At 36.0% G+C, this 72,089-nt stretch overlaps 2 protein-coding genes across 3 annotated transcripts; both read right to left on the reverse strand.

Moving 5' to 3' along the window:
- Nucleotides 1-206: 206 nt before the first annotated feature.
- On the reverse strand, nucleotides 207-26,695 carry LOC133865917 (dehydrogenase/reductase SDR family member FEY-like). Of its 2 annotated transcripts, XM_062302442.1 has the most exons (9): nucleotides 26,190-26,695; nucleotides 25,950-26,070; nucleotides 25,570-25,687; nucleotides 22,044-22,180; nucleotides 19,625-19,726; nucleotides 11,802-11,894; nucleotides 4,133-4,212; nucleotides 3,230-3,302; nucleotides 719-858 (listed from the first exon to the last, which is right to left on the reverse strand). In XM_062302442.1, the coding sequence occupies exons 1-8, from the start codon at nucleotides 26,441-26,443 to the stop codon at nucleotides 3,260-3,262; spliced, it is 948 nt and encodes a 315-aa protein (XP_062158426.1). In that variant the 5' UTR covers nucleotides 26,444-26,695; the 3' UTR covers nucleotides 719-858; nucleotides 3,230-3,259. The 2 variants fall into 2 exon arrangements, with proteins under 2 accessions (XP_062158425.1, XP_062158426.1); XM_062302441.1 differs by lacking the exon at nucleotides 4,133-4,212 and having other exon boundaries at nucleotides 207-858; nucleotides 26,190-26,692.
- A 41,080-nt stretch (nucleotides 26,696-67,775) lies between these two features.
- On the reverse strand, nucleotides 67,776-70,214 carry LOC133867455 (uncharacterized). The gene is made up of 2 exons (XM_062304225.1): nucleotides 69,976-70,214; nucleotides 67,776-68,413 (listed from the first exon to the last, which is right to left on the reverse strand). The coding sequence occupies exons 1-2, from the start codon at nucleotides 70,141-70,143 to the stop codon at nucleotides 67,874-67,876; spliced, it is 708 nt and encodes a 235-aa protein (XP_062160209.1). The 5' UTR covers nucleotides 70,144-70,214; the 3' UTR covers nucleotides 67,776-67,873.
- Nucleotides 70,215-72,089: the final 1,875 nt, after the last annotated feature.

The following is a 72,089-nucleotide window of genomic DNA, read 5'->3' on the forward strand; positions in this document are numbered from 1 at the left end:
AAATCTTTACCATAAAATGAATACTATTTATTTTGAATGAAATGGAAAGGATCCTTATTTGACCAATTGGGCAATCCAGAATTAATTGTGGCAACCAAAGCCTTCGTTTAATAATAATAATAATAATAAAAATAATAGTAAAAAAAACACTTCCCACTAAAAACTTTTGTAACTTGAGGCTCTGAATCGTACATTTTGCCCAATGCTGTAACAACATAATGAAGTAAAACTTGTAAAATCAAAGCTCCAACGGAAGTTGCTAAATCTATTCAAGAGGTTAGTTGAGCTCACACAGATTGTAGAAATATTTATGGCATTCATAACCATAGAGACGTAGTGGCATTCTATTCTAGCTGCTCCTTGTGTTAGCATTGTACCAATAAATAAAACTGGTAATTCACAACATCAGTATACAGCAACTGAACCAAGGAGGGACACGACCAGACAACTAAGATCAAATGCCACCAGAATGACAGGCACTTCAGTTTTCTCCTCCACTTCATAAGAGAATGGTCATCACTTTGCAATCAATTAAGAAACCACCCTTAACGGCGTCCTGGACGAGAAGTGTGCACCCTTTGAATATGATTTAGGGTTTCATAAACTACACCCCATATCGGCATCGAACTTCTTCCCCTTGTAGAAGCCTCTCCAAGGCATCAGAAGGGAGTCCGATCATCTCTAATGTCTTCTCCCACACTTGGTATGAAGTCTCAATGTTGTGTGCTTCCTCTGAAGGATTTGTTGGACGGCAATCATGAGAAAGGAAAGCGCAAACAGGCCACTCATCTGCTTTCAGCAATTCACAGTACTCTGGAACCTGAGGATCTGTGGCCGCAAAAAGAGCACTCCTTGAACCTGCAGTAGCAGTGATTCATGACAAGGTTAGTCTGTATTTATGGGTGTTGGGATAGACTGGGTGTAATTACCACTTATTATCATTTTCTTGGTGGTAAATAAAGACTAGTTTTTTCACTACTTCCAAATCCCTTATGCTGCAACATTAGCTTTCTCCGTACAGTAAATGATTTTGGAAGAGAATTTACAACCTATAGCAAGGTGGAAAAGCTCTAATAGGCTTGATCCATGTAAGGTTACTGTGGAATCTGGAAGGCATATATCGCATACTAGCCCTTTCATGAATGAGAATTGATAAAAGATTGCCGGAAAAATTTGGCACATCTTGGATAATGTGGTCTCCAAGATAATTACTTGATGGATGAGCTAGAAAGATTGGTCCTCTAAGGGGGTTGTTCGCTGTGGAAAATCTCTTGTTTTACCATGCAACTTATTTGGAAACAGAAATAGAAGGATTTTCTAGAGAATAGCACGAGATGTGATATTCAAAAAATGAAAAAAAGAAAAAAGCTAAGTGTCTTTTTTGCCTTACATTCACTACCCAGTTTAAAGCAAACTCCCACTAACGAGTATCCATGGACATATCTCCAGTTAGATATGGAACCAACTTATATTTAACCAACTTAAATTCCAATGCCTATGCCCTTATATGGTTAGGTGAGAACAGTTAAACTCATCCCTGGCACCTGTTCATATGCCTAAGGATCCTACACATGCCTTGAGTGTATGTAGGATTGACAGTGAAACAGGACACAAACAAAATGACAGACATGCCAACATGGCAAATTAGGATAGACTAGGAGACGGCAATTAATTATTACAGATTATAGATATTTTCAATATATATGACAAAATTCGATGAATTTTATCTATAACAAAAATTAGTAACTCGAGTGAATGGTGATCCAGGAAAGATTAAGATTCGAAATCAAACTCTACTCTTGCTAGTAGTGAAAGTTTTTAAATAGTTCTCCTCACTATTATTATTTCATGTGAGGCCCTCACTTCTTTTCTCTAGCTCATTCTGGAACCACAAAGAACCAAGAATCTAATTCAATGGACCTGAATTCTATCAAAATCATGTGTTTACAAACCCAAAAACTATAGAATTCAATTTAGTTGCAACCACAATTTGCAAGTTCACGGTATTCAAATCCAAATAAAATCCATCAAATTTGGTGAGAAATAAATAAATTTTTATTTCTCTTCCCACTTGCTCATGAGAATGAATGCTAATTCAAATAAACTACTCTGCCCAGAGTGGGAGCTGCCTGGCAGAGTTGGCCTGACAGATTTTCTAGAGAGAGAGACAGAAAGAAAGATTGGCACAGCTAGTCTTCCTCTGATTGTAAACACATTAAACTTCTCTGTTGTTTGGGGTGTGGTTCACTATAGGACACCTCATCAACATCTGTTACTATGGCCCACTTCCGCCACATCATAGAAATAATGCCCACCCCTACCCCTGGTGCCACCCTAAAGTGCACACACAGACAAAGGAATTGAATTAATTTGATCTCAGTTTCAGTTCCAAAAAAGAGAGTTCAATTACAAATCAACTGGAACTGATTCTGCTAAAATGAATTCATTTGAGTTCTATCATGATTTAGTGATGAGACAGTAGAACATCACCCATTACATTCTACAGTGGTGAGCGAGCTGTTGTCACTACACTAACCCTTATTTGGGGGATACACTGGTTTATGCCTAGGATGTTGGTGGAGGTGCTGACAGGGTGGAAAGAGAGGTTTGGTTGTCATGAGAGGGGTTCGGTTTGTGCACTTCTGCTTTTGATTATGTCGACAATTTGGAGTGGAAGGAATTATTGTACCTGTAATACTGTTGAACTTAACACCAACTTACTTAAATTCTTATTTCTAAGATCATTGTATGACTGGCTGCAAGGTCTAAAGTTTCCACAATTATTCTTTCTTGGATTTTACTGCTGTTTTAAATGTTCGATTACCCACATCTAAAACTAATTAAGCCATGCCTAAGGTGTCTCCTAGGCGTCTTTAAAGACTTGTTCTTGATACTTGCGCATATCCAACTTACAAAAGAAACATATATGTCTCCTTCAGAAAAATATCTATGCTTATAAATTACCATCAACCAGCTCCTCTTTAACTATATGTTCACTCATAGATGAGTCAAAATGGAGCCCATGGGGTTTGATGGGCAGGGGGGAACATAAACGGGAAGAGTTCAAGTAAATAATGTTATTACCAACTCTGGCTGAATTATTTACAACTATGAAAGCAAAAGAGATTAATGTCTCAATATGGATTAAAAACAACATGCTCAAAGATGTCTCAATTATCCTATACAAATGAGAAGATGAAACAGTTGTACTAGCATTTAGAAGATTCACCTTCTTGAGCATTAAAAATAAAATAGGGTATCAGACGATAAGCAGCTTGAACAATCTTCGGAAGATCTCTTGCCTGAAATTAAATAAGGTTAAAAGGATAAGAGAAATGAATAGATGCAGCTCGACAACATTTTGAGATTACAAAACCAACATTTCGAGCTATTTGTGAAATTTCGTGAAGTAAAAGATTATCAAGAGAACCTCTTTGTGGTGTATTTGGAGGGAAATGAACGATAGAAATTTTGAGGATCGTGAGAGGGCTTTGGAGGAGATTTAAGTCTTTATTTTTCAACATCCTGTATCTTTAGACAGCTGATTGTGTTTCTCCTTTGGTAATTAGTTTTCATGAGTTTCTTGGTCTTTTTGCTCCAGTTAGGTGACTTCTTTTATATACTCTCTGTGTACTTGGGAGCGCCTTACAATTTTAATGATATATTGATTACTTATAAAAAAAAAAAAAAATAATAAAAATCAAGAGAACCTCTCTGACTTCTTTTGAGCTATGCTCAAAATCAAACCGATGGCTGGTATATATAAGCATATCCTACATTGTTCCATGAGGGCCCATACATGGGTCCACACTATATTTTTGAGGTCCACACGTTTATAGCAAGGTGCCCCCTAATTATTCACTCTAAGAATTTGAAGTGGTAAGCATCACATTGGTTACTTTAACCATCACGCATAAACTAATTGGTGAGGTTCTTTCAGCTCCAACATGATGGCATAACATGGCATGTTTATTAAAACTTGTCAAAACTATTCAATTAGAAGGGAGGAGCTCCTAGAAACAATGAAACATTAAGCTTACTTAGGTATCCTTTTGTAATTACTCTACAACATTCCTTCTCATCTCATCCATGGACGTAGCCAACTACATTATATCTCTTACATTTGTATTACCTTCTGTTAGTTTTGTCATTCGATCTCAGCATTGCTGCGCTTCCAGGGGAAAAAAATGGTAGGCAGAGCTTTTTGCTAAACTACAAATAATACATAGACTTGAAATATAATGAACTTGTTAAAGAGAAGAAGAAGCATACCAACCTTGTTTGACCTATTTTAAAAGTTGAAAAAATTTGGACAATTATCAGAGGGCACAAAATACCAGATTCTAAACACAAACAAGCTAAGATTCAACCAAAAGATAAACCACAACAAAAACAGGCCATTTTCTACAATTAGACTAGAAAAGATGGTGCCACAGTCCAGTAACCCATATTAAAAGAAAACTGAAACTAAATCCAAACAAGAATGATATGATCTACACCCATAACCAAATGACTAGTTAACTTCGAGACTGAACAAGCCAAATCTACAAAATACTAAAACACCTAACTGTAGAATTTGAGGGATTCTCTTTTTCTTTTTCTTTAAATATGTAAAGATACTAAAGCTTTAATAAGTTGATGCTGCGAATAATACTCCTCAAATTTGTAGGATCTATTAGACTGTTAGTGCATCCCATTTCGATTTCGCAAATCTTAAGGTTGCCATCTGCATCAGTATTCCCTTTCTATCAGTACATTTCAGCATAATAAAGTAATAACCAAAATATTTATATATATGGTGCAGGTAGATGGATTTTCAATAAGATTTGGGAAACCTTTATTTACATCAAATGAACAATAGGCACTTGTTAAGTATGATTTTATGTTAAATCATTACGAAAGCGGTCAGACATTTCAATAAGATTTGAAAAATGGGCAGGGGTAATATGGGGATATTTCGCCAAATGGGGCCTTTTTTTAAAGGTTTTGGTAGTTTGGGGGGCCTTTTTTAAAGGTTTTTAGTAGTTTGTGGGGCTAGTTGCAAAACGAATGGTAATTTGGGGGGCTAAAATATAATTTTCCCTAAAAAAAAATGTTGTGATAAGTTTTAGAACAATTTTAAGGTCCCTCTATTATAAGACAGATTTAGTGATGTTGGTAACCGTGGGTTTTGCAGGCCTTGCCAAGGGACTGCTCACCTAGGCACTTGAAAAATCTTCGATATTACTTAGAAGATGATGCTATAAATCAGAATTCACTCTATACTTTCTATAGATGTTCCAAGAGGGAAAAGGGAAAATGAAAAAAAGAAAACACATACAATATCAGAAAGAGAATAATTTCTTTTCCAAGATGTTTTCCATCTTATAGCAAAGTGTTTTTTTATATTCATTTCACCTCTCTCTTAAACAGCCATGGAAGGTTGATTTGCTATGCTTCACAATTTCATCTATTTCAAGATGTATTTTGGGGTGAACAGGCAACTCCCAATTGGATCAAGAATCCAATGGTTTAGAGGTCTGGTCATTTGGGAGCACACCATTGAATCGGTTTTTAATTTGGGCTTTTATTTTATAAGTTATGGTTGATGAAGTAATGAGCAAAAGAAACTAAGGGTATTTTGGTAATTGACTTAGTCTAGAAGATCCCAAATGTCCTCGGTTTACATCCTTTCCTTTGAGTCATAGTTAGTGTTTGTTTGGGTTTTATTATTATTATTTTTTTTTATAGGTAAGCAAAGAAGTTTATAAAAGGCATAAAGGCGCCCTTTAAGTATATAGAAAGTATACAAAAATGACACCAATACATAAAGAAAGGAAAAAAGAAAAAGAAAAAGAAAGATGGAAGAGATTAAAAAACACCCGCAAAACCTAAAAGTAGGAGGAAACCCAAACACCCCAACAGAATCAGCCCACAGTACCTAAAGACAATTACATCACAGCAAAGGCCCTCTTGCCTTGCCCTGACTAGAACCAGAACCCCTGGCATTATAATTGATCATGTACTCTAAGTTCTTTACTTCACAACTCCCTTTAAACTTAGAAGTGAAGACTGAAGTAGTACAAGTCAAATTAGGAGAACAAATGCTATTAGTACAAGAAAGAATCCTTATATATATAAAACTCAGACCTTTGATTAAAGGAATAGTGAATCTTTGAGTATTGATGCACATTGGTCTTAGTGAGTTCTTTTCTCTCTTCTTCCTTTTCTTCAGTGTACTATTACTTTTTACATTACTATTAACACAGCCCCCGATTGGCAACAAACCCTCTTTTCTTCTCTCTTTGCAGTCCTAAATCAAACCCCTCCCCTTTGCTTATCAAAACCGTAAAAGCCGAGATACTTTTCCCAACCATTTGCTGCCAAATAACCCCTTAGAACAATCCAAAAATCTAAATCTGGTTGCTGTCCAGAATTTCCAGCAAGCAGATTCCTCCACCTTGTTTGGTTGGCTTTTAAATTGTGTTTTCACTGTTTAAACACGAAAAACACTTATATCAAATATTAGTTATCCAAACAAGTTTTCAGATGTGGTCCCCATAAAAAACACTTTTTAGTCTTCATTTTCAAAAACACAACAGAAATTAAGAAAAAAAACACTTTTAGAAAACTTTACCCACTTTCCTATAAAAATATTTTCAAAACACATGCTCAGTTTCTCATAAACAAGTGAAAAACACTTTTGAAATGGTTATGCCTTTTCTAAAAACATTTAAAAAGAAAGTAAAAGGAAAGGAAAAAAATATAGGCTATGGGTTACCCAGCCACGGTGACTGGGAATGACCCAGCCACAACCATGGCTGGGTTGCCCAACCACCTGGGCTGAGTCATACCTAGACGCTGCTGTGGCCAACCACCATAGTCGGGTCACAACCCACACTTATTTTTTTTCCCCCTTTTTTTTTTTTGAAAAAAAAGTATTTTATGGGAGGGGTATAATTGTTTTTTTATCTTTTCTTATTATTATTTATTTAACGAAAAAATGGACGAAGGTTTCGAATTTAAAATGATTGAGACTCAAGTATTAAATTTGTAAAATTTAAAACTACGGTCTAAAAGTCAAAATCAAGATAAAGTACAAAAGGATTCCATCATACTTTCTCAAGATAAGAATAGAAACTCAGGGAGATATTCAATAATTTTTAATTTTTGTTTTGTTTCTTTATGTTTTGAAAAATCGTTTTCAATATTACATCCAAACACTTTTCAAACAAGTTTTCAAATGTGTACCGCATAGAACACTTTTCAATTTTCAAACACTGAAGACCCTTTTCAAAACCCAAAACATAAAACACTTTTCGAAAACTCATCCAAATGCACTCCTTGATTCTCATGTTGATGAGTTGGCTAGTATTATGCGGTGCATGGTCTTGTCTTTGCCTATGAAGTATCTAGGACTCCATTTGTTTCAACGTAAAATGTTTTCCGTTGGAAAAGATTTTCAATGAAATCATTTTTCATGAGAAATTATTTCACTGAAAAAAAATTTGGGCATTTGGCTCGTATGGAAAATCAATGATGGCGGCAAAAAAGGGCCAACGACTTCCAGTGGATACAGGTGGTATTCTGGCGAACTCTGGTGACGGTGGCTATTGGCAATTTCCGGCGGCCACGGTGGATTCTGGCGAGCTCCAGCGACATCGGAGAATGAACTACGAGAGAATGTGTAAAGAGAAGCTCAAACTCAAAAAATGGTTTACTATTTTAAAAAAAGGAAACCATTTTACGGAAAATTAAAGAAGGTTTTCCTGGTCAACCGAAAATGTTTTTGATTTGACCACGATTTCTGGTTGTACCAAACATCGAAAAATAAGAAAAACGTTTTTAAGAAAACATTTTATGTCAAAACAAACGAAGCCCAGTCTTCCATTTAGAGCCTCTTTTAAGAACAAATCTATCTGGGATGGCATTATAGAGGAGATAAAAGAGTAATTTGGCCGGGTGAAAAAGAATGTACTTGTCGAAGGGTGGGAGTTTACCTTGACTAAGAGCACTTTATCTAATATGCCTACTTACTTTATGTTTATTTTTTCTCTTCCTGTTGGTGTAGCCAACCACATAAAAGCTACAGCGGGACTTCTTATGGGGTGGTGTTGGTGAGGAGTTCAAGATTCATCTGGTAAGCTAGTTTTTTTTTTTTTTTTAATAAGTAAATCAAGTCTTATTAAAAGCGTAAGCCGCCCCTAAATACACTGGAAGTATACAAAAGGAAACACCTAACTAGGAAGAGAAAAACGAGCAAGGAAGTCGACAAAACTAAGCGACAGAGGGGACAAAAAAAGCCACCGTCCAAAGATACAAAGTATTAAAGAACGAAACTAAAATATCTTCCATAGAACTCTCTACATCCTTGAAACACCTAAAATTTATTTCCTTCCACACATACCAATAAATGCATATTGGCACCCTCTTCCAAATCGCAACACTCCTCGGCCTTCCAGAATTCCACCAACAAGCAAACAAGTCGATAACTCTTCTAGGCATAACCCAAAACATACCAAAACGAGTGAAGTGAGAATTCCACAAAGCGGAAGCCACATCGCAGTGAAGAAGAAGCTGATCTATTGATTTCTTTTTTCTCTTGCACAAGCAACATCTATTCAGTATGACAGCATGCCTCTTCCTGAGATTATCCACTGTAAGGATTTTGCCTAGGGCCGCCGACCACACAAAAAAAGCCGTCATTGAAGGAGCTTGAGTCTGCCACACACACTTCCAAGGGAAGCAACTACCTTCCGAGCAAGCCAGGGAGCTAAAGGACTTGACCTTGAACAGGCCTCTCTTGGAAGAGACCTACCAAAGCCTATCTGCATGGCCTCTACTCACAATAGCTAAGTGCAACACTTGGAAGAAGGAAGTAAAGAAATCCACTTTCCAATTATGCGATCCTCTAACAAAACTCATATTCCACTAAGTAGAACTGCCCAAAATCTCCATATTATCTGCAACTGAGGCATCCTTCGCATAAGCAATACCAAAGAGAACAAGAAACGCTTCCTTCAGAACCATATTCCCGCACCATAGATTATACCAAAATTTTGTCCTAACCCCATTCCCCACCTTAAGCCTAACAAAACCAGAGAAAGTGTCCCACCCTTTCCTAATGTTCTTCCACAATCCCACTCCAAATGTACCTACAGGCTCAAGGGAGCACCATCCATCCCACAAACTGCCAAACTTGGAGACCACCGCAACTCTCCACCAAACATCTCTCACTCCCAAACCGCCACAACCATTTACCGAACAAAGCGCGGTTGAACATCGTCAAGTTTCTGATACCCAGCCCTCCCTCTGAAATTGGGGTACAAACCTTAGACCAATTAACCAAGTGATATTTGAATTCTTCACCAAACCCACCCCATAGAAAATCCCGTTGCAGCTTCTCAATGCGAGGGAGTTAGGGATCCGAAATTTACTTATGTTTAATCGAGCTCTAATAGGGAAGTTGCTTTGGCGCTATGTGCATGAGAGAGAGGCTCTGTGGAGGGTGGTAGTGGATCTTAAATATGGCAGCTCGTAGAGTATGTGGTATTCTAATGATGTTCATGAGTCGTATAGGGTGGGTCTTTGGAATAACATCAGGAGGGGTTGGGCAGAGCTTTTTTGTCATACTAGATTTGAGGTGGGTGATAACCCAAAAATTAAATTTTGGTAAGGCAAGTGGTGAGGGGATCAAACCCTTAAGTTATTCAGAATTGCTTGCTTTGAGGATGCTTTCGTCGATGATCATGTGGTACTTTCTTATCACTCATCAGTGAAATGTAAACTTTATTAGAGCAGAGCATGATTAGATGTATCTCTTTAGCTTGTTCTTTAATCTGTTGGTAATCCTTCCTTTGAGACTCCGGGGGGGGGGGGGGGGGGGGGGGGGAGACAAGCTACATTGGGCTACATTGGGTCTCTTCCAAGATAGGGTCGTTCGATGTCAAATCCTTCTACAATGTCCTAATTTCCCACAATAGTACTCCTTTCCCTAGGAAGAGTATTTGGGAGGATAAGGCCCTTTGAGAGTGGCATTCTTTGCTTCGACAACAACGTTAGGGAGGATTCTCACTACGAATAACCTAGGGAAGCAGCATATCATGGTGGTAGATTGGTGTTGCAAGTGCAAGGAGAGAGGGGAATCTGTTGATCATCTCCTACTCCACTACAAGATTGTCTGTACTTTATGGAATACTATTTTTAGCCTCTTTGGGTTAGATTGGGTCATGCCTAGAAGAGTGGTAGACCTCTTCGCCTGTTGGAGAGGGCTGTTGGGTAGTTCTCATTGTGCAGCATTGTAGAAGATGGTTCCAACATGCTTAATTTGGTGTCTTTGGAGAGAAAGAAATTGTTGTAGTTTTGAAGACCTAAGGGGACAATGGTGGAATTAAAGGCGTTCTTTCTCAATACTCTGTTGTTGGACACAATGGTGGAGCCACATTAGGACCTGTAGAGGCCATGGCCCCTACAAAGTGTTTCTTAAAATTTAATCTACAAGGAAGATTTTCAAATGGCCTCTGCACACATTGTACAAGAAGGTTTCTTTTAAAACTTATGGTGGTTTATTAACTACATAAGCTACTTTGAATGGTGAATTATTGTTTGAAAGTTTTGAGGTGGGCTTGAGGTTTATCTTATGCTCTCATCTTCTCACCTCATTACTCAAATTACTTGACCCAAATAAAATGACTCTAACCTTCGAATAAAATCCAACATTGCAAAGGGAATAAGGACCTTCGGTCCTGTGTACAAAATTCCATATTACTAAGGAGTGAGAGAGAACAATGGTTTTTTAAGTTATCTCGAGAGTTTGAAAATGGACAGAATTATACATAATGAGCCTCATCTACTTGTTTCTTCAAATTATTTTTTAAAATGAAATATGCAAAGATGCTAACTTGTATTTATTTGTATATATAAACAGTAACTTTAGATTAGCTTAAACCTTATAGTAATATAGTTAATATTGTTCGTGCCATGCACAAATCTTTTATAACTTTTGACACATGTCAACATATAATTGGAGTCAAAAGTTGTAAGCATTTAACATGCTCCAATCACATGATGACAAGTATCAAAAGTGAAAATATTGGAAAAGAGTTGTATATCTAGATGATTAATTTGCTTGGTTTTGACTCCTCCTGTCTATAGCAACTACCGATCAACCATTTTTAACTATGAAAGTTGTTAAAAGAAGACTTCACAACAAAATTGAGGATGAGCTTCTTGCAAATATTTTAATTATCTATATCGAAAGAGAAATCGCTAAGAGCTTCAATTCAGATTCGATACTTAATGATATTTAGACTTTTTGTGTTAGTGTTAGCATATTAAGTTGCAAATATATCAATTATGGCACATGTTATGAACTTTTATAACTATACTTTTTGTGATACACATATTGTGCGAAAAATTACTTCATTTCTGTTTTAAATTATGTTTATCATATTTTTAGTTCGGCCCCTACAATAATAATTTTCTGGCTCCACCACTGGTTGGACAGCTGCCATTGATTGCTTTCATTTTTCTAGATATCATGATTTCTAAATATGTTTTATTTTTTCTAGCTAGGTGTTTCTCTTATATACTTTGTGTAATTGGGTTGTGCCTTTGCGCTTTTTAATGAATTCCATTTACTTATTAAACAAAAAAACAAACCCCAACATTTCTCCTATCATAAAATCCATCAAAATTTGTGCCTGTGTTGGGGGGTGTGGGTAGGAAGGTGCATTTTATAGTTTATGTTAAGGAAAATGCATATCTGGAAACATAATGAGGTGCAATATAGATAAGAGATTGGAATCCTACAAGAGACTTACAACATTTGTTTGGACAATTCCAGGAGATACACATAATACACTAATGCCAGCTTCAGCAGGTAGCCGCTTATGGAGGACACTGCTAAACATAACCTGCAATAAAAAAAATAAAAAAGCTACCATTTTAATTCATTGTTTACAATAATTCCTTTTTCACTATGTATGATTCTGTGACCATAAGAACTGATATTCAGCTTTAAGAAGCTAACAATGATTATAGTCGAAACTGAAAAAGAAAAAGGACTACTTTGTCAACCCTATCAAGAACTATTTTTTTTTTTTTTTTTTTTGATAACACTTTTATTGCCAAAAGGAACAATCAAGTACATCAGATAATTGACAACTTTTTCTCTAATTGACGGACAAGTTATATATACCCGGTGAGTTTCGAACATGTGAGCACTCCATTCTATTCTTGGGAGGAAGGGGGAATAAAAGGTGCCATTTGAGTCAAAGTTCATTGGCGATATACAACACATAAATTGTCCTTACAAACAACATCACAAAATCACTCTTCTATTCCTCAAACACCATAGAAAACATAAATGATTAATTCAGATCGATGACACAAAACACCTCAAGTACCTGATTCCACGTGACAGCTCAAGCTGACAGAAATGGAAATAATTTTCTACAATCGAACAGCAGAAGCATTTTAGAAATAAGGGTATGATCAAAGTAATTAACAAGATAAAAAGAACTTTAAACATCCGTTGGGATTTGTGGGACACTTCTACTCAAAATTTGCTGTGTTGACACTTGAGCCAACAGCTCGTGTCTCTTGTGTCCACTTGTTTGGACGCTCATCAAACGGTAAGATTGACTTAAATGAAAAACGTATAGAATTATGTCGGCACAATGCATCATTATCAAGAAACACATAATTTCCAGCACTCCTATAATTGTTTGCTTCTTCTGCTTACAAAGAAATATGCAAGCCCAGCTAATTTAAATACTTGATACTGTATATTAAAAAGACATGTATAGTCATGCTCCCACGTCTAAAATGTTTTTTAGCTGCAGTGTGCGATGCTGTTACCATGTCAAAAGATAGATAACGCTGCGTCCACAGAATGATAGTTCTTTGGTTGTGGTAGGTAAACAAGTCTTAAGAGCATCAACAAAGATGTATAAGGCCAAGAAAAACAAAGGGAATGGTGGCTTAATCAGGATGAAGTGGATGAGAACAGAAAACATCTGTTACAGTTTAACTACAAAATTTTAAGATATTGGAAAAAGGCCAACCTACAATACAATCTACAATATCAAAAGCAAGGTATGATTGACCTTTCCATAAAGCCTAATAACTGTCTCCTGTCATTAAGGCAAACATATTGCAAGTGATTATGGCAGCAGCCACATGAAAGGTTTAAACACCAATGGTATGTTTGGATGCAAGAGTTGAATTCTGATTTTATTCAACTATTTGCTACAGTATTTACTTTTTTAGAAAACAAATCATATTTTATTTAAATTTTTCTAAATAAATCATATTTTATTCAATTTTTTCTAAACAAATCATATTTTATTCAACTTTTTCTAATTTTATCTCACAAAGTCAAACCTCGAAATTCGCACACCGAATAAGAATTGAATTCTGATTTAAAAATTCGAACACCCAAACGGACCATAAGGCCTCGTTTGGTTTGCGAAATGGGTATTCCATTGAAAAAATGAATAGTTATTCTCAGGAATAAAAGAGTGAAATAGAATGATTATTCATAATCTTTAGTTTGGTAACAATTCATACACTTTAGAATCCAATCAAAATTACTAAAAAAAACCCCACATTACATATATATATATATATATATATATATATATATATATATATAAAAACTCAAATTATAAAAAAATAAAAAAATAAAAAATAAAAAGCAAAAAAAAAAACAAAAATAATAATAATTTTTTTTTTGAAAAATAGTGGGTGGCACATTGCTCCGGGGGTGGTGCGACCACCCCCGACACCCTATGCGGGTGGTCGGCCAGCCAAGGTTAGGGTTTCATTTTTTTCTTCTTCTTCTTCTTTTTTTTTTTTTTTTTTTTTAAATAAAATTGAAAGAAAATAAAAAATAAGAGTTTTTTCTTGAAATTGTAGTCCATTCCCATTGGAATAGCTATTCCTTTCATTTTTTAGAGGAATCGGTATTCTTCTTCATAAAGGAATAGTTATTTCCATTGGAATAACTATTCTAAGGAATAGACCCCTACCAAACAAAAGAATAAGAATAGTCATTCCATTCCAGGGGTCTATTCTGCGAACCAAACAAGGCCTAAGAACAAAAGTACACGAAGGCAATGCTTCTGAAGATACAGGCCTATTTGTTCTTAGCACGGATAACAAGAACTGGGGCCACCAATGAAGGTGGTAAATGGTTGATAAGGAATCCAAATGACCCAAACAACATGGTAACCAAAACAGAGAATACAAAGAGGATATACAACAATAAAAATCAGAAAAACATAAATGCCCAAAATACAATAGGAAATTTAAAGTAACAAAGATAACCGGGGTAGGAGGGTGGAAGTCTCCATGGCTGGTGCGTGTAAGCCACGCACCAGCTTCTGGTGACCTCTCCCCACCCATGAGAGCAGCACGCAACCAGAAACAAACAACAGCAGAGGCGGTGGAGAGCGAAGAGAAAAGATGGGCTTGCACGAGCCAGTGAAAGAGATCTACTTGCTGGCACGTGCAGCCCACGCTCCGGGCAGTGGCTATCGGAATGAGAGGCGGCTGATGTCGTTGAGAAGGATGATGGTGTTCACGGTGGAGAGGCGTGTGACATGCGAGAACTGGCGGAGATGTGTAGATCTAGATTGGAAATTTTCGATCCAAAAACCTTGCCAATTTTCGCAAAAACCACAGAGGGTGAAGGATATTGCTGATGATTTCTTTGTGGATGTACAAGAAAGCAAACAAAAAGCCTCCAAAGATGCGATGAGGCTAGGGAAAACCCTAGTGGGATAGGGGCCTCATGGGAGGCGGTAGCAGAAGGAAAGGGAGGGAAAAGGGAAGCAAAAAGGAAGGAAAAGGAAAAGAAAAGGGGGGGGAGGGGGGAAGGGTTTTGCGAGAGAGGAATAGGACTGTCAGCAACACATGAAAGGTTTTTGAATGTTAGGATAAATGCTTAATGTAGAATAACGACTGGGACTATAATGAAAAGTTTTTTATTTTAGGAACCATGTCATCTATGTTTGGAAGTGGCTATGGAGGTGTTCTTCAATTTAGGTCATTCGTGTTTGGAAGTGGCTATGCAATTGAAGAAGAAATCTAGGCCTTAAACCCAAGGTTAGAATTGATAACAAAATTCATCAAGAGCATCAATTACAGCATTAGCAGGTCCTAGGATTACATGCATAACTATAGGGTGCTAGCTACCTCTAATTCTACTAAAATTAGGGCCTATGATTTCAAAACGTTCGATTACAAATTCAAGCTAAAGGTACAAATGATGACAAACATTAGACCCCTTACAGCACATGTATATGGCTGGAAGTAATCAAAATACTCTAAATTTTCAAAATCATAGAAATTAAAACAAAAGGAAACCAGCAGTGTGCAATGCAAAAAAGCATAAAGACTAAATACGTCGTTTTCTGATAAGTCATAGAAATTTTGTCAATAAAAGGTGGAAAGAAGTACACGGGAGGTGTACACTATATCCTCCAAGAAATTAATCCTAAGATTCAAAAGAGAAATAAAATCCAGAAAAGAATGAAACTGTGGCTGCCTAATGCTATATTCATCCAATCGTACAAAGACCTTATGAACATAGACTTTAGCAAGGTTAAGCTTGACATCATTGAAATTGTGGCGATTCCTGTCTTGCCAAAGCATCCACATTATAAAAAGAGGTACAACCCTCCAAATCTAACTAGTCTCATGGCAATCAAATCTACCTTTTCAACATGCTAGAACGTCCACACCATCCTAGACATCACCCAATGCACTCTGGTTAAAGATAGCAATAAGTGACCACTGTTCCCTTGCAACAGCAAAATGTAATAGAGAGGCTTTACTGTCTCACTGCTATTCTGACAATTCAGCACCATTCAACAATTGCTATTCCTTGCTTCCCCAAGATTATTAGCACCCAAAATTTCACCCAAAACCACCGTCCATACAGAAAAAGCTACTTTACATGGGACCTTTTCACACAAATGGTCTTCCAAGGAACCTGCCAATCACACTCCCTTTCAAAGCTTCATAAGAGCATACCACAAATCTTCCTGTCCAAGACAACCTCCAAACATATAATCATCTCCTCTAGAAGGCAGGTTTGAGTATAACAGATCAAGTACGGAATTGACTGTCTCTTACGCCTAATACTAAAAGGGTCTCAAGAATTTAAAACTCAAAACCCACTCCAGATGTTCCAAAATGTCAAGCTACAGAACAATCCTTCTTCTTTCCTATCAGAGAAAGATCATTTATTCTCCAGTCCTACACCCCTGTGCCAAATATCATATGAAAAACATACCATACCGTCATCTTCCACCTTAAAAATAAACAAGTTTAGATAAAAACTCAATCCCTTATGCTCTTCCACAAACTTGTCCCACGAGATCCTCTCACCAATGAAGTTGTCCAATGACCCTAGTTTTCCACATATTTTACACGATTAACCTATATCCAAAGGTGATTTTGTTCCTCCCATGCTCCCAAAGCCATTTCCTAGCAAAGATTGATTGAAAGCAGACACACAAACCCCCTCCATAATGGGAGATCACAACACTTTGCAGTCCAAAAATGGTATATATATTCTTTCCAAACTATTAGCATTCACAAGATAGGAATATCAACTAAAAGAAACGAGGTTAAAAAACAGGAAAAAAAAAATACAACAAAACCCTTTTTCTTTCTTTGTTAGCCAGCTGGACAGCTGCTCTTGAGTGTTATACCACCATTACGAAACCAGACACTAGACCATTTGTGGTTGTCCTAAGAATTTCCAGAGTACTCTTGTCATGATGTTGATCTGGCTTCTGCAACTACGCATCTGCATAACCTGAGCTCTACACACTGGAGAGCTCTTCACTCGATGTACCTGCTGTAAACCACCATTTCATTGGGTAGTGGCTTATTTCTAAATTTTTTTTCTCAGTAACACCCCCCACACCCCCCCCCCCCCTAACTAGATCAAACAAATAGAGCTCCATTGGATGAATCAACTTATCCCTCCAAACAAGGGTCAATAAATTCAGGAAAAAAAACCAAGGTCAACGAAGTTACTAAAAAAAAAAAAAAACCGAAGATTATTTGTTGGTTAGATCATTTTATGCAACTTGAGAGATGGCGAGAAACAATATGTTGCAAACATATAATAACCACGAGGGAGAAAAAAAAAAGGGAGAATAATTCTGGTAATTTATGCAAGTACTTCTAGTAGTGGAACCACACCTGAATTGGCTTAAGATAAGATTAATGAGTAAGAAAGAGGAATATTTATGATAACACCAAAAGTTGACTAAGAAAGGTAACAAAGTATAAAAAGTACATAAGCATGACCAACTGGCTACTGCTGCACAGGTACTTGAGGGTGTTAGTTATATAAAATCTGCTAATAAAACCACAGGAAAAAAAACCCTCTTTCCGCAAGCCTTAATGAAGCTCTACCAGACTTCTTTTTTACAGAATAATATGTATGTTAACTTGTTCCGCTGTTATTTCTAATGACTTTATTAACATGTTCATTATTACACTGAATCTAAACATATGTTCCTAAAGCAAAAGTAAAGTACATTCAGATAGACGTGCTAATTTTCTGCTTAGTTCCCATTACTTTCAAAGTAATAAACATTTTATCAGAAAGAGGATAAACCTTGTTTATGGCAGGAAGTAAAAAGGTTTCCTAAAGAATTACAATCTAAGCTTTAAAACATCTATAGAATCTACAAAAGCAGGAATGAATGTAGTGCCAAAAGCATGTGACTATTCATACAAGGATCATTAAAAATTTCAGCTCGGTAGGCAGCTCTACACCATTGAAAGTGTGGTTATTTTTCTCTCCATATTATCTACATAATGCAAAGAGAGGTTGAATTCCAAAAGAGACGTAAGCCATGGCAATTTTCTCCCTGGTAAGCTGAGTTAGTGATGCAATCAAATAATAAAAGAACAAAGGAAAAGGGATATGAGCTACTTTGAGAGAGCCGTGATCTCCAATGGCTACTTCGAGAGAGCCGTGACCTCTAAGATACTAACAAAGGTTCTAGGTTTTCATAATATTCAGCATGATATTTTATTGATTAGGGTTACACTTATATAGAAGACGGCTAGGTCATAAGACATAACCATTAGGTCCAGCCGTCATTACATCATGCAAGAAAATAAACTAGGAAGGAAATAGACTAATGGAAAATGCATTCCTTATTAGCTAAAACACTTAGGGAAATAATATATGGAGATTATACTCCGTATTCTCTGCCGACTTGGGCTTTAGGATTGCCACGTGTGCTATCACATAAGCCCTGGAAATCTGAATGTATCAATTAGCATCTGGAAATTTTAAGTTATACTGAATGATAGATTGCTTTTCTTATTATTAACATTGCCAAGTACTATTATTAGTATTAGAATAGTAGTAGTGGCTCAACGAAAAATAGACTAATAATACAATATATTGATGGAACTCTCCAACACAATACAATATATTGATAGACTAATATGTTGTTGTTGTTGTCGTCGTCGTCGTCTAGATTATTCTAAAATTTCTAATAGTATGTTGTTGTTGTTGTCTAGATTATTATAAAATTTCCAATAGTATGTTGTTGTTGTTGTCTAGATTATTCTAAAATTTCTAATAGAATTAAGAGCCTTTCATTAGGTTTTGTTAAATCTTCAATTTACTAGTCAATTTAGGAATCTTAATGCTAGTAGCACAATGAAGAGAGTCTCTGTACATATATATGCTTAATGTATTCAAAAAATTCAAACTTGATTAATGGAATATTGAGCATTTTGAATATTGGCGCATCTTGGGATTTGTGTGTGGTTCTCTCTCTCTTCTTTGTGCACTGTTCATGTTGACTTTCCACAGCCCAAGTTGCAACTAATTTATCCCTCTTCTTCTCCGTCAACACCCTAAATCATACCTCTTTTCTTACATCTATTAAGACCCTAAAACCCATATACTTTCCCTAGCCAATCACTATCAGAAAACAAATCAAAACACAAACCATTGAAACCGCCACTGCATACATAATCTGGCAACCTGTTTTCTTCAAGAATGGATCCATTTGCCTTCAAACCTGACACCAAATCAATCCCTAAACATTCTTCTTCTTCTTTTGATAATTAATCTAGATGTCGTTAAAAGTCTAAGGTGCCCCCCGTGTACACATGAAGTATACAAGAAAAGCCACCTAGGTGGTAAGGGCAAAAGCATTCTAAAAACACCAACACCTTTCCCTCATCATGAAAAACCCTGAAATCATAATTTTCCTTTATACAGTCTACCACAAAGCACAAGTAGACAGATCCCCTAAATCTATCCTACATCAGAGACACGTCCCAAAACATGTCTTGAAAGCATTTTTAAAAATTATGATAATCACACAGTTAAACAGTATTTATCCAGGGGGAAAGTAGGGATAAGAAAAATAAAGAGTGTCTGATAGTCCAAAAGCAAAAGGAATACTTAAGTCACCTGAAATGTGAAGGAGGGATCTAAATTAAAACAGCAACCTAGAATAGATAACACAAGATTCTAATTGAATATGGTGTGAAAAAAAAAAACACACACACACACACACAAGTAAATCCAAGAAATTTTCCAGGCCATCAAACGTTTAAAGGATTAAATATTGAATTCAAAGTGAACCTGTGCTAGCTTGCTGCTCGAGTATCCCACTAAGCTCGTATATTTCCTTTTCCCAGAAACAACATTCATATCTTCTACATCAACAAAGCCAACATAATGCATCTACAGAAAGAATAATGGACTGGTTAGTCAGGCTTAAAAGAAGTAAATTGATTGTAAAACTATGAAAAGGGTTGCCATGAATCATGTATTAACTTCTAGTTTATTACCTTAGTACTTGCAAATAATCATTTAAGCAGCCTATAATTTAAACCTTGAGCTGCATGTAATTTGGATAATCTAAAAAACACAAATTGGAAGTTCACTCCAACTATGCTATTATGCATTTAAAGAAATGCAATAATTGTAACTCCTACATTTTGTGATTGCAACTCAATGCATTGTTGCGGGTATCTTTATAAATTTTCATGGCACTAAGAGCAACACCCCCCGCCAAATAAAAAAAATAATAATAATAAAATAAAATAAAAAGGAAAAGTGAAAACAACAGACAGAATTTTGGGGCCAACACATGTTATTTGATGGGAAAAAAAAATAATAATAAATAAATAAATAAATAAAATGAAGAAGAAGAAGAAGAAGAAGAATGACAAACAAGATTGATTTTTTCTTTTCTTTTCTTTTCTTTTCTTTTTATTTGCAAGTTACACACAATTGGGTCTCAAACCGAGGACCTCACCCTTGAACCTTATTCTTATGGGGGAGAAGAGGTGCCATTTGAGCTATACCTAGCAAGAACAATAGAAGTTTTCTTCTTAACAGAAGTTCTATCTACTAACTTATGCTTCTCAAATCCCTAAATAGATGCTTTTAACATATAAAGGATTATTCTTCTCAAGCACAAAAAGCTCACAGAAACAAATAAGCCTAGTTAATGATATAGCATTAGCTAGAGCATGTCTTTGCGTTTTTCTTTTCATAAACCGATTTTTAAGCATTTTCATTCCATAGATACAAAGGATATATCGAGCTTATTTTCATGAGTTGTAGCAGAGAAGTCAAAGTTTATTATTTGTATCTAATAGTATGGGACAATCAAATTGTAATAGAAAGGTAAATTGACAACTGGAATAAACGGGAACGGGAATTTGTGTAAGAGATAATGTATGTAATAGAAAGGTCACTTAAAATCTTTTTTTTTTTATAAGTACGAAGAACTTTATTAAAGAAAGCGTAAGGCGCCCCAAAGTACACAGGAAGTATACACAGGGAAAACCAAAGCTAACCCAAAAAAACCCACAACACCAAGGCTCCAGAACACGAAAGAACCAAAAGAACCAAAACAAGCTACAAAAGAACCCAAGTAAGAACAATACTACCCACTACCCGTCAAGGCACAACAAACCTACAACATGTGTGCCTTGCCTTTCCTACGCCTAGAGGGGTAGTTCGCGTCACCATAGTTGATGGAACTATGCAAATTTAGAAGCTCCATTTTCCCTTTAGACTTCTGGCGCGCAAAAAACTAGAACTCCTCTTCCATGGCATCCCGAATAGCCAAAGCCTCCTCCCCAAAATCCCCATCCATTGCCCAATCTAAGGGCAAACCATCCCAATAATCATCTTCATCCTCCTCCCACACCACAATCTCCCCATTATGATCAAAACCAACTGGCCAATTCCGAGATTGGGAGACACCATTAAAGCAACCACTTAAAATCTTACCACCAGCATGGGGTCTAAGAAAGTTTTGAGGCAGTTTAGTGGGGCCCAGAGATAAATTTTATCCAAAACCTTTGGGTTATTAACAGCTTAGGAATTTTTTCCCTTTCTTTTCTGTTTTTTGGTAAGTAATAAACAGTCTTATTAAAAGCGTAAGGCGCCCCTAAGTACACCGGAAGTATATAAAAGGAAACACCTAACTAGAAAAAGAAAACAAACAAGAAAATCAACGAAACTAAGCGACAATTGGGAAACAAGCCACAGTCCAAAGATACAAAGTACGAAAGAACGAAGCTAAAATATTCTCCAATAACCTCTCCAAGTCCTCGAAACACCTATTATTTATTTCCTTCCATAAACACCAAAAAAGGCAAACCAACACCATCTTCCAAATCGCAGCACTCCTCAACCTTCCAGACGACCACCAACAAGCAAACAAGTCAGTAACTTTTCTCAGTTCTCACATTAATTAAAATTGTTAAAATTGGAGATAGTTACTTACAGCATTAAGAAATTAGATGTAAAATTAGAAAGAAATCATGACTAGTTGCGATACCAAGATTACAACAACCATCAGCACTGGGAAAATTATGTGCTTCGCTGAGAAATAACTTGTAATAACAGATAACGAAAAAAGAACGATCGCTGATAAAGATGGTGTCTACCAGAGATTATAAATTTTCATTTGTGCAAATTACACGATAAAGCATCAAGCATGTGGGTGTGCATATGTATGTGTGATAACAGTGGAACTTACTATGGAATTCAGATTAATAATTCGACATGGAGAGCCTCTGATAAGAGATGGAAAAAGCAATATTGAAAGCAATGCTGGAGCCAGATGATTCACTTGCATGTGTGCTTCATACCCATCTTTTGAAAAACTTTGTGGCTCTGGAAATGATGAAGTCAGTGCATATAATTAATAGATAAAACCGAATCATAAACAAATTCAACTACAATAGTCTATGTTAAAATGTTTTTACCATACCACTTAATGGAAAGCACCCAAATAGTCAACAACAGCTAGAAAACTTAACAGATACAACAATTTGCTCTTGCAAAGAGTAAGGATATAAAATGCCGATCATGTGCATTGAGCAAAATGGGTAAAGCAGATTCACAAAAATGAGAAACAAAACTGGAAATTGTAAAATGGTAAGGAAAGTGCAAAAAGGTAAAGAAAATTTATAGGAAAGTGCAGAGCTTAGACCTGCTATTGTTGGGATGCAGCAAATGAAAAAGAAATATAGTTTGAGCAATTCAAAAAAACAATTAAACATACATTTCTTTTATATAAGTAATAAAATTTTATAAAAAAAGCGTAAGTCGGCAAGGCGCCCCTAAGTACATAGGAAATATACACAGGAGCAGCCAAAGCAGCCCACAACAGAAAGAAACCCAACAAACCCTCAAAAACCAAAAGCCCTCAAACCCGAACCCTCAAGAAGCACACCCTTCTACAACACGTGAGCCTTGCCTTTCCTATGCCGAGAGGACGCGCTTGCATCACCATAATTAATGGAGCTTACCAAATTCAAAATCTCCCTCCTACCTTTGGTCTTAGGCCGCACAACCTTAACTTCCCGAAGAAAATCCTCTTCAAAGACATCCAAAATCGCCAAGGATGGATCCTCGTCCTCAACACGATCCAACTTCCAATCCAATGACATGTTGGGAGGAAGAAGCCCCAAAGGGTAAGGGGAATCTCCATCCTCCCCATCCCAAATCTCATCACCCTGCTCCCACACAACCACCTCCCCAGACAGACCAAAACCTACTAGACACTTCTGAGATTGGGACAAACCATTCACCCTGGAATCATCACCCTTTCCAACGGTTGAAGTGACGCAACCACCCAAAGGGGAGGGAATCCCTACCACTGCAACTTCCTTTACTTCCGGAGTCGATGATGACACGACCAACTCTAAAAGAGAGGTATGAGGAGTTAAAGCTTGCACAACCGGGCTCGGATTGAGAAACCCCCACCGAAGGAGGCCGTTCATCGAAATAGATGGCTTAACAAAATCCTTCACGGAATCTGCCACTCCCGCAAAGTCCATCACTAGAAGCACTGCAGCTGCTTCCTTGGTTGAAAAACTAATAGGCAACCACATTGCTACCACAAACTTTGTAAATAAATTCGCGTCCAAATGCCCTGATCTACCTTCCCTTGCTTTCCGATAGTACTTCTGGAAAGGCTTAGAAACCGACGACACTAAGGCAGAAGAACAGAGCCGCTCTCCCAACTCAGCCACCCCGGAGTACACCTATGAAGGGGCGAATATGGGCTCAGAAGACCCCTCAGGTCTAAGCTAAGGGGCCAAACAAGCACCACCAAAATTGATTTGATATGGAGGAAAGGTACCGAAAGAACCAAACCCAACAACAGTGCTTACCGGTGCCAGAGGAGGCCCCTTAGACCTGTGAGAAGCATCTAGAGACACTGAAGACAGCACCTCCGGTGTAGGCAGGGGGGAAAAGACAAATCGCGAGATTACAGAATTCTCGAGCTCCCATGAAAACTGAACCGCAGCCTTCGACGCGGACAACTCGACAGAAGAATAATCGACCACTGGATCATAAACTCACCCACCGGAGAAGGGCTGCGATCTGCAAAACTCCCGGAGGACGAAAGACCCAGATCCACCCCAAAAATAGTCGCCGAAAACAATTCAGGTTGCACAAGATCCGAAAAGGGATCCGAACCGGATCCAACACCCAGAGAACCATGATCCAACTTCTTCCTCGTGGGCTTAGGCCTAGCCCAGCTGGCACAATTGGGCTTAAAACCTAGCCCAACATGATTGAACCCGGAAGCTGAAGCCCTCTCCAATGCAATTCGAAGCCACTCTAGAATCTTCTTCCATGAGCGGAAAAGCCCTAACTTCTTCTTCCTAGACTCGCCGTCACCAAGCAAGCAGCCTTGCCTCTTCTTCTTCTCCAACGACCTAGATGTCTGCTCCTCCAAAACAAAGCAGTTCACCGCCATTCTCCTGTCTACCACATCCCTACACCCCACTACCGGAAGCAGACCCAAACCAAAAAGCTCTACCTTCAGATGCAGCGACCCTGGAGGCTTGACAACCACTCCACGAACCACCTCTGCAAAGGACGGAGAAGCCCCATAGAAACAACCAAACGAAACACCCCTCTTTTGTATCCCCTTCAGGGAAGGCGCCTCAGAAACCAACGGCCCACCTTTTGCTTTAATAAACTTCAGCAACTACCGCAACTCACCCACCACCCGAGACCATCCCCAACCTTTACGGCCTTCAGGGATCCAAATAACCCCTTTATGACTACCCTCCGCTTAGTCAGCCACCTCAAGATAACGACCGGCCTTGTTACCACCCCCACGAACCATCATAGCTTTCGCATCTTCGCAGTAGGATGAGACAAAATCCTTCTTCACTGGAGCCTTGAACGCCTCCTCAACCGTGGCCAACAACCACTCAAAGCACTGAAAACCCAGAAAAAGATACCCACAGAACCCCTTCCTCCTTTCCTCCAAACGAAGGTCAGACACATCTGCCTTTGCCGAGGAGAAATTTTTGGCTTCCACAGAGAAACAACGCTCCATCTCAGCCTTGTCTATTGAGCCTCAGAGAAGAAGAACCTCCACGGAGGCATAACCGCAAAGCAGCCCCTCAGAAGGGAGGAAACAACTAGAAAACTCACCCCAAATAAGCTTTATTGGAAACTCGGAAAATCCTAACAGTATGCGTTAACAAACAGCTCTGCTCTGCTCCGCTACACACATATCTCATTGCAATATCAAAGCTCAACCCAAGTTGTGTCAAGGTAGGTGATATAATCCCTCACATGCTGAAATGAAAACTTTCAGCTATTTGACTTGGTTCCATTAACTAAAGGGAGCTCAGGCTCAAGTTGAGCTTGGCAAAGCCAGCTTGAGCTTAGCTTGTCATTATTCAGCGAGCTCAGCAAAAATTAAACTTTTTTGACCTTTTGTCTTTTTTCCTACAAATATGTCAAGAAAAAACTTGAGTACCAAACTCAGATTTCACATAACTACCAAAGAAGAAATCAACATCTTTTCCTACCCAAGAAATGCAGCCCATGAATACTGATGTATGAATAATGCAGTAGTTTTATGACTAGAAATTATATAAAATGGTCTAAAATTACCAGAGCTTGCTAATATGTCATCTTAATAGGATTCAAAGTAATTTGGTTAATTCGATTCAAATTACTGTTCTGATGAACATATTGCTGAAAACGGAAACATGTGGGAAAAAAAAAATTGCATTTAAAATACGAACCTCCAATGGAGAATATTCCCGCATTGTTAATAAGAACATGCAAAGGTCCCATACGTGCATTCCATGCTTCAGCAAATCTAGCGACAGAATCCAACGAGAGAAGATCAAGCTCCATCACCTTCAAAAGCCACAGTTCATGTCAGCCATAGCAATACAATTAGCATCATTAATAAAAAGTGATTATATATTCCAAAAAAACATATTATAGTAGGCATATGGCGAATTAAAAAGACAAAAAGTCTATAAAAAATAAAAAAAATAAAAAATAAAAAATAAAAAATAAAAAATTAGCATCAACGATTCTGTGGCTAATACGAAAAAAGAAAAATCAACAACAGAAAGTTGCAGGATGCAAAGAAGAGGTTTCCATCGGCAACTACCTCGATATTGAGAGGGAGACCCATTCCGGACCATTCGCTCTGCCATTTCTGGATCAATTCGTGCGCAGCTTTGGTGTTCCTCACAGCCATCACAACGTGCGCCCCTGCCTCTGCCAATTGCCTATTAAAATAATTCCCCAAAAAAAAACAAAAAACAAAAATAAAGCAAAATAAAACAAAAACCTCGTAAGAATAAGATTAGCTTTATTTTGAAGGGGCAAGCGACAATGCGAGCCGAACCTGGCGATTTCGCGACCGATACCGCTGGTGGAGCCTGTGACAATGCAGGAGAGATCGTTGGCTGGAGGCAAAGGCAAAGGGTTCTGCAAGTGGCTGGCGATAATCCTCTGGAACAGAATTTCGTAAATCAAATTGAGCCAGCCTCTCAGCCATTCTATCCATCCCAACGCCTTTTTCTTCTCCTTGTGCAGCTGCTGCTTCTGCTCCTCCTTCTCCCCCTCCACTTCCCCAGACGAAGAAGACGTCCTTGCCATCTCAAAGCCCCTCCTCCTCTGTGTGTGTGGTGTGGAGTTTACAATTCCAGATCTGTCTTGTTCGGTAGGACCAAAGTCTTCTCAGCAGGAACAGAACAAGACCGAAAGAGGGACGGGGTTTGACCGCTGAGCAGTTTCGACACTGTGTTGGAATCTATCTGTGGACTGCTGAGTGCTGACGACCAATTCGCAAAAACCATGGAACTGCTTCTTGCAATAAATTAGAACAGAAAAATATTAGACGTCGTTCGGGTGTGTGTGTCAGAGTGTGTGTGTGTGTGTTTTTTTTAATCGTATTTTATTATTGTGTATTATATTTAAAATTAGGAATATCGAAATAATTTGTTTTTTCAAATTATATTTTGCTGATTTAGAGAACTTAAGACAAAATTAAAAAAAGTTAGATTAAAATTAAGTAAAATTGGAATTCAATAAAATAACCCAAACATGTTTTTGAAAGATAAAAAAATATAATAAAAAAATAAGTGTTACCACAAGATGTCTTTATGGTCTGTTTGCCAACAGAGTTGAATCAGAATTCTTCTCTATTCATCTCTACTTTTTTCAAAAATAAATTATATTTTATTTAACTTTTTCAAATTTTATCTCACAAAGTCAAACTTCGAAATTCGCGCAATGAATCAGAATTCTATTCTAAGTTCAAAAAATTCAATTCTCAAACGCACCATAAGTAACCCGTGCGCCCATCTGCCAATTACAATAATAATAATTTTATTTATTTATTTTATGCCTTTTATGATTTTTTTAAATTTAGTAAACAAAACTATTTTATATTTTCTTATCTAAATAAACTTTACAATAGTTTTATTTTTTTATTTTTTCATATATCATTAAAAAAATATTATTTCTTTATAAAATACAAATTTCCTACCTATCCTCACATTTTTTATAAAATTTAAGGAAAGTCTCAAACGAAAGTCAAAGAGAAGAGAGAGGAGGGAGAAATATGCTACCTAATGTGTTAAAATAATAGATAGAAACCCTAAAGTGCTACCTAATATACTGTAGCATACCAAATGTTAATGAAGGTATAAGGTATCTAATGCATGTAGTTATTTTTTAGACTTTTTTTCAATATTCAAAAGACAAAAATACTCTTAATGAGAAATTAAAAAATTAGAACTGTTTTTTTTTTTTATAAAAAAAAAAAAAAAAAAAAAAAACACTAGTCTAACGACTCCTAGAGGCTAATGAATTCAATTGTATGCAAATAGCCCTTGAGTGTAACATGCCTTTATCTGCTAAGGAAGTTGGGAGGAACTGAGAAAGAAGTGTGAGCTAAGTGAAGTAAAGTGCTGAGCAGATTGTGGAACAGTATGTATCAGGAAGTTATGATGATGGCGTCACATTCCGGTGCACGTGGCAGTCAATGGCTAGTGAAGCGTGGTGCAACGTGTTCCATGGGTTATAGTTGGTAACTAGTAATTCTGTTGTGCACGGGTGAAAGTTAGATTCAGTTGTTTTGCATTAGTTTCAGTTGTAGTGTCGTTTTGTTCTTTACTTCGTGCGTTTTGTTTACCTATATCGCAAGTATCAATTATGTAACCAATATATACAACCGAATTGGCTTGTAGAATCATGTTTTGAGAATTGTAAAATTCGTGAGAACTCTGGAGATTGGCAATCTCGAACTTGCCGAATCAATACAACTTCCATTCTTCCATTTTCATTCAATTTCTTCTTCTAAATTCCTTTCCATTTTCATTTTCTCTATTCAATTCCTATAACAATTGACATAATTGTTAAAAGTGGTATCAGAGCCCATGATCTTGATCACGCTTATGAAAACTAGGTCTATAGGCATGGCAGATGAAGCACAAGTCTAGAAGGAATTGAAAGAACTCCGAAACAGGATGACGCAATTTCAATCGGGGATGACTCAAATGCATATGGAGATGAGGTCAGATATGATGAAACAAATGCATTATAATCAAGGAGAACAATAGACAACTCCATGAAATGTGGGAGTTAACAATTGACAGCCCCAAACTCAACAGGATCTAGGGGTTAATCAAGCCACTAATGGGCAGAGTGGTAACGGTGTGCCTTCTTTTCATGAGTGGGTTTCAAACAAGATCCATGAAGTTTGACTTTCCTCGCTTTAATGAGGAGGATCTTGAAACTTGGAGTTGCCGTGCGGGGTAGTTTTTTGATTACTATGGCACACCGGACCGGCAGAGACTTTCCATTTCCTCTTTTCACATAGAAGGTAAGGCCCTAATCTGGTTTCAAGAATTAAAAGCTAGTGGGGGTTTATCTACATGGGGGGAGTTCCTGCGATCTTTAAAGATTAGGTTCGGTAAGGGGTCCTATGATGATCCCATGGAAGATTTAACCAAGCTGAAACAAATAGGAATGTTGGAGGAGTATAAAACTCAATTCGATCACCTAGCTAGTAAGGTTCACGGGTTACCTGAATCTCATAAACTAAGTATGTTTTTTAGAGGTTTAAAAGATAAAATAAAGTTACCCGTTCACATGTTTAATCCAAAGTCATTGATCAATGCCTATTCCTTAGCTTGCATGCAAGAAGAGAGTGTAATGGCTAATAGGAAGGTAATCAGACCTGCATAGAGATCAAACATTCACTGTGTTGAGTTTGATTTATCGAACTCTATCATGATCAATCGGACTAATGCACTAGGATCGATCGGATGGTCTATCGATCGTATTATTCTATCATGATCAATCAGACTACTACACTATGATCGATCGAACGCTCGATCGAGCCTTCACTGTGTCAAGTTTGATTGATCGAACATTCATATCACAATAGATCGAACCGATGCACTAAGATGAATTAGATATTCAATCAAACCTTCAATTGTGTCAAGTTTGATCGATCATTTGGTCATATCACGATCAATTAGAATAATGCACTATGATCGATCAGAGTAATACACTTGGATCGATTGGATGTTTCTATCGATCCTATAATCCTATCATGATCGATCGAACTAGTACTTATGATCAATCGAACGTTAAATCAAATTTTCACTGTGGCAAATTTGATTGATCAAACTCTATCGTGATCGATCAGATTAATGCACTAGGATCAATTGGATGTTCGATCAATCAGAGTAAATATATAATAACATAATATGTAATATGTAACTATATATATATATATATATATATTTACTTAGCTAGTATACTATATGCTTATTTAGTATCCATATAAAATAGAATATTATATATTAATTATAATACGTTGATAATAATATTTAGTATGTTAAACTAATATAACATATTAATTAATTATTAATACTTAGTATATATATAACATATATTGTATAGTTAGTATACAAACACACATATATCACATCACACATGGTTAATTAAGTCGTTTTTCTAACAAAAATAAAATGGCTCAAAAAGCCGTTTTCTTTCTTCTTTTTATTTTTTTTAAGTGACTAAGAATATTTTGGTATTAATATTGATATTAAATTAGATCAAATATATTTAGAAAATATATTTTATGTCTAATTTTATGTTCTTAGTTTGATTTGAAATGTGGACAGTTCAAACTAGGCTTAAAGAAATATAAAATTTCACAGCTTCGGGAATTTTCTATAGTTATTATAAAAAAAAAAAAAAAAATTAAAAAAAAAAATAAAAAAAAATCCAAATTTGTGACTTTACGCCTAAGCTAAAGTTGGTTCTACTAAATTCTAGATTTATCCATTCACGTGCATTGTAGATTTTAGATTGTAGAAACCTGCTAGATTGTAAGATTTTTTTTTTTTCACCATCATTCTTGCCACACGGTAGTAGACTCTAGAATAATTCCATATTTGATTTTGTTTTTCTAAAATACCGATTAAGTCACAATTTTTATTCAAAATTTGCTCTCTCACTTTGTGTTACGCAATACAGGAGTGCAAGAAGAAGGAAAAAAAAAGAAAGAACTATTTTAGAATAGTAATAAGCTTTGGAGCTACTTGAAGTGGGAGTGCTGAGTATGATTCTTTTATTCCTAATTTATGTCAATTCTAGTTATTAGAATTTAAATTATGTCGATAAAATGTCTAAATTGCTCAGGAAAGTGTGGTTGAATATCTCAAGGAAGGATAATATATTCAATCATCCTTTTAAATATTACAAATGCGTCGTTGTGCTTCCTAAATATTATTAGGTATTTTACAATAACATAGTTGTAATGCCCAAGTAATGTAAGAAATTTTAGATAAATATTGAAAAATAATAGAATCCTAATTTATCATGTGTGTGTGATCAATTTGTAATAAAATATCTAAATGTGGAATTTAAAGAAGACATATTTTTTAGTAACGAACTGGAAACTCAATTAAAAGAAAAACCATTCTAGGATAGCCAAATCCAGGATATTCACTATTGATAAGATAAAGCTAGTTACAAAGCAGTAGAACTTACATACTCTTAATGCAGTGGTCGTACCTTGAACTCTGACACGTAACCCAATGTGAACGCCTCCCAACCAGGTCTCCTATCTGAAAGGGTCTTCAATAGAATCATTTAGCTCATGGCTCCTTTCTAAGCTAGACTTCAAAGTTGATCAAATCACACAGGAACCACCCTAAGAGAGTTAGCACATATTACAATCTCTGCCTAAACACCATTTCTTAGTACAAAGGAGTTCAGTACCGAATTCACTAAATAATACAAGCCTAGAGACCCTATTTATAGGCTTTTGAAGACCTAATACAACGCTGATTCAGAGTTTTCTGGGCGACGTTCAGACCTAGACTAAGGGTGTCTGGACCGCAAGCAGCAACCGACTTCCATAACGTGCTTCACGTGTTTCCTTATTAAGCTTCAGTTTCCGCGTCGGGACGGTGTTACCCTAGTGTCCGGACGGTTGCAAGTTGTCTTCACCAAGCGTGTGCTGAGCTGTTCAGAACCTTCTCGAACACTGAATAGCGTCGGGACGGTGTTACCTAGCGTCCAGACGGTTGCTTGTTGTCTTCACCGACATGTCTGCTGAGCTGTTCAGAATCTTCTCGAACATTGAAGAGTGTCCAGATGTTTCACTGGGCCATTCGAACAGTCAAGTTGTAGTATTTTTTCTTAACTTTTCAACGACACCAATTTTATCTCAATCCAATACTTGAGTAGAAAGTTATGATAAAAATATTGAGACGTATGCATGATCTTCCTGGTAACCGGAAATTGCCTTCTTGATGCTTGTGACACTAATACTTGTTATATTAAGGTCATTTCTATATTGAAGAAATAATCTCTGAATATTTTGAAGACTCTGAATAATTACGGCGTCCTTATTTCAGCAGCATACTTACATGGCAGTGATTTTGTCAAGAAAATGTAGCCAATAAAATTAACAAATATTATACTAGTGCTGTAGTAATGCCCGTGTGAAAATATGCGGTAAATCTACATGGCCGTTATGATATCCGAATGAGATTATGACATTTTAGATATATGCATATGCTGTCCGTTTTTAGACAAAATATAAGGAAAATAATCAATGGTCTAGATATTAGATTTTTAAAATTAATATTAGACTAATATACTATCGCCCATGGGCGCAATAAATTGCAATGAGTTATTAAAGATAAGAAGTGCTTTTAGACAGTCTGCAAAGTGGTAAGTATAACTACTTACTGAGAAATGATACTGCTTTTACGAGTATTTTACTTATTTAAGTATTTAATAAAGTTTTTAAGTATGATTATTACAATTACATGAGCCTGAGTCTTTTATGAATAACATGATTATATGTTTTTAGTATAATGTGATTTATATGTTTTGTGATTATCCACACAACTCGGGGTAGGATCCGGTTGGGCCACTAGAGATGGTGTGCGATTGTACTTCACCAAGGTTGTACCAACAGTTTTTATGAGGATGCAACTAGACCTTATGAAAGTTGCTATGACTTGTTCACATGAGATATCATATATATTATTATTATTTTAATAATAATATATCATCATGATTTTTTGCTTTGTTACTCTAGCAAGAACCCTATTGCATAATATTGCACGTGATTTACTAAACATTTTTATAAACTTGTTGAGTTCATTGCATGATGACATCTTTCTCATGTGTTGACTCACTAAGTCGTGGACTTACACTTTGATATGTTTCCAACTATAAAACATCATTGTTTTATAATTGTTGGTCCTTTAGAGGATGGTTCATGGGGCCCACGCAGGAGAATTATAATGGATGATTTGGGTAGGGTAATCTTTGTGGAGAACCTTGAGATGGTGACTCACTAGCAGGCTCATGAGCGAGGGGAAGGCTTCACCTTCCTTATATTGGGACTCATGTCCAAAACTCCAATTGCATTGATGATGATTTTCTATAATTGTATAATATTGAACATTTGACATATACATTATTGTTTTACATGTACAAATATATTTGAATATTTTCATATTATATACATGTAAGGTTCCTAAGTTACATTGTATTTTACTATAGTGTGTGATGTGGTCGTGAGCGTATCAATAATAAAATAAATCACTTGCAATAGAATGAATCTTTGTAGGATAGGGTTTATGTGAGGGTGTTGAATCTCAAGGACTGTGGTTGTTGTTAAGTTATTAAAATTAACTCTAACCTAATTCAGAAAAGATATTTGATTTTTGTTTTATAATTGTAACTAAATAAAAACATAAAAATAAAAATAAGATAGTATGGAGAAGATATATGGAATTGATTTCGCCACTAACTTTATAATAACGGTAAATTGCATTTTAACATGGGAATTTTACTTACATAAATGATATGACTCGTATGTGTTTGTTAAGCACCAACAATGTTGTCAAGAAATTTCTTTTGTTAAGAAATAAGAATAGCTATCTTCAGTTGGCACGGATCGTCTACCTAACCATTAAGATGCAATACGATCCATCTTCCCTAGGTATGAATTATCAAATCTCTTAATTAGCATACATGTAATCAAGGAATAAGCATAACTCATCTTTGGGCAAGGCATTAATTGTTCTACATAAATTAAACTAACTATGGTGTAGAGAAATTCTTCATTCCTAGGCATGACCTTTCAAACCCTCTTGATTTTGTGTCCATTAAAATCATTGTAAAACCATCCTTCATACAATCACAGGAAATACGAAGATTAAATTCAATAGAAATAAACAACTTTCTAAGAGAACATAAGAGGTTTATCAAAATTGAATATAAGCATTAAAGCATAATCTCAAGGTTAAACAACCACCATTCATGTTCATAGAATTCTCAAAGAAAACACAATTATACCAAAATTACTTGGAAAGGGCTACATCAATACCCTACAGAGAAGCTGCTAGAAATTGTCTTTGTTAGAGAGAAATCCATCCCAAGTAACTATTGGACTTGAAGCACTTTTCTCCTTAAAACTAGCCACTAATCCTATTGATTTCTATTCTCTATTGTGGTATACCCTTAACGCATGAATTAGAAGTCTATTTATAGAGAATACAAGAGCAACCCTTGTCCAATTCGTGATATTCTAGGACTTCTAGTCTAAGTAGGAGAAGGAAAACTCTTTCCTTTTTTTTTTTTTTTTTTTTTAATTATTATTATTTTGCCTTGATGTTAGCATCTACCGCGAGACTGCGCTCGAGCCTATCATGAGGTGCGCTCAAACGTAGGATATGGATCTGCACTCAAGCCCTTTGCCTTGCAGAATACTGGATTTTGCTTTTGCTACTTTTGAAGCTTAAAAACCAAAGAAGTACTTGTGTTTTTTCCTTTAGGTCTTGAGAATGCTGTTAACATAAAAGAATGCAAAACATCATATCATAACTAAACTAGGGCCTAACATTTGCGAGTTAAGGAGCTTGAATATACAATATTCAATGCTCATCAGTGTGAGTAATGAGATTATTACATAGAAGATTATACGAAATAAGCATAGTTCATCTTTTGGCAAGGTATGGATGCTTTATCTAAGTTAGGGTGTAGAACAAATTATTCTTCCTAGGCATAGGCTATCAAATATTTTAATTAGCTTACACATAACCAAGGGATAAGCATAAGTCATTTTCAACAAGCATAAAATGATTTACCTAAGTTAAACTAACTAGGGTGTAAAACAATTTATTCTTCCTAGGCATGGCATATCAAACCCTCTTGATTTTGTGTCCATTAAAACCGTTGTAAAACCATCTTTCACATAATTAAAGAAAATATGAACGTTCAGTTCTATCAAGATAAATAATTTTCTAATACAAGATAAAAGACTTATCAAAATTGAATATAAACATTAAAAACAATCTCAAGATTAAACAATCAATATTCATGTTCATAAAATAAATTAATACAAGATAAAAAAAATTTATCAAAATCGAATATAAACATTAAAAACAATCTCAAGATTAAACAGCCAATATTCATGTTCATAAAATTTCCAAGAGAAAACACAATTATACCATTACAACTTGGAAAGGGCTAACTCAATATCCTACGGAAGATTTAGCGAAGATGATGGAAATCATCTTTGTTGGAGAGAAATCCTTCCCAAATCGCTATTGGAAAATCTTTCACTTTTTCTCTAAAACCCTTGCCTCTAATCCTATTAATTTCTATTCTTTAATGTAAACTAATCTCTATATATTTTAATTTGGACGAGTCTAGGGTATTTATAGATTGTGCAAGTGAAATCCTTTAAGAATTTGTACATATAAGAACATCTAATCCAATTAGAAATCCTAAAACAACTCTTAAGTGAATAGGGTGTCTTGCTGTCAACTCTGTTGCACGATTGCGCTCAATCTTAGACATTACTGTGCTCGAGCTCAGGTTGCACTTGAGCCTAGTTCTTCTTGCGCTCGAGGCCAATGTGATGGTGTCCTATGCGTGCATGTCTTCCCGCTGCGCTCGAGCTCTTGATGCACGCTCAAGCCTCATGGCCTGATGCGCTCAAGCTCCTGATGGTGCTCGAGCCTAGCTGATGTGCGCTCGAGCTCACTTGTCTTGGTAAGTGCTGAATTTTTCCTTTAAGACCGGAAGATTACTGGTGTTTTTGCCTTGGTTGTTGAGAGTGTTGTTAACATAAAAACAATGCAAAACATTATATCAAAATAAAACTAACAGACTAATATATGTGAGCTGAGGGGCTGGAATATGCAATATTTAATGCTCATCACACCCCCAAACTTACTTATTGCTAGTCTCTTAACAATACAAAACTGAAAATAAATTAAAACAAAATGAAATAACTACTCTACTTCTTATTTCACGGGAAACACGATTGCATTTAGCGTATGCAATAAGCCTTTTAAACTCCTAGAATTCCCTAGTGGATGAGTAAAGTCTCGTGAGGGTTTGCCAGAGATACTATGCACAAAAAATATGCAAGATCATGCTTTTCCTAAGAATGAAGTGTCAGAAAAACAATGTTTCTTATTCAATAGCAAGCTTAACAAAATAACACTATCTTCAAAACTTTTAAGAATTTCAAAGTCTAGACATTTACCTATGGTTGAATAAGGCATCACAAGTCCAAATTGGTGTCAAGTGAACTAATACACAATTTACGAGGCTTTAAATTAATTTCAATGTGCATAATTCAATATCTCAAAATTAACTGGGATTCTCATTAGATGTAACAAATAATGCATGATGATATATATATATATATATCTTTCTTTCTTTCTTTTTTCTCAGGCTGTACAATGCTTAGCTCCCTTAAGCTTTCTAATTGACCCATGTATCGAGTGTTGGGCCAATGACTCTCAAACCAGATGGTTTTAGGGCGCTAAGTCTAAAACACCCCAAAGACTTACTAACTCGAGTAAACAAGGCTAAACTTAGCTATTTTATCAAGCAGTCCAAATTTTACACCTTTTGATGTGAACACTCAATGCTTAATGAGGTAAGAGGACTAGTTACTCAGTGTAAAATTCAATTATTTTCTTTCTTATTTATTTATTTATTTTTCTCATGCCAAGGTCATTTATCTAATAAGTAATCACTTCACTCCAAGGTATTGAAAACAGACAATCAGTTTCACATGTCATATCTGACAAATTGTGTGCTAATGTGCCTGTTCAGATTCAAAGTGAAACATGTGAATTCTCATGTGCCAAAGGTAAGTGCCAAGACTTAGATTCCCTAATGAAATAGTCATGTGTTCAAAAGTTTAAGCTCGTCAATGAAATCTAAATTACAGTTAAAGTTCAACCAAATTCTTAGAAATAATATGATCATACATTCACAATATGTATTTAATACCCCGGTCCCATATTGAAAAGAAATGAATAGCTCATATAGAGTAAGTGATTTATAAAGATACTCATGGGTGATAGGTCCCACATTGCCTAGTTATTAAGTGAAATTGGGTTTTATAAGGAATTCTAAGAAAGCTTCAAATTGACTAGCCCTTTTTCGGTGATAGTGCAAATGTGACTAGTGCTTTTTCCTAGGTCATTACAAATGGTATTAGAGCCACCTAGTAATGCCAGACCATGAGGTATTGGAACACTGCATGATGTGGCACTAATGAGGACGTCAGGGGGGTTTACGGGGGGGGGGGGGGGTGGGGGAGTTTGTAACACCCCAGTCCCATATTGGGAAGAAATGAATAGCTCATATAGAGTGAGTGGTGGGTGATAAGTCCCACATTGCCTAGTTACTAGGTGAAATTGGGATTTATAATAGATTTTAGGAAAGCTCCAAATTGACTAGTCTTTTTGGGGTGATAGCACAGATGTGGCAAATGCTTTTCCCTAGGTCGTTACAATGTACAACATGACAACATAATGTTTTTCCTTACCCGCAAATTTAAACGATACATTGTCTCCAATGTATAGATAGAGATATAATACCGGGTATAAAGAAAAAGGTGGGGCGAAAGTACTCCCTCAAACGTTGACACAAGAATGCTTGTCCTGAAAAACAAAGCACTACTCCAGGTGTGTAATAAAAATAAGCATCATGAAAAACAATAGGAGAAGTGTCAGTATAAATGAAAATAAACCAAGATTAAAAGAAAAAAAAAAAAAGGAAAAGAGTGGGTTGCCTCCTATAAGCGCTAAGTTTAATGTCTTCAGCCAGACGCTTCAAAATTTACACTTTGTGGGTTGATCAATGAATGGGAGTGAAAAACAACCCTTAGTCAGAATGCCGGGAAGTGAATCTTCAACAAATTGTTTCAGTATTTCTAGGAAGAAATACTCATTCTTATACAATGGTGGCTGGGTGGCACAGAAGATGTTGAGCTGTACTCCCACTTTCTCAATAGGCTCATTCGAGATCTTAAAGAAATGGATCTTTGGGCTCATATTCCTTTTCAAGAGGAACTGGGAATGGAATTGGGTTTTCTGAGGGTTCAAAAGTCAGAACCAGCTCATTCTTCATTTCCTCCATCTTGTTGTCAATTATCCTCTCACTCCTCAGTGGGATGTTGGCCTGGATCAGTTCATAATGAGAACTACTTGAAGCATCTTCATCAATCATGTAGTATGGGGAATTGTCTTTAGATTGACTCCAAAGCTCCTCTTCTTTTGTCTGATTGAGTTCATGAACTAGCTCCTCCACTTGGAATTCTAGTTTGGCTATGGATTGAGAGTGGGAATGCACCAATTAAGTGGCTGCCTCAATTTTGCCAAGGGCCGCCGACACTGTATCTTCAAAGCCAGCACTACACCGTCTACACGGAGATGATTGCCGTTGCTGGTGGGGAGGATGGACGTCGGATGATGGATAGAATACTTGATTGTTGAACAACAGATATGCTTGATTGTGCAGTTCGTGACATTGTGGGGCTAAATTTCCTGTGGCTTGATCTTGCCAAGCGAATTTAGGATGGTTTCTCCATCCCGGGTCATAATAATCAGAGTAAGAATTATTCGCCGGTCTAGAGAAAGCCACTGGCTCTAAATCAAAGTGATCAAACCCAAAGTGATTTTGATAAACTTCATATGGGTCCATAGCCATGGTTCAAGGTCAAGGTCGCAAAGATTAATAGAAAGTGAAAAAAAAATGGCAACCAATCATACTAAGTAAAAAAAAAAAAAAACATATATACAGAAAAAAAAAAAACTAAAAAAAAAAATTTAGAGGTTACAACTTTTTGTGGGGCATGTAGTAGCTTCATTAATACTAGGTTGTCATTGGTCTGCTCTGGGCAATTGCGCTCGAGTGGTTATGTGAAGCAATGATGCGCTTGAGCTCAATTAATTTGTGTTCAAACGATTTTTGACAATGCTGAACCTGAACCTGAAAAACAGAAAAATACTAGAAAAAGATATGAAAAATCAATATGTATAATATCCTAAACTAGGAATCAAATTAGAGTCAATCCCAACAACTTAACGATGTAAACATAACAATCCCCGGCAACCCAAAAACTTGATGTGAATTTTAATTGTACTCGCAAGTGCACGAATCGTTTGCAGTAAAGGGTTTTGCAAGTGCGAGGTCGATCCCACAGGGAATTGTGTTCTTGAAAACAAATTTATGACTAAATTAATTAAATCTTAACCTAGTTCAAAATAAAAAGTTTGATTTTTTATAAAAAGAAAAACAACATAAAGTAAATAAAGTAAAATAAAACAAAAGAAAAGGTACTAAGGTTTTGGAATCCACACCCACCAAATCATAGCAACATATTCTCATGTTCATCAATACACATCCGAAGTTCTCACCATACAACTCTTATGTATATTCTACTATGCTTCAAAAAATCATTAAATCATTCAATGAATCCGTTCTTTGCACAAATCACAAAAAATATCCGGTTTAAACCAAATCATCAAATGTATCCGTAGAACGAAACACAATGAATATCCAACGTTTTGATAAATAAAAACCGAAGCAATCAATTATGTGAAATTATCTCAAATCATCAAATGTATCCTTGAATCACAAAAGATATCCAAGAATCATTCCACAAATTGAAAAGAAGTAAAACATAGGAAAAATTAAACCAAATAAAATCAGATAGTATAAACTTACATGAAAATATTGTTGCTCTTCAATGGTGAGGCTTCATCCTCAACCTTAGTTGAAAAATTAGCTACACATGGCTATGAAAAATAAATCTTAAACTAAAGAAAAACTAAACTAAAAAGAAAAGAATATATTTGGTCTCTAGCTTCTCCCCTTTTTATCTTGAGGCTTAGAGGTCTATTTATAGGGAGAAAACAAATCCTAGAAGCCCTAGAATTCCTAGAAAAATCTAAGGTTAGTCTCATAGTTTGAGTAGGAAACTCAAAACACAATCCAAGAAGGAAAAGGACTCAAAATTCGTCCAGATTTGTGGCCTTTTATTGCGGGGTACTTTTGGCATAGCAGACGTCCGAATTAGGAAAATCCTATTTCATAAGGATTTGTAGAAAATTGAGTTAGCTTTCCAACTCCACTTGATTCACCTTAATCGGATACTTGAGCTGAAAGTTATGGCCAAAATACTATTACATGTGCAGAATCTGAATTCTAATCCGATTTTGACTCCAATTAGAGAAATTCCGATTTAGTCCTCTCCTTGATTTGGTTGAACATAACCACATTATCTAGGTCTTCTCAAAGTGTGCTTTCTTTCACCATAAAGCTATTGTTTTCTCTCAATGACCTGCAAAATACTAAAATACTAAAACTAACCAAAAACATTAGAAAATAACAAAACTAAAGGTTTAGTAAATGCAAATTAAGGGGTCTACATATGCAATATTTGATACTCATCAGTGCCGAAAATTGATGTGGTTGTGAGTGTATCAATAGTAAAATAAACCAGTTGCAACAAAATAAATCTTTGTAGGATAGGGTCTATGTGAGGGTATTGAACCTCAAGGACTATAGGTTGTTGTCAAGTTATTGAAATTAACTTTAATCTAATTCAGAAAATATATTTGCATTTTGTTTTGTAATTGAAACTAAATAAAAACATAAAAGTAAAAGTAAGATAGTATGGAGAAGATATAGGGAATTGATTTCACTACTAACCTCATAATAATGGTAAATTACGTTTAACATGGAAATTTTACTTATATGAATGATGTGACTCGTGTGTGTCTGTCAAGCACCCAACGATGTCATTAAGAAATTTCTTTTTATTAAGAAATAAGAATAGCCCATCTTCGGTTGGCATAGATCGTCCACCTAGCCACTAAGATGCATTACGATCTGTCTTCCTTAGGTATGAACTATCAAATCTCTTAATTAGCATACACATAATCAAGGAATAAGCATAACTCATCTTTTGGCAAAGCATGAATTGTTCTACCTAAATTAAACTAACTAGGGTGTAGAGCAATTCATCGTTCCTAGTCATGACCTATCAAACCCTCTTGATTTTGTGTCCATTAAAACCGTTTTAAAACAATCATTCATATAATCACAGAAAATACGAAGGGTTGAGTTCAATAGAAATAAAGAACTTTCTAAGACAATATAAGAGGTTTATCAAAATTGAATATAAACATTAAAGCCTAATCTCAAGATTAAACAACCATCATTCATGTTCATAGAATTCCCAAAGAAAAATACAATTACACCATCATTGCTGGAAATCATCTTTGTTAGAGAGAAATCCATCCCAAGAAGCTGTTGGACTTTGAAGAAGCATTTTTCTCCCTAAAACTAGCCATTAATCGTATTAATTTTTATTCTCTATTGTGGCATACCCTTAAATCATGAATTAGAGGTTTATTAATAGAGTACAAGAGCAATCATTGTCCAATTCGTGATCTTCTACTCCAAGTAGGAGAAGGAAAACTCTTTCCAATTATTGATTACTATGTTTATGAATTTTCATGTTGAGTTTGTTTCAACATAAAATATTTTGAGGGAAATCATTTTTCAAGAAAATGTTTTTCACTGAAAACTTTTTTCGGCATTTGGCGCCTACAGAAAATCATAAAAATTTTCTTGATATTTTTATTCAATCATATAAACCTATACAAACCAATTTTTATTCACATATATATATATATATATATATATATATATATATTAACCTAAAAATTTGAGTTCCAGGGGTGGTCCGCCAGAGGTCTTGTAATGTCCGAGACATTACTTGAGTATCTAAAGATGTAAATTAAATTAAATAAATGATTAGAATTAGTAAAATGGCAAGAAAACGCGAAGAAAACACTTAGAAAGTTCAAGAAATAGAGTTTCTAGAGTAGGGTTCTAGACGGGCGCAACAGCTGTCCGGATGGCCTTGGTAGAAAGTCTGCATTCGCACACCATCCGGACGCCTCTGGGAACGCCTCAGGCAGAAAGTTTCCGTCCGTAGTCCGTCCAGACGCTCTTAGGAATGCATCAGGCAGAAAGGTTCCATTTGCAGCATCGTCCGGACGCCCTTGAGGACTCGTGTTACAAAATGCGATTCAAAATGCGCGTGTCCGGACGCCTACTTAACCTGTCCAGACAGCACCTGAGATAAATGCGAAAATGAGTCTTTTCGACTCATTTCATTTGATTTTCTTCCCCTTCACAATTTCTCTTGGGTTTTCACCTAAAACCTTTTATCCACGAAGATCCAAGCCTCCAACCTCAAATCTAATCTCAAAAACATGATCTACGAAGCCCGATCTACTTTTCTACCAATTAGTTTAAGGTAAATCTCTAACTCTTGTCTTTTAAGATTTTGGGTTAAATCTTGAGATTTGAGTTTGATCTTGATTATTCTTTAGGTTTTGTCTGTTTTGGAGCTTCCTAAACATTCTCCAAGTGTTGGGTTACATTTGGGTGAATTTTGGTAAGTTTTTTCAAAACCCTAATTTTTGGGTTATGTGTTTAAGTTGTAATTTCTAGTGTCTAACCCTAAGTAAATCTTATGGGTTACTGCTTGTTGTGATTGGGTAATTGATTGGAACCCTAGAAAATATATGGGAATTCCATGAGTGTAGCCCTTGAGCGATTCAAGTGCTATTTGTGGTATTTAGAGTTCAAATTGATAGATGTTGTGCAATGTATTGATTTCCAAATTGTTCATTGCAAAGTTGTTGTCTAGGAAACTGTAATTGAGCCTAATATCCGCGCAGCCAAAGTGAATATTCTACTCACTGAGAAAATGATACTTTGTTTTAAGTATTTTGTAGAAATGCTAAATGATATGTTGTTTTACATCAAACTGACAATATGATTATTATATGTAGTTGAGTATTTTAATTACTTTCAATTATGTTGAGATATGATGACGATGTTTAAGTGATTTGAGATATGAACATGAAAGCATGATTTGAAGTATGTTTTGATGAAGCTTATTGTGTTTTAAATGACAAGTATGAATTGATATTTGTTTTAATTGAGTTTTATTGTATACTGGATTTGAGACATAAATTGAGTGATTTGTGATTGTGAAAATGACCTGTTGATGTATTTGTGTTTTATGAGAAAATTGTGTGTTAAAAGTATGAACATGAAATGTAATGATATATTGATTTGAGCATGAAACATGGGCATTGTGTTGTAAAAGACCACTAAGCTGGCGTTCCCTTTGGCATTGTGTTGTAAAAGACCACTGAGTCGGTGTTCCCTTTGGCATTGTGTTGTAAAAAACCTTTGGGCCTTCGTTCCCTTTGGCACTGCGTTATTGAAGACCTTGGGGCCGGCGTTCCGTTTGGCACGACACTATCTTGTGTAGACCTTTGGGTTTGTGTTCCTTCTGGCACAACATTGTGGTGATAAAGACCTGTGGGCCTGCGTTCCCCATGGCACAATACTATGATGTGTACATGAGTATAGCATTGTTTTATGTGATGTTTTATGGTGTTTTCATGATTATATGTAGTAGCTTCCTGTTTAGACTTACTTATGTACTAGAGCTTCCCAAGTAGGAACGCGTGTACGTGTATGGCTGAGCTAAATATTTAAAGGCATTAGCTTCAATGTACTTAGATATTCACGTTGCCCAAACTTGGAAATGCTTGTCTCTGTATAAATAAGCAAGATGCCATTTGTTTTCCAGTTTAGACATACTTGTATGCTAGAGCTTTGATGTGAATTTTAATTGTACTCGCAAGTGCATGAATCGCTTGTAGTTAATAGATTGCAAGTGCGATGTTGATCCTATAGGGAATTGTGTTTTTGAAAACAAAATTTATATCTAAATTAATCTAATCCTAACCTAGTTCCAAAAAAGGCTTGAGAGATTGTTTTTTTGAATAAAATCAAAAGCATAAACAAAATTGAAGTAAATGTAATCAAGTAAAAAGAAACACTAAGGTATCGGAATTCGCACTCACAAATTCAGAGCAACATATATTTCTATGATCAATAATATTTCCCAAAGTTCTCACAATAAAATCTTAAGTATGTTTTACTTTTGCTTTAAATATTTAATCAAAACTATCCCATGTATCCATTCTTTACACAAATCACAAAAGAAATCCAATTTAAATCAAATCATCGAGTGTATCCGTAAATCACAGCAAGATATCCAATTTAAATCAAAACATCAATTGTATCCTTAAAATAAATCACAAGGAATATCCAATTTTTTTAAACAAAGAAAACTAAGCACAAACAATTTTATGAAACTATCTTAAATCATCAAATGTATCCTTGAATCACAAAAGATATCCAAGAATCATTCCACAAAATTGATTTGTAGTAAAACAATTGGAAAATCAACACTCATCAAGCTTCACTTGTGTACATGTAAGACTGAGCCGATGTATCAAAGGTACTAAGCTTCAATGTACTTAGATACGACATTGACCATACTTGGAAATACTGATGTCTCTGTATAGTAATCATGATGCCATTTGTTTTCCTGCTTAGACGTATTTGTATGCTTGAGCCCTAAACAGGAGTACTCGCGTACATGTATGGCTGAGCCACTAATTATAAAAGTAATATATTGTAGATGAGTCTATATGTAGATGCTTCCAAGGTGGGATGACTGGAACTTCTATATATGTTCACAGCTACATAGTATGCTTTCATGTATTTTTGAAATATTAGTGTTCACCTTATTAGCTACGATATGTTTTCGGGGGATGGATTTTCATAACTAAATTAGTAGCTGTTATTGTAAACGAACAATAAAATGAAATGTCGGTTCTATGCGAAAACTTAGTGAGTTTTATACTGCTGAGACCTTAGTATTATGTACTGAGGTGGTGAACTTATACTTTCACCTATACGGATGTGGCTAGCACTACAACCATATAGATGCTCATGCTTTGGCTGCATGCTCCACGGATGTAGTGGATGACCCTGTAGCAAACTACTTGGGATATTACGACTGAAGCCCGACATGACAGTTGTAATGATTGAACCATGGGTTGTCCATCTTTTGTATATTTTGTATATGGCACGTGTCTCTTGTGACACGCATATGATGGCCAATCTTTTGTAATATAACTAATGTTTTGAGTAAGCCTTAAATAGATAGAATTATGTATGGCTCTTTTTGTTGTAAACAGATGATGTTTATAGATGTGTATTCCACTATGTTGATAATGTTATTAATGTGTTATCCACTACATAGATGTGACTTTGAATATCAGGTACATATTATGGGATGTGTGCCATATGTTGGCTGGGCGACATGTAGTTGTGTCACTGTGATGACTCATTTATGTTTGTTAAAAAAAAATGGGTCGTCACAGGTCTGGTGGAGATTTAGTGGTAGTCTGACGATTTGAGAATGAGGTCAAACTCAACAATTGATTTACAGTTTTAAAAAAGTGAAACCATTTTATGGAAATTAAAGAAGTCTTTTTTCGATGACTATTATTTTCAAGAAAATAAAAGTAAAATTTTGTATAAAATAGTATTCGACAAAGCTAAGGTTTTATAGATGGAGTAATGATTTTGATATAGATATCTTGGTTTTCGTTTTGATGGGGATTTAGGTGCTTAAAATTGATGGTATAGCTTTAATATTTGGCCAATTCAGGATTTATGGACATTAAAGTGAAATCCTTGATGTTTTGGCCTTGCATGTTGGATTTTCACAATAAAAGTTTTAGCCAAGATATTTTTAATATGTTGGTGATTCAATTTACAAAAATTGGAAATTGCAAGTTGAATTAAAGTTTTTAGCTAAGTTTATTAATTGTAAGAGAAATGGAAGAATTTTAGAGTATCAATGCACATGAAAGGAAATGAAATGATTTGATTTAAAAGATTGAATTTATAAGTGGCGGTTCTTAAATTAGGGTTTCAGGTACTACTTGGAAAATTGGCTATTTGAACATGCGTGCAAATGTTGTTTTAAGGCTATGTGATAATAATAAAGAAGGATTTAGTATACAAGGGAATGATCTTGATTAAGCCATAATGTGTAATTAGTAAGCCTGACTGCCCGAGTCTAGTAATATGAAGTTTCTGTTATGTTAGTGTTGATTTTAAAGCGAATCATAGAATAAGTATTGATAAGCATTGAATGTTGCACATTCAAATCCCTTAACTTGCATATGTCAATTCCTTAGCATTATTATTTGTTTGATTTTGTGTTGTTTTATTGTTTTCAGGTTTTAAATAAACATGCAGTTAATTCCATTGATTTTGGGCTTAAAACACACTTTGAGAAGACCTAAAAAATATAGTTAACCTTAACCAATCATAATAGAAAACCTATATGATGTTGTTAAGTTTAATCAAATCAAGGAAATGATTAAATTGGAATTTCTCCAATAAGAGTCAAAATCGGATTGGATTCAAATTTGGATTCTGCACACGTCTCAGTATTTTGATGATAACTTTCTGAGCAAGAATCGGATTATGATCAAATTAGTGGCATTGGAAAGCTAATAATAAATGGAACAAATATATCATAAATTGGTTTTTCCTAATTCGGAAGATATGCCAAAATCTCCCCACAATAAAAGACCGCAAATCTGGATGAATTTGGAATCATTTTCCTATTTGGATTGAATTTTCAATCTCCTATTTGGACTAAGAGACTAAGTTCCGATTTTTCTTGAATTCCTAGGGCTTTTAGGCTTCTTCTAGTTTCTATAAATAGACCCCTAAGCTTCAAGAAAATGTGTGCTTAACTTTAAACAGAAAATTCTTCTTGGAGGCTTGACAAATTGAAGAGGAGAAGAACATGGCAGGAAGCCATCCCAACACTACGATGAGCGGCTAAATTCGTAATAGGGTGTTGATGTAGCCCTTTCTAAGTAACAATGGTTTAATTGTATTTTAATTTGGAATTTTCTATATGCATGATGGTTGTATAACTGTGAGAATTGATCTTAATGTTTATATTCAATTATTATGAATTTCTTATTCTGTCTTAAAAAGTATTTTATATTGATTGAACTCATTCCTTCATATTTTCTGTAATTATGTGAATGATTATTATACAATTGTTTTAATTGACTTATGATCAAGAGGGTTAGATAGGTCATGCCTAGGGAAGATGGAATGTACTACACCCTAGTTTAGTGTAATTTAGGTAGATAGTTCGTACCAACCGAAGATGGGTTATACTATTCCATACCTAGGAAAGACGGGTCATACCAAATCTTAGTGGTTAGGTGGACGGTTTGTGACAACCGAAGATGGATTATACTTATTCTTTAGAGGTAATTTCCTGACTACTCGAGTGAGACGAGCCCTATATCATGCATAATATGAATTTTCCTTGTTAATTTATGATTGACCATTGTTATGCGGTGAGTGGTAAAATCAACCCCCTATTCTTTCTCTCATCATTACTCTCTTTACATTTATGTATTTATTTTTAGAAAACAAAAATCAAATCAAACATCTTTTAAATTAAGTTATATTTAATCTCGAAAAGCTTAATAACAACACCTACGCAGTCCTTGAGGTTCGACACCCTTTTATAGCCCTATCGTACAAGGATTTGTACGATTGTGAGTGATAATTTTATTATTGATATTTTTGTACACAAATGACCACATCAAGTATTAAGAGTGTGTTTGGCATTACGATTTTGCATATTAAAATTACGATTTTAAACCAAATTGCAGAAAATATATCGTTTTAGTTTTTAAAAAATTACAATTTGAAAACGTTGAAAATTTTGCGTTTTCAAAACACAAGCAATGGGGTGTGTTTTAAAAAAACATACAATTTTGAAGGCCAAAATGTAATTTCACCAAATGCTCAATTGCGTTTTTAAAAATCGTTTTTTCAAATCCTACTTTTAAAAATCGCACATTTTGATATCATAATTACAAATGAGCCCTAAGTGAGAAATGCTTCATAGAATGGAAATGTGGGAATGATGTAAATGTATGGGATAATAAAGGTTGGTTATGTTATTTAAGTTAGGGTTTTAGTTAGTATGAGACAAACAATTTAAAGACAAGTTTATATATAAGGGTTAATAAATAAATAGGGTTGTAAATAAACCAGTTTGTTTGAAAATCCGCTCGTGACTATGCCAACCTTACCCTCTGTCATGGTGTCGCCAAATGGTGGAGGGAAGCAATGGAAAAAGGTGGCGCGGAGGACCTTGTTTGATTCCCAGCCGAAGGAGTGTTCTTCAAATGATCATAGTGCACAGGAGGTTCCCGAGGAGGATCAGTTTGTTGCAAAAAAAAAAAAAAGAGGTATGAGCCGAAATTCTCTAAGGGTAACAGTGAATTGGCGGTGGCTGTTGAGCAGCCAGCCACTCATCATGAGTCTCTTATGCTGGAACTGTTGGGGGCTTAGGAACCCCCAGTCAGTTCGGGAGATTCACTAGTTGGTGGAAGAGAAGAAACCTCGCTTGTTGTTTCTAATTGAAATGAAAGTGAAGTCTGTGACGTAGAAAAGGTTACGATGCTCCTTAGGGTTTGATGGAATGTTTCAGGTGGATCCTGTGGGGCATAGTGGTGGTTTGGTGTTTTTATGGAAAAATGACAAGGAGGTGAAGATTATGAATTATTCTCAAAGGCATGTCACCACTTTGATTACTCTCTTAGATGAGGATTTTTCTTGGACTTTCACCGGATTCTATGGTCACCCTGATCGGAACCTTCGTGAGAGTTCATGGAAGCTCCTTTCTCACCTGAGTACTTTGAGCTCCCTTGCATAGCTGTGCATGGGCAATTTTAATGAAATTGTGAATAACCATGAGAAGGTAGGGGGTGCAGTCCGCAATGCAGCCCATATGAGTAAGTTTCGGTTGACACTGGAAGATTGCAATTTGGGTGACTTGGGCTTCCGTGGATCTAAGTATACGTGGAGTAGCAAGCGAGACTCAGCAGTTTTTGTTAAAGAAAGGTTGGATCATGTAGTAGCCTCCCCGGATTGGTGTGCCTATTTCCCTAATTTTGTGGTTGATGTTCTTCCAGTGAGTAACTCAGATCATTAACCTCTCTATCTTCAGTTTGATTCTAGAAGCCGCTTTGCTCCAAAACTGTTCCGATTTGAAGCTAAATGGAATTTAGATGAGGAGCACTCTTCGTTGGTTATAGAGGCTTGGACTAGGGAGGTTGACGGGAGTAATTCTTTGGGCAATGCTTGGATCAATTTGGCTAGATGTAAAACAAGTTTAAAACCATGGAGTAAGGCAAAGTTTGGGAATGCAGAAAGACAAATAGCTTATCTCTCGAAGAGCCTAGACTGACTACAAAATAAGGAGTTTCCAGGGAACTTGTCCACTACAAAACAACTGCAAGCAGACCTTAACAAGCTCCTTGAAATGGAGGAGATAAAATGGAGGTAGAGGGCAAAAAAAAAAAAGGTTTTCCGGAGGTTATTGGAATACACAGTTCTTCCATGCTTCGGCAAATCAACAAAGAAGAACTAATTTTATTGGTTCTATTAAAGATATGGTAGGCATGGTATGGACTAAATATGAGGAAATTGGTGAGGCTTTTAAAGGCTATTTCTAGCATCTGTTCACTTCTGAAGGGGTTGAAGGGGTTGTTGAATGCTCTGAAGTAGTTTTTGGCTAGGTGTCCCGTGCCTTGAATGCAATGCTGTCTTTTGAGTTTGTAGGAGAGGAGATTAATCAAGCCTTGGCCCAAATGCACGTGCTTAAATTTTCGAGACCTGATGGCTTCGGTGTGAGCTTTTTCCAACATCATTGGGGGACTATAGGTGACAACATAAGGGCTGTTATTCTAAAATTTTTAAATGGGGGTTCCTTTGATCCTATGATTAATGAGACCTTTATAACACTGATCCCTAAGTCCTCAACTGTATCTTCTGTATGTGAGTATAGGCCTATTAGCTTATGCAAAGTTTTGTACAAGTTGTTGCAAAAGTCTTAGCTAATAGGCTAAAATTGGTTTTGCCTTCTATTGTATCACAAAACCAAAGTGCGTTTGTACCTGGGTGTCTGATTACGGAAAACATGTTGGTAGCCTATGAAGCATTGCCTTCTATGAATACCTGAATGAGGGGTAAAAAAGGTTTTATGGCTGTGAAGCTTGATATGCGGAAGGCATATGATTGGGTGGAGTGGTCTTTCCTTGAGACTATGATGAGGGCTTTAGAGTTTGAAGAGAAATGGATTACACTAATCATGATATGTGTGAAGAGTGTCTCTTATTCGGTATTGGTTAATGGAGTGTCTTATGGGAAGATCATCCCATCCAGAAGGCTAAGACAAGGGGACCCGTTGTCGCCATACCTTTTCTTGATTGTGGTAGAGGGGCTAAGTTCGTTACTCTCAAAAGTTGAATTGGATACTCGTATCATAGGAGTTCCAATTTCTGCAAGGGGTCAAAGGATTAGTCACTTGTTTTTTGCAGATGACTATCTTTTATTTTGCAAAACTACTTTTGAGGAGTGGGGGAATCTCTTCCAAGTCTTGCAAATTTATGAGCGAGCATCGAGGCAACAATTGAATGCGGCTAAAACATCCATTTTCTTCAGCAAAAACACGAGCGCAGATTTTAGAGATTTCATCCGAACCTCAGCGGGGATCCCAATTAATGCTTGCTTTGATAAGTATTTGGGACTCCTAGCGAGGGTTGGCCGGTCCAAGACCCGTACGTTTGCTAGTATTTGTAGCCGTGCGCAAAAGAAGCTGGATGGTTGGAAGGAAAAGCTCCTTTCCCAGGCTGGAAATGAGATCTTGATTAAAGTAGTGATCCAGTCTATCCCTACCTACAACATGAGCGTATTTCAGCGGCCGAAAACTCTTTGTAAGTCTCTTAATTCTTTGATAACTAGATTTTGGTGGGGTCATAAAGCTAACCACAACAGGATTGCCTGGATGAGTTGGGAGTGAATGAGCACTTCAAAATTTAGGGGAGGATTGGGGTTTCGGGACTTAGCTGTTTTTAATAAGGCTTTACTAGCAAAGCAAGGTTGGCGGATTTTGACTGATTTGGATTCCCTTGTGGCCTGGATTCTAAAAGAAAGTATTTTTCCGTCCGAGGTTTTCATGGAGGCTAGTGTTGGTCGTCACCCTTTTTATGCTTGGCGGGTGGGAAATGGTGAGAGTATTAGAATATGGGGTAATGCTTGGCTTCCTTCCCCTCACCCACGCTTGTTGTGCCCTCCCCCTTCCTCAATGGACCCAAATACAAAGGTTGCTACCCTCATTGATAATGCCAGGGGATGGTGGAATTTTGAGCTCATTAATAGGTTGTTTGATCCAGATGATGTGGCTCGGATTTGTAGTGTAGTGGTCAGTCCCCTTTTGCAATCTGATCAGCTAGTGGGGAGGGGTATTGCTTCAGGAGTCTTTACAGTGAAGAATGCTTACCATTTGACTATGACCAACCATGCTCAAGAGAAGGGAGAGAGCTCTAGGGAGGTGGTTGGTTGTGTGGTTTGGAAAGCCATATGGAGATTACAAGCTCCTCCAGTGGTTCGACAGTTCTGTTGGACAGTGTGCAATAACCTGTTGCCAACCAAGACTAATTTGGCTTTGAAGAAGATTGTACCTAGCTTGGAATGCCCCATTTGTCTTAGAGAACTAGAGACGGTGGTACATTGTTTGTGGAGTTGTCCTTCTACGGTGGCAGTGTGGCAAGAATGCAGTAGGCATCTCCAAAAAATTGCATTGTCGGCTATTGATGGAAAGGGGTTGATGAGTCAATTTTTTTTGAAAAGCTTACTAGGGAAGAGGTTATGGAAGCTCTTATGGTAGCAAGGATGATATGACCGAGAAGGAACTCGTTTGTGTTTGAAAGTGTTTTTTCACCACCTACTAGAGTGGTAGAAAGATTGAAGCTGGTGATGGAAGACTGCGTTGAAGCATATCACAGTAGAAATAGACCCCCAGAGGAGTCCCCTATTCTCCCTTCAAGATGGACTAAACCACCAGATGATAAATGGAAGATTAATGTGGATGTTGCGGTAGATCAAGTGGCTATGAAGATGGGAGTTGGGATAGTCATAAAAAATGCAGTTGGGAGGGTTGTAGCAGCATGGGCTTAACAAATTCCATACGTTGTTGACCCCTACTGGCGGAGGCCATAGCAGCTTGGCATGCAATTTCTTTTGGCAAAAATGTGGGGGCTTCAAAGGTGATTTTGGAAGGGGACTCTTTGGTGGTGACTTCGGCTTTGAAGAAGAAGGGTGTACGCAATCAAGCTCATGGTCAAATTATAGAAGATATCCAGACTAGCTTTCATTCCTTTCTCTCTGTCGATGTTTATCATGTAAAGAGGGGTGCTAATATGGCAGCCCATGTGTTAGCTAAATGTGCAATTTCTCAGTCTCTAGACAAGGTTTGGATAGGGGAGTGTCATTCATTCATTCAAAATATTGTACTCGCAGAGCGAGATGATTTTCTTGAGTAATGCAATTCACTCTTTTCATAAAAAAAAAATTAGTAAGTGACATATACCTAACTCGCTCGATGAAACTTGATTAAAGCTCCCGAAACCTAGCTCGTATAAAGCTCAATCCAACTCGTGAGCCTAGCTCATACACACACATAATATGTGTGTATAAACATATAGTAACTTAATATTAACTAGCATATTAAGTTATTAATTAGTTGGTTAATATATACTAACTTAATATTACTTAGCAACTAACTAACCATCTAAGCATATTTAAATATACTAACTTAATATTACTTAGCAACTAACTAACCATCTAAGCATATTTAAGTAGTTAACTATAGTCTATAGGTCATTTTGATAAAAAAAAAAAAAAACTATATACTAATAAGCATATAGTATAAATATATTATTACATATTAATTATAACACTTTGATAATAGTATTTAGTATGTTAAACTCACATATTAAATTATTAATAGTTAGTATATAACAATATAACTATATTGAATAGTTAATATATAGGGAAAAATATACTTTACCCTCCTAAAGTACCCACCCATTGGCATTTTGGCGTCCAATGTTCAAAAAAGGCAAATAACCCCCCCCCCCCCCCCCCAATGTAGCCAACTTTGGTAAATATTACATTCCGTCCATGTTGTCCGTCTGTTTGGACGGAAATGAGGCCACGTGCAAAGGCATTGAGCTTCAAATTTGGCCCTCTGAAAAATGAACCTACATGCATTCCTGTGCCTAAGTTGGTGAATGAAGCTGGAGAAGTTACAACGCTTGAAGTGGTGAGGAAGAAGGAGGTTGGAGAAGAAACTTCGAAAGAGGGAGGCTGGGAGAAACTTCTTGCAAACTTCTGAAAAGGATCACACCGTCAAAAATATCTCACAGCATCCCTCTCTAGAAGTTTCTTCTCCACCCCCATAAATATTCACTCTCTCACACCCTTCATTTCTCAAACAACACCAGCCTCAGAATCTCATAAAAACCTGTGAAGATCTCAAAACTTGCAACAACCTAAGTCACCAAATTCTTTCGAGCAGAAAACTCTCGTGTTTCTGTCTTTTTCAAGCATTTGTATACGCTATTAAGAAGGGGAGGCACATGAAGGCAGTGAGAGTAAAAGAGGAAGATTCGGTGACATATGTTGCGGGATCATCAAGACCTTTGAAATGGTGGAAGACTCATCGACGGACTCGATTGTGTCATGGAGCGGAGCTCGAAACAGCTTCATCGTTTGGGACCCTAACAAGTTCTCCAACATCATTCTTCCTCGCCACTTCAAGCACAGTAACGCACACGAGATCATTTTCAGAGGGGCAAATTTGGAACGTCAGGGCCTTTTGCACGTGACCTCATTTCTGTCCAAACAGATAGACAAGATGGACGTAAGGTAATTTTACCAAAGTTGGCTGCATTAGGGAGGGGGGGTGGGTCATTTGCCCTTTTTTGAACATTGGACACTAAAATGCCAATCAATGGATACTTCAGGGGGATAAACTGTACTTTCCCCTAATATATATATAACACATCATACATGGTTAACAATAATTTTATACTATACTTCTACTATATATAGCTAATTAGTTATAGGAAAAACTTTATTTATAACTCCTGATTTTTAATCACTTTTATAATTAAGAAAAGTCAAATAGGTTAACAATATTGGTTTGTTTAAAGGATGAAGATTCTAAACCTTGTATCTTATGGTTAGGGATAGAGTGTTATGTTCTTTCCTTTGATAAATGCAAATTAATAATGTCCTTCAGCTAGTCTTTAGGATTCTTTATAATCGAACATCACTGGCCGGAGGTAATGTTGGAGTCAGGGGTTTCCAAAGGGAGCATACGACTCACCCAGCCCGCCAAGTTCTTGAAACAAAAGTGGTGGGGGAACTAAGACTTTTTTAAGCTTGATATTAAAATATCTTAGTTTATTACAGTAAAACAAAAGGCGTTTTTGAAACTTTTGAAAAGAAAATTGCAGTGATTGAAAACTAATTAGGATCTTGGTTAATAAATGAATAGCATAGTTATACATTAACCAATTTGAGTTAAGGAATGTGAGCTAAAGAGTTATGCGATATACAACAATTTTATCATTACTATTATCACACATTGACAATTTCAATCGATCAGCAATTAGGTTTATTTTTATTTTTTTTAAAAAAATGATTAATATAAGAGTTAATTTGAAGTGATACGTTTACTTTGTGAGATAGTTGTAAAAGAAAAATGTAATTTCTAGCATTACTTGTGAACTAAAATATGAAAGGAAAAAAGCCATCCAATCTATTTGAACAGTCTCACATCAAGACTGTATGAGTGAAGAGGTAGAGGTAGAGATAGATGTCTAATTGTAAATAGGAGAAGTGAGAGCTATCGGGACAACGTACTTACTTAGGAACATGGCCTAGGCTAGTGACCTCCACTTTACTTAGGAGGGGTTCTAGCTAGCCTAATTAACAATTTATTCATTTAATTTTGCTCCATTTGAATCAAACTCCTAACTCCGCTACAGTATGAAGGGCAAATGCCAACAGGGTGTCTTCGAAGGTTAGGGGTAGAGTGATATGTTCTTTCTTTTGATAAATTTTAATTTGATAGGTGGTAAAAAGTGGAAGGGAGGGATGAACTGTGAGATTAGTTGCTTGTGGTTGGTGAGTTCTCTTTTTGGAATTTTATGGTACGTTAACATTATGAGATAGTTGTGAAAGAAAAATGTAATTTATAGTATTGCTCGTGAACAAAAATATGAAAGGAAAAGACCTCCAATCTATTTGAGAAGTCTCACATTGAGACTGTATGAGTGATGAGGTAGAGGTAAAGGTCTGCTTGTAAATAGGAGAAGTGAGAGCTACCAGGGCAATGTTTTAACTTAGGACCATGGTGTAGGCTAGTGACCTCCACTGTACTTGGCAAGGGTTCTAGCATAATTAACACTTTATTCATTTAATTTTATATTTCAATTTTGCTCCCTGTAAATCAAACTCCTAACTCCGCTACGGTATGAAGGGCTAAACAAATAGGGTGTCTTCAAAGGTTATGCATAGAGTGATATGTTTATTTCTTTCGATAAATTTTAATCCGATAGGTGGCAAAAAGTAGGGGGGGGGGGTGAGATGTGAGATTAGTGGTTTGTGTTTGGTGAGACATCTTTATGGAATTTTATACTACGTTAACGTTGTGTGATAGTTGAGAAAGAAAAATGTAATTTCAAGCATTACCCGTGAACTAAAATATGAAAGGAAAAAGCCCTACAATCTATTTGAACAGTTTCACATCGAGACTGTATGAGTGAGGAGGTAGAGGTAGATGTTTGCTTATAAATAGGAAAAGTGAGAGCTACTGGAGCAACGTACTTACTTAGGACCATGGCCAAGGCTAGTGACCTCCATTGTATTTAGAAGGTGTTCTAGCCTAATTAACAATTTATTCATTTAATTTTACTCCCTGTGAATCAAACTTCCAACTCCGCTATAGTATGAAAGGCTAAAGCCAACGGGGAGTGTTTGAAGGTTAGGGATAGAGTGATATGTTCTTCCTTCGATAAATTTTAATTTGATAGATGACAAAAAGTAGCGGCGAGGGGTGAACATTAAGATTAGAGGGTTATGTTTGGTGAGACATCTTTATGGAATTTTATGGTACGCTAAAATTGTGAGATAGTTGTGAAAGAAAAATTTAATTTCTAGCATTACTCATAAACTAAAATATGAAAGGAAAAAGCCCTCCAATCTATTTGAACAGTCTCACATCGAGACTGTATGAGCGAAGAGGTAGAGGATGATGTTTGCTTGTACATAGGAGAAGTGATAGCTACCGGGGCAATGTACTTACTTAGGACCATGGCATAGGCTAGTGACCTCCACTGTACTTTGGAGGGGTTCTAGCCTAATTAACATTTTATTCATTTAATTTTGCTCCCTATAAATCAAACTCCTAACTCCGCTACAGTATGAAGGGCTAAAGCCAACAAGGTGGCTTCGAAGGTTAGGGACAACGTGATATGTTCTTTCTTTTGACAAATTTTAATTTGAGAGGTGGAAAAAAGAAGAGGAGAGGGGTGAGCTGTAAGATTAGTGTTTTGTGTTTGTTAAGACATCCTAATGGAATTTTACAGTACGTTATCATTGCGAGATAGTTGTGAAACAAAAATGTTATTTCTCACATTACCTGTGAACGAAAATATGAAAGGAAAAATGCCTCAAATCTATTTGAGCAGTCTCACATCAAGACTGTCTAAGTGAAGAGGTATAGGTAGAGGCCCGCTTGTAAATAGGAGAAGTGAGAGCTACCGGAGCAACGCATTTACTTCGGACCATGGCCTAGGCTAGTGACCTCCACTGTACTTAGGAGGTGCTCTAGCCTAATTAACAGTTTATTCATTTAATTTTATCTTTTAATTTTGCTCCCTGTAAATCAAACTCCTAACTCCGCTACAGTATGAAGGGTTAAAGCCAACAGGGTGGCTTTGAAGGTTAGGGACAGCGTGATATGTTCTTTCTTTTGACAAATTTTAATTTGAGAGGTGGAAAAAAGAAGAGGGGAGGGGTGAGCTGTAAGATTAGTGTTTTGTGTTTGTTAAGACATCCTAATGGAATTTTACTGTACGTTTTAATTGCGTGATAGTTGTGAAAGAAAAATGTAATTTCTAACATTATTCGTAAACTAAAATATGAAAGGAAAAATACCACTAATCTATTTGAACAGTCTCACATCAAGACTATATGAGTGAAGAGGTAGAGGTAGAGGCCCACATTTAAATAGGAGAAGTGAGAGCTACCGAAACAACGTACTTACTTCGGACCATGGCCTAGGCTAATGACCTCCACTATACTTAGGAGGTGTTCTAGCCTAATTAATTTTTTTTTTTCATTTAATTCTATCTTTTAATTTTTCTCCCTGTGAATAAAACTCCTAACTCCGCTATAGTATGAAGGGCTAAAGCCAACAGGGTGGCGTCGAAAGTTAGGGATAGAGTGATATGTTCTTTCTTTTCATAAATTTTAATTTCATAGGTGGCAAAAAGTAGAGGGGAGGGGTGAGCTGTAAGATTAGTGTTTTGTGTTTGTTAAGACATCCTAATGGAATTTTACTGTACGTTATCATTGCGTGATAGTTGTGAAAGAAAAATGTAATTTCTAACATTACTCGTAAACTAAAATATGAAAAGAAAAATACCACCAATCTATTTGAACAGTCTCACATCAAGACTGTATGAGTGAAGAGGTAGAGGTAGAGGCCCACATGTAAATAGGAGAAGTGAGAGCTACCGAAACAACGTACTTACTTCGGACCATGGCCTAGGCTAATGACCTCCACTATACTTAGGAGGTGTTCTAGCCTAATTAATTTTTTTTTCATTTAATTCTATCTTTTAATTTTTCTCCCTGTGAATAAAACTCCTAACTCCACTATAGTATGAAGGGCTAAAGCCAACAGGGTGGCGTCGAAAGTTAAGGATAGAGTGATATGTTCTCTCTTTTCATAAATTTAATTTCATAGGTGGCAAAAAGTAGAGGGGAGGGGTGAGCTGTAAGATTAGTGTTTCTTGTTTGTTAAGACATCTTAATGGAATTTTATTGTACGTTATCATTGCGAGATAGTTGTGAAAGAAAAATGTAATTTCTAACATTACTCGTGTAATAAAATATGAAAGGAAAAATCCCTCCAATCTATTTGAATAGTCTCACATCAGGACTATATGAGTGAAGAGGTAGAGGTAGAGGCCCACTTATAAATAGGAGAAGTGAGAGCTACCGGAGTAACGTACTTACTTTGGACCATGGCCTAGGCTAGTGACCACCACTGTACTTAGGAGGTGTTCTAGCCTAATTAACAATTTATTCATTTAATTTTATCTTTTAATTTTGCTCCATTTGAGTCAAACTTCTAACTCCGATATAGTATGAAGGGCTAAAGCCAACAGGATGGCTTCGTGGGTTAGGATAGAGTGATATGTTCTTTCTTTAGAGAAATTTTAATTTGATAGGTAGCAAAAAGTAGAGGGGAGGGGTGAGCTGTAAGATTAGTGTTTCGTGTTTGTTGAGACATCTTAATGGAATTTTATTGTACATTATCATTGCGAGATAGTTGTGAAAGAAAAATGTAATTTCTAACATTACTCGTGAAAAAAAAATATGAATGGAAAAATCCCTCCATTCTATTTGAATAGTCTTACATCAAGACTGTATGAGTGAAGAGGTAGAGGTAAAGGCCCGCATGTAAATAGGAGAAGCGAGAGCTACCAAAGCAATGTACTTACTTTAGACCATGGCGTAGGTTGGTGACCTTCACTGTACTTAGGTGGTGTTCAAGCCTAATTAACAATTTATTCATTTAATTTTATCTTTTAATTTTGTTCCCTATGAATCAAACTCCTAACTCCGCTATAGTATGAAGGGCTAAAGCCAACATGGTGGCTTCGAAGGTTAGGGTTAGAGTGATATGTTCTTTCATCTGATAAATTTTAATTTGATAGGTGGCAAAAAGTAGAGGGGAGGGGTGAGCTGTAAGATTAGTGTTTTGTATTTGTTGAGACATCTTAATGTAATTTTATTGTATGTTATCATTGCAAGATAGTTGTGAAAGAAAAATGTAATTCTAACATTACTCATGAATTATAATATGAAAGGAAAAATCCCTCCAATCTCTTTGAATAGTTTCACGTCAAGACTGTATGATTGAAGAGGCAAAGGTAGAGGCCTGCTTGTAAATAGGAGAAGTGAGAGCTACTGGAGCAACGTACTTACTTCGGACTCTGGCGTAGGCTAGTGACCTCCGCTGTATTTAGGAGGTGTTCTAGCCTAATTAACAATTTATTCATTTAATATTATCTTTTAATTTTGCTCCCCACGAATCAAACTCCTAACTCCGCTCTAGTTTGAAGGGCTAAAGCCAACATGGTCGCTTCGAAGGCTAGGGATAGAGTGATATGTTCTTTCTTTTGATAAATTTTAATTCAATAGTTGAAAAAAGTAGTGGGGAGGGGTGAGCTGTAAGATTAGTGTTTCGGGTTTGTTCAGACATCTTAATGGAATTTTATTATACGTTGTCATTGCGAGATAGTTGTGAATGAAAAAGTTAATTTCTAACATTACTCGTGTAATAAAATATGAAAGGAAAAATCCCTCCAATCTATTTGAACAGTCTCACATTAATACTGTGTGAGTTAAGAGGTAGAGGTAGATGCCCGCTTCAAAATAGGAGAAGTGAGAGCTACCGGAGCAACGTAGTTACTTTGAACCATGGCCTAGGCTAGTGACCTACACTATACTTAGGAGGTGTTCTAGCCTAATTAAAAAAAAATTTCATTTAATTTTATCTTTAAATTTTGCTCCTTGTGAATAAAACTTTTAACTCTGCTATTGTATGAAGGGCTAAAGCCAACAGGGTGGCTTCGAGGGTTAGGGATAGAGTGATATTTTCTTTCTTTATAGAAATTTTAATTTGATAGGTGGCAAAAAGTAGACTGGGGGGAGGGGGGGTGAGTTGTAAGATTAGTGTTTCGTGTTTGTTGAGACATCTTAATGGAATTTTTTTGTACGTTATCATTGCGAGATAGTTGTGAAAGAAAAATGTAATTACTATCATTACTCGTGAACTATAATATTAATGGAAAAATCCCTCCAATCTATTTGAATTGTCTCACATCAAGACTGTATGAGTGAAGAGGTAGAGGTAGAGGCCCGCATGTAAATAGGAGAAGTGGGAGCTATCGGAGCAACGTACTTACTTTGGACCATGGCGTAGTCTAGTGACCTCCACTGTACTTAGGAGGTGTTCAAGCCTAATTAACAATTAATTCATTTAATTTTATCTTTTAATTTTGCTCCTAGTGAATCAAACTCCTAACTCCGCAATAGTATGAAGGGCTAAAGCCAACAGGGTGGCTTCAAAGGTCAGGGATAGAGTGATATATTCTTTCTTTTGATAAATTTTAATTTGATAGGTGAAGAAAGTAATGGGGAGGAGTGAGCTGTAAGATTAGTGTTTCGTGTTTGTTGAGACATCTTAATGGAATTTTATTGTACGATATCATTGCGAGATAGTTCTAAAAGAAAAATGTAATTTTTAACATTACTCGTGTAATAAAATATGAAAGGAAAAATCTCTCCAATTTATTTGAACAGTCTCACATCAAGATTGTATGAGTGAAGAGGTAGAGGTAGAGGCCTGCTTGTAAATAGGAGAAGTGAGAGCTATAGGCGCAACGTACTTACTTCGGACCATGGCGTAGGCTAGTGACCTCTACTATACTTAGGAGGTGTTGTAGACTAATAAACAATTTATTCCCTTAATTTTATCTTTTAATTTTGCTCCCTGTGAATCAAACTCCTAACTCCGCTACAATATGAGGGGTAGAAGCCAATAGGGTGGCTTCGAAGGTTAGGGATAGAGTGATATGTTCTTTCTTTTGATAAATTTTAATTTGATAGGTGGCAAAAAGTAGAGGGGAGGGGTGTGCTGTAAGATTAGTGTTTCGTGTTTGGTCAGACATCTTAATGGAATTTTATTGTACATTATCATTGCGAGATAGTTGTGAAAGAAAAATGTAATTTCTAACATTACTCGTGTACTAAAATATGAAAGGAAAAATCCTTCCAATCTATTTGAACAGTCTCACATTAAGACTGTATGAGTGAAGAGGTAGAAGTAGAGGCCCGCTTTTAAATAGGAGAAGTGAGAGCTATCGGAGCAATGTACTTACTTTGGACCATGGCCTAGGCTAGTGACCGCCATTGTACTTTGGAGGTGTTTTAGGCTAATTAAAAATTTATTCATTTAATTTTATCTTTTAATTTTGCTCCCTGTGGATCAAACTCTTAACTCCACTACGGTATGAAGGGCTAAAGCCAATAGGGTGGCTTCGAAGGTTAGGGAGAGAGTGATATGTTTTTTCTTTTGATAAATTTTAATTTGATAGGTGGCAAAAAGTAGAGGGGAGGGGTGAGCTGTATGATAAGTGTTTCGTGTTTGTTGAGATATCTTAATGGAATTTGATTGTACATTATCATTGCGAGATTGTTGTGAAAGAAAAATGTAATTTCTAACATTACTCATGAACTAAAATATGAAAGAAAAAAAATCCCTCCAATCTATTTGAACAGTCTCACATCAAGACTGTATGAGTGTAGGGGTAGAGGTAGCGGCCCGTTTGTAAATAGGAGAAGTGAGAGCTACCGGAGCAACGTACTTACTTCCGACCATGGCGTAGGCTAGTGACCTCCACTGTACTTAGGAGGTGTTCTAGCCTAATTAACAATTTATTCGTTTAGTTTTGCTCCCTGTGAATCAAACTCTTAACTCCACTACAGTATGAAGGGCTAAAGCCAACAGGGTGGCTTCAAAGGTTACAGATAGAGTGATATGTTCTTTTTTTTTGATAAATTTTAATTTGATAGGTGACAAAAAGTAGAGGGGAAGGGTGACCTGTAAGATTAGTGTTTCGTGTATGTTGAGACATCTTAATGGAATTTTATTGTACGTTATTATTCACTACAAAAAAAATAGCATTTTGCCACTTGCATTTCGCCACGTGTATAGACACAGTACATGTGGCGAACAGTTTGCCACGTGTAAATGGCCACGTGTGTGACTCGTGTTAAATCCGGGTGTTACTAAATGCACATTTTGCTGCATGTACCACAATACACGTGGCCACTGTGCCACGTGTATTATGGTACATGCGGCTGACAGTTAGCCACGTGTATTTAGTACACGCGGCTGACTGTTTGCCGCGTGTACTTAAATACACGTGGCTAACTACTTCATTTTTTTCTTAAAAAAAAAAAAAGGAAAAAAAAAAGAGAAGAAGAACAGAAGAATTAGACACTTTTAGCCACGTGGAACTAATACACGTTGCTAACACCAAATAGGAAAGAAGAACAGAATTCCCCCCCCCCCCTTTTTTTTTCGCCAGTGCCCTCGCCAGAAACTTTTTTTGCAATTTTTTTTTTTTTAATTTCTCTTGCTGGAAATTTCTGCAAGGCCGGCGAAATCACTACAAAACTTCCCTATGAAATCCGATCTAGAAAATCCCCCAAAATTAATACTCTGTCAACCACATTACCAAAAAATACCAACAAAACATCAAAAAACTCCAACAAAATACCAAAAAATACCAACAATCACCAAAAATCACAAAAAATCAACAACAAAAACCAAAAATCACAAACTTTCAGATAAGAGAATTCAAAGAAACAGAAAGAAAAAAAAAAAAAAAAAACCCTCAAAAACGCCGGAAAAACACCCCCTTGGCTTCACCGGTGTGGGGCCATGACCCTCCGGACTCCGGCGCCGTCGTCGACCACGGCTGTCTCTTAGAATCGCTCCAGTTCTCTCAGTCTCCCTGTCTGCGTGAAGAAAAAGGAAAAAAAAAAAAAACAGAGAAGAAGGAAAGACGTCTGTGCAAGAGAAAAAGGTGAAGAAGGAAGAAAAAAGAAGAAAAAAAGAGAAGAAGGAAAAGGCGTCTGTGCAAGGGAAAAAAAGGGAAGAAGGAAGAAAAAAAGAGAAGAAGGAAAAGGGAAGAAGGAAGAAGGAAGAAAAAAGAAGAAAAAAAGAGAAGAAGGAAAAGGCCAAGCGTGTAAAAAATAGAGAGGAGGTAATGAAAAGATAAAGGGGGGAAATGGAAAAAAGAAAAGGGGGGAAATTAAAAGTTAAAGGGGGAGGGGGGAAATTAGAAATAGTTTTTTACACGCGGCCACTTGTTTCTCAAATACAACTTGCCACATGTCATCAAGACACGTGGCTAGTTGGTCGCGTGGCTACAGTAACCGCTACTGTAGACACGCGGCGAATTGCAGTATTTTTTGTAGTGATTGCGAGATAGTTGTGAAAGAAAAATGTAATTTCTAACGTTACTCGTGAACTAAAATATGAAAGGAAAAATCCCTCCATTCTATTTGAACATTCTTACATCAAGACTGTATGAGTGAAGAGGTAGAGGTAGAGGCCCACTTGTAAATAGGAGAAGTGAGAGCTACCAGAGCAACGTACTTACTTCGGACCATGGCGTAGGCTAGTGACCTCCACTGTACTGTGGAGGTGTTCTAGCCTAATTAACAATTTATTCATTTAATTTTTTATTTTAATCTTGCTCCCTGTGAATCAAACTCCTACTCCGATAAGTTCTTTGTTTCGATAAATTTTAATTTGATAAGTGGCAAAAAGTAGAGGGGAGGGGGTGAGTTGTGAGTTTAGTGGTTTGTGTTTGGTGAGACATCTTTATGGAATTTTATGGTATGTTAACATTGAAAGATAGTTGTTAAAGAAAAATGTAATTTCTAGTATTACTTGTGAACTAAAATATGAAAGGAAGAAGCCTTCTAGTCTATTTGAATAGTCTCTCATTGAGACTGTATGAGTGAAGAGGTAGAGGTAGAGGCCCGCTTGTAAATAAGAGAAGTGATAGCTATCGAGGCAACATTCTTACTTAGGACCATGGCTTAGGCTAGTCACCTCCACTATACTTGGGAGGGGTCTAGCCTAATTAACACTTTATTGACTTAATTTTATGTTTTAATTTTGCTCCCGATGTCAAACTCCTAACTTCGCTATACATTCTGAAGGGCTAAAGCCAAGATCAAGGGTCTCTTTGAAGGTTAGAGATTGAGTGATATGTTTTTTCTTTTGATAAATTTTAATTTGATTGGTGGCAAAAAGGAAAGGAGAGGGATGAGATGTGAGATTAGTGGTTCGTGTTTGGTGAGACATCTTTAAGGAATTTTATCCTGCTATACTTGTTTGAGATATTATAAGAAAAGACAACCAACTATCCAATATCAAACCAGCATATTAATTAAATGTCTATAAAAGAAAAGAAAAGAAAGCATATTAATATCATTGTATGCGTGCGTGGCTGCACTTTCAAGTTGAGTAAAAGAGAGATGTGCAAAATTTTGTCATATTATTATAATTTAAGTAGGTCACTTTTTTCTAAGTTTTAATCTGAATAATTTTTTATTTATTAATATATGGTAATGGAGGTCTAACATTGAATCTTATGGTAAAACCATGACAATTTAAAAGCTAAGAACTAGTGATAATAAGACATAAGGATAGGAATTAAACATTCTTGATATTTATAATATATAGTCGTGTTGGCAGACACACGATTGCTTTGCCAACACTGACAATAAAACTCAGTCAAGCTTTTGTTTTTTTTTTTTTTTTTTTTTTAATTTTTTTTATGTCTTATTCTTCAACATAGTTTCTTTAATTCTTGGAATTCCAAAGGCACGTGGGTATATATATATATAGATTCTTAGGGCACAACCTAAGCAGTCCATCGATGGATCAGGATTGCCTACGAAAGCTGTTTTTTACATTAAAATAATGTGAAAAATGCTGCATATTTAAGATATGACATTTTAACAATAAAAAAAAAAAATCATTCTAAAAGTTTTTTTCATACATTCTATGTTGTATAAAAGGTTTTGAACAAAAAACTGTCTTTCGATTTAATAAAAAAGAAGCGTATTATCAAAAGTGAAGAACAAGTCTTTTGGAATTTTTTTTTTGGTTTCATTATTAACATGTCATATCTTTACTATGTAGTATTTTTCATGTCATTTCGATATAAAAAAAGGCTTAATTTTAAAGAAATTTAAGAATTTTAAATTTATTTAAAATTATAAGATATTCTGATCCGTCGATGGACAGCCGAAAATAACTCAACTAAGTTTTCATGGACCGGTTGATATATAGGTTACTTGTCCAATAAAACTACTTGAAGACCCAAATACTAAGCGCCCTCTCAAAGTCTTTTAGGGATACTAAGGCCACTGAGCCAAGAAGGGGCTAGCTCGTTGACATAGTTCGGCAACTCGAAAAGTTCCAAGACCAAGGTGCACCTAGTCCACTGTGCAAGTGGAACACACCCAATTTCTCTTTATTGCCATTACGGCCTGCTCCATCACGCCAAATTGCAATTCCCAATATTCTCAAGAAGATACAACTCATAGCCACAACAGAATTTATACGAAAGATACTAAAAACCTCGCCGAAGGGAGGCAGGAACATAGGCTTATATAAGGAAAAAAAGGCCTCCTTACTAGAGATATACACACACAAAAATTTTACTTAACCCATTTTATCTAGCATTACTCTCTCAGAGAGAGCCTTTACTAACTTATTAGGCGTACGTTAACGTTTCCCAAGCCAGTCATCCAGAGCCGGCGGTCTTTTGATGACCTTTCTCTTGTTTTGTAGGAGGAGCTCCGTTGCTAGTCCGACCGTCCGCAAATCTGCTCCAACAGTATATATCAAATTAGAAATTTATGTATAAACCACATAGTTACAGAGATAATGCTGATTATACCCATAATTAATAACTAGTAATATGTTTCCTAAAAATGATATATCGAAGCAGCTAGTGTGCTTCTGTTCTTAACTCCGGTGGTATATTCTTTCTTCTCTCTCTCTGCGAAAGTGCGATGATATAAATATCTACAAAGTTGTCAGTTTTTCCACTAGCAATGAATCTTGAGGGAATCACAAAAGAATATAGGTGTGTTTCAAATCCAGACAGCCCTGAATCCTAGAGAATCTTGAGAGACGTTTACGCAATTCCAAAATCATGATAGTGGTGTCTTATTGATGGTGATAGGATCATCTAATTATTTGGTAATTTACTAACGATCGTTCTCTTAGCCTTTTCCTCGTTGTAAATCCTCTTCCCATTGGTTTCTGATCAAAGTCGAACCAATGGCGCACGTGGCTCGACGGTAAGTTTATTTACTTCGTTTCCATTGTTTTGGTGGGGGGTTAAAGAATATTATTATCAAGTGGAGACTTTATTTTTTGGTAGGACCAGTAAATATATATATATGTTAATTAAACCAAAAACGATTGTAAAGCTTCGTTTGTTGAGTCGGCATTAATATTATATTTCTCATAAAATCAATTACGAAAATATTCCACAGTCCTAGCTAGCCAATATTATCGTTAATTTTAAAATAGGAGGAAGGAAAAATAAGTAAAAAGTAAAAAAGAAACTGAAAACACTAGGAAGAAGTGTGTTAGAATTAAACTAAAAATACTATGCCCTTCTTCACATCACGCGTAAATTAATTAATTGTTGATAAAACACAAACTTTTTATGCATGCTTAATTGTGTGCTTAGATGGCGGTTGAACAAGATCGAGTACAATATTAATATTGTGTGCAGAGGAGTCGCGTATTCTTTACCTTAATTCACAAAATAACGATCATGATTAAATTTAATGTGCTAACTTCATTCACGTATAGGGTATATAGTCACGTATAGGGTGAGAGTACGAGATTTTTCAAGTGTCTACAAGTGGCCCCAGCTCATTATGGGCACAAAATAAATAGAATGATTATGATAGTCCACCCAAAAAGAATAAATACAATAAAAAGGTTATTGGCTCAATTCATAAAAGGATTTGAAGGGAAGGTAGCCAAATCAGATTTGCTATATAAATTTATAATAGAGGAAACTTTACTTACACTCTCCAAATTATAAGTAGTTTTGTAATTATAATTTCGAAGTTTAAAAATTTGTAGTGTTAGTATCTAATGTTTCAATCGGTCCATCCATTTTTTGTTAAAATGACCAAAAGCCATTTTTTTTTTTTTTTTTTTCTTTTGGAAAAAAAAAGTGGAAGCTCTGGTGACCCATAGTATGGCCGTGGGTCAGTCCAAGGTATTTTTTATTTTATTTTTTGAATTTTCTCGTTATTTATTTATTTTTTTTTTTAAAAAAGGGGTGCATTTCAAAAAAAAAAAAAAATGAGTGAAATTAAAAATGGTTGAAACATGTATAAAATACCAACATTACAAATTTTTAAGCTTTGAGACAATGATTGCAAAATCGTTTATACTTAATTTGAAGAGTATAAGTAAATTAAGTTTCCGTCAATAATAAAACAAAGAATTAATATTAGTTACTATTTGGATAATAGTTTATGGATAAAGGGAATGTTTTGTTGTTTTTTTTCTTTAGATTATTTTCTTACATCACCACAATTGAATTTCTTATATCGTAATGCGCCAAAAGCTGATTATTAATTAATGAGTAAATTAGTATGTGGCCTTAATGTGCAGATGGCAAAGGCAACTAGAACCACCCATTAAGCTTCCTAGTGTGCGATGCACCAAAAGTTGATTTGAGTTTATATATATATATATATATATATATATATATGTATATTTGAGAGAAATGACTCATTTTTTTCTCTAATGGGTCTATAGGATTCATGTCTGTCTCTCTTTTGAGCTTACAAATCTAATAGTAACTTTCAAAAGTGAAAAAACATGAAAAAGACAACAAAAGAAAATATAGCACATCTCTGTATTTGTCCCGAATGTGCACATTACAAAAGCAACTTAGGACACTAGAAGCAGCTTTCCATAAACTCTTCATCAATTTAGAGAATTAAACCACTCTTTTTGCTTCTCTATTTAAATGAAATTCACAATAACTTCCCTTATTCTTTTCTTATGTCATTTAAATATTATTTAAATTAAATGCTAAGAAAAAGAGATGAAAAAAAAATTATTTAAATATTATTTCAGATAAATGCTAAAGGAATGAGAGATGAAAGATAACCTTTTTTTTTTTTTTTTTTTTTTTTTTTTTTTTTTTTTTCTTTTTTATTAAAATAAAACATAAATATAAGATATAACTTTTAGTTCTCTTGATATTTTCTTAATTTAGGATACAACAAGAGAATCCGATGAATTCTATTAATTTTTTAAGAGTTTTATGAGAAATCAAACTAATTCATATTGCCAAAAGGCACACGATCCATGAACGCCATAATTCATGCAATAATATTGTTTACAACATTTTTTTTATTACAATTTTCTTTACCCTCTCAAACATAATCCCCATTTCCATTCTCATCCACCCTTCCCTTGCCAACTTTCTGACAGATAAAGTCGAGGTTGTAAAGCACCGGCACCATTGCGGCGAAGCAGAGGAAAACCAGCACCGGCCCAAAGATCCAAAGCAGAAGAGGAATGGCCAAGTAGAAGAGCCTGTTGCCCACAGTGTTCAAAAGACAACCCTTCTCTAAAAGCTCTGTCAAATATTCTCCCGTCACTATTCCCACAGGGTCTATTGCAATTGGGACGGAGATGAGGAGACAAACCTGGTTCAGAAACCTAATGGAGAGAGTGTGGCAGAAAAAAGAGAAGAGGAAAATTGTAAGGAGTGACACGTATTTTAACGCCACCATAAACTCCCCGTGAGCCCCATAAATGGTGTCGTTTATAGGCTTCTTCACGCTGTATGTGCTGCTTATGACTGCTCCTAGGCCGGCGCTGACAAGGATCGAGGTCGTGGCCATTAAGGTTGATCCCATTATCATGTTCCGGAGGGTTTGGACTGCCAGGATATTCTTTTTCTCAATGTCCTGCCAAAATTTGAATTTCCTATACATGTATATATCACAATGTATAAAAAAGAATATATTTTAATTATAATCGTACGCTCGTCGATGTGATGCATGGGTGACTGTTGTGGCCAAAGGATTAGCCTTTTCCTAGTTGTGACAAAAGATGATTAATTTTAGAAGTGCAAATTAGGAAACATTAACTATCAACATCACATAGCACAGAAATAAGTGGTATTATTGAGCCACTTTTACTGAAATGAGTAGCCATGTTACCCCCCAACGGCAAAAAAATGTAAATTTTCAGAATATGTGGAGGGGGGAATTGTGACGTTTGGTAAAGATGCAATCTTTAGCCAGCTGACTGTTTGATGACTAAAGAAAGAAAGAAAAAGAAAGAAAAAGATAGCAGATGGCCGAAAGAAAGAAGAACAAGAGAGAGAGAGCTAGATACGGCTTACTTGGCTTATGAACATTAATTTTCCTTTCTAAAGAAAGAATATAACAAAAAGTTTTCTAACTTAATAATTGGTTTGCTCATTGGCACAGAATCAGTGACCGACATGGCCCTTCCAGCCCTCCTCCACAAAAATAAAAAATTGTTCAAGAACAAAATACTTCAAAGTCTTTTTTTTTTTTTTTGTCGATCCCCCAAAAGAAATTTTAATGCAGTTCGACCCCTAAGGTTAAATTTTTAATTTTATTTATTTTACGCACAAGAGTCAGTTAATCAAAGAAGCAGCAAGCCCCTCTACCAAAAAAAAAAAAAAATTGTAATAAAAATATTTCATGTATTTTTTGTTTTTTTAGTTTGGCTCTTAAAAAGAATCTGCACAGTATACTTTACTTCCATTTTGAATATATAACTGACTTGTGCGTAAAATCAATGAACTTCATCAAACTATATATAGTGCGGAAATTCTGTGTGGTGACTGGGAAAAAAAAAAGAGAAAGGATATGGATTTTGTTTAACTATAAAGATGGAGTTCTGTGAGTCGATCACTTGGCTGAAATCTATGTGCTCAAGGTTGGCGAAGGTTAAAGTGACAAGACTTGGGTCACAAATGAATAGATGCTTCTTCTCTCAAACCAGCGAATCTTTACTGTCAGCCTCTAGTACTCATAACTCATAAGAGTAGCGTACGATGCGACTATGCCACTAATTAATATTAAATTCTGTGTTGTCATTCAGGTGTGGGTGAAGCCACCATCTTGATCATCATGAGCCTTCGTTGATATATATCCAGACGATCGATCTCTTGTTCTGACTGATCATGATCAAGGGGTGGATGATATCATGAGAGATCGATTTCTGGGAATTTGAGAAGCACGCACTGAGAGCATGCGCGCTAAGGGTTGGATATAGATTGAAGATACTTCTTAAAGACATATATATATATATATATATATATATATATAAGAACTTCATTATTTTTCTTTCTACTGAGCTAACCAGTGACTCAATGAGGCTTTAGCTTTGAAGCTGATCAGAGTTGCTGAAAGTTTTTCATAGAAAGAGAGAGAGAGAGAGAGAGAACAAACTCGGAAAAAAAACACACGGAAGGAAGATGAGATAGAGATACCTTCATCATGGCCTCGACCCAGAAACGTCGTCCGTGTGCATTTCTTCCGATGGTGGTTGTGAGGGGCTCTGTCTGAACCTTATGCCACAGCCAAACATGATATGAAATGGTTATCAGAAACCCTAATGGTACCAGTACCAAATCCAGATAACTTTTCTTCCATTCCATCTCTCTCTCTCTCTCTCTCTCTCTCTCTCTCTCTGGAGTTAGTACTAGAATGGATAGTTAAACATGCACAAAACCTTTATATCATATAACTCCGGTCTGTGTACTTGTTTATGTATTTCCCTAAAAAAAGAAAAAAAGAAAAAAGTAGGGAGTAAAGCAATATTAATATATAAACAACATTTCTCTTGTGCAAACAGCATAACTGGTCATTCTTGTTGGGCTTTGTTGCTTTTCTCTTCTTTTAAACCTTTTAGCCTCTGGTTGCCGGGCCATGTGATATGCTCCTGGGGAATAATTAATCACGTAAATGAGACACAAGCACTTGCAAAAGAATAACAAAAATTAAAAAAGTAGAAAACCTTTTATTGCGTTATGATCTTTCAATGGTTTTTGAAATATGGAATTGAAAAAGTCAGCTCTAACTTAATTATAACGGCTACCACGGACTTGGAAACAAAAAGAAGGCGGCTTGATGAAACCAGAACTGTAATATATTATGAATATAGATAACAAATACTCACTGATATTTGAATAAATTTTTGGGTCAAATACCTTTTTTCACCATATATGCTTAGTTTCGTATCACATATGATACATCGTTTATATATAATAATATATTGTTAATTTGTTACTTATAGATTATATATAGTTATGTTATTAATAAATGTATAGACGTTATTCACAAACTTGAACTTGAATTTCGTGATCATACACTGAAAAATTTAATAATCTAGCCCGAGCTTTAGTTGAGTCGAATTTGTCGAGTAACCCGAATTGACATTCTCAATGAGCTCTTTAGGATTTAAATGAGCCGACTTTGAACACACATTCATAGATCGGCTCTAATTCAATATCAACTATTTAATTAAGTTCAACTCATATATAGTGTATAACGTTCTAGTTTCTACATATTTTGGTTAATTTAGTGCTATATATAGTATATATAGGGTTATTATGAACATATAGGTTTATTTTTAAAAAATGATCCATTTGGAGCCCCTTTTTTTTTTTTTTTTTTTTTTGAAACGGCTCAAACTTGAATCGTTTTCAAAACGTCTCTAGTTAGAGTCTTTTTAATAAAAACAGCTCAAATTTGAGCCATCTTTGTTAAAACAACTCTACTTTGAACCGTTTTGTTAAAACTGCTACACTTGTTAAAATGACACCAAGTCCAGCCATTTTAACAAAACGGTTCTATGTAGAGCCGTTTTCGATAAAAAGGCTCTAATTGGAGCCATTTTTCTTAAAACGGCTCTATTTTAAGTCGTTTTATTAAAACGGCTCCAACTTAAAACGACTCAAAAACTCAATTTTTTTATTAAAACAGCAAATCCTTCTGCTTTCCTTTCGAAATCTCCTTGAGAAAAAAAAAAAAAAAAAATCAGAGATATTATGTTCCAATGATGTTAGGGTGAGAAAAAAAAAAAGAGTTGAGTTGGGACGGTTCCCAAATTTGTTATTTGGGACAATCTGGTGCTCATAATGCAAAAATAGAAATTAAATAGAAGCCTAGAAACGCAAGAAACTTGATGAACCAATTAATCCATAACAGCCCTTAACCGTGGGTCCACAGCTCCAATCTACCCTCTGATGACCCAAAATGTTGATTGCTTACTTCTTTTTTTTTTTCAAATTTTTGTACTGCAAACAGGAGTTAATTTTATTTTATTTTTTCCTAATTATAGATGACAAGACATTGATATTAGGTTCTGACTTAGATGCTGAGTAAGACATTGATATATAGGACGCTGTTAAGGCGTCAACTTTAATAGAGAAGTAACAGATGAACTTATTTAAAACATAGGCAAAATATATGGACCACCTTTTTTTCTTTCTATTTTTTAATCAGATGTCCAAAACTAATATCTTATTTATTTGGGACATGGTTAGTTGTGTAATTAGGTTTACAAGTGAAGACTCTGAAGATTTCTTCAATACGACAAGTA

The sequence above is a fragment of the Alnus glutinosa genome, chromosome 4 (genome assembly GCF_958979055.1).
Source record: "Alnus glutinosa chromosome 4, dhAlnGlut1.1, whole genome shotgun sequence".
Taxonomy (NCBI): domain Eukaryota; kingdom Viridiplantae; phylum Streptophyta; class Magnoliopsida; order Fagales; family Betulaceae; genus Alnus; species Alnus glutinosa.

Coding starts and splice junctions, on each gene's coding strand:
- LOC133865917 (XM_062302441.1), bottom strand. CDS start 26,443: ATGGCAAGGACGTCTTCTTCGTCTGGGGAAGTGGAGGGGGAGAAGGAG. Junction 19,727..22,043: donor TTATTAATCTGAATTCCATA/GTAAGTTCCACT, acceptor TTCTTTCTGTAG/ATGCATTATGTTGGCTTTGT. Junction 3,303..11,801: donor GAATTGTCCAAACAAATGTT/GTAAGTCTCTTG, acceptor ATTTAATTTCAG/GCAAGAGATCTTCCGAAGAT.
- LOC133867455 (XM_062304225.1), bottom strand. CDS start 70,143: ATGGAATGGAAGAAAAGTTATCTGGATTTGGTACTGGTACCATTAGGG. Junction 68,414..69,975: donor GGGTCGAGGCCATGATGAAG/GTATCTCTATCT, acceptor AAATTTTGGCAG/GACATTGAGAAAAAGAATAT.